The following is a 57,018-nucleotide window of genomic DNA, read 5'->3' on the forward strand; positions in this document are numbered from 1 at the left end:
CAAGACCTGTGGACTTTCTAGATGGTCAGTTGGCCTGGGCTGGCCTTGGAGCTGCCAAGTGACCCCCCTAGAGCAGGAGGTTTGCTGAGGGCACGGGGCAGGAGGCTCCCAGACTCGGCTGTGTGGCCAAGTGGGGGTTCCGGGTGCTTTAGAACTAGCCTTTCTGTAAAGCGGTCAACATGCCTACCCTGTGGTTCTCACCTGTTCTGAGGTGTGCCCCCCGGGGCCACGAGGGCCTCGAGCTCCAGAAATTCTCATACTGTGTGGTGTGTTTCGTTGATGCGGAGCTGAGCTCCTGGCCCATCCTGGCAGTGGGTCACTTCTGCCCCGCCTGGCTGTGCCCTTCTGGCAGGCAGCCCAGCATCGGCGGGACCACCTGCAGGACAAGAATGGGGGCGGTTCATGGCCTGCATCTGGTCAGCAAAAGAGTCAGCCTTGGGCCAACGTCCTCATCTACCTCCTGGCTCTGCAGCTGTGAGGTGGGGGCTCTGGGTGACCAGGGATGGCTGAGGGTGCAGCTGCACCCGGCTTGCTTCTCTAGGCTGTGCCCCCAGACCCCAGTTTAAGCAGCATTGCCAGGGTTTTCTCTTTGACACATGGCGATTTCCATGAAGCTTTGTTTGGAAATCGGCTTCAAAATCATGAGTTGACCCTTGGCAGATGGTTGCTGAGACTGCTCCCTTCCACCGGAGGAAGCAGAGGACGCTCCCCAGACCCCCCGTCCGACTCTCTGGAAGGACGGATGAATGATCCACGCACTGTGCCCCAGCCCCGCCTGGCCTGGAGGCCGTGAGTGGGGGGTGTCCCTTCGCTTCTTACAGGCCGCCCCTTTTGTTCCCACTGTTTACATGAGGGCTCGAAGGGGTCTGCTAGGGACGCCCATGCAGTGGGCAGCCGCCCTGCCCCTCTGTCTAGGAGTGACCACCTTGGCTGAGCCCCTCCTCACCCTTCCCCTCTACCGCTTCCCAGCTTCTGGTCTCTAGCAGAGTGGTCCGGTCTGGAGGACAGCTCACCGGCCCGGAGTCTGCTCCATGGGTGTCCCTCACCTGCCCAGGTCTGGTTTCTAGCTGGGGAGGAGTCCCCGTGGAGACCCCAGCGTGGAGGCCACACTTTACCCACCGTGGTCCCTCCTCTGGGCTGAGCACCAGCTTTGCACTGACACCCTTGGGACCAGCTGGAGATGCTGATCTGCCCTCTGACCCGAGGCAGAGCGGCCCCCACCTTGTCTCCAGGGCTGCCCTTGAACCCTCACAGCCTGCGGAGGCCTCGGATGTTCTCGATCACGCATTCGTGGGACCCAGCCTGGGGCCCTTTTGTAGAGCAGGGGCTTCTCAGTGAGGGCTCAGCAGAGCAGGGGCCCCCCGCTCCCAACCGACCCCCGCTCTGTCAGCCCAGCCAGGACGGTCTTCTTGGGTTCCCTCTGCCCAGAACCGGACGGGCAGGTCCTGGAGCGTCCTCTTCAGAGGAGGAAGGTGGGTGCAGGTGGAGGGGGGTGAGGGGCGGCGAGGGAGGAGGTCCAGCCTCGTCTAGCTCTTTCGTCTTCCTCCTCCGGCCCACATCCCTGAGCTGCACTGACCTGGGGCTCAGTGGCGACGCAGGGCCTGGGACAGGGGCCGGGTGGCTGTAAGCGCAGATGCTCAGATGCAGGGACCACATGGTCCCTGCTGCCACCTGAGGGGGCTCTGAGGAGAGGGGGACACAGGCCACCCAGGACCCGATGAGGTGTCCGGAGGTTAGGGCCTGTGTTGGCCACACTGGCCTCCCTTGTCTTTCCACACAGCATCCCCTAGGTTAGATGCGTGCCTCGCGGTCCTGCTACGCCTGGTTCCTGGGGACGCCACGGCATCCCGAGCGTCTGGGTCAGCGGGCATTCACACACCCTCAGGAGCTGGGCCTTGTGGGCCTGGTGTGGCCTCCAGGGGTCAGTCCGGCTCAGGCTCTGGCTATATGCCGGCAGGCTCGGTCGGCGGAGGTCAGCAGCCAGCCTGCTGCCCACTGGGCCTTCCAGAGGCTCTGCTCATTCTTCAGCACAGGGGAAGGTGGCAGAGCCAGGACACAGAGACAGAAGGGGCTTCGGGGTCACCCTGCTGTGATGTCAGGTCCAGTCCAGGCCCTGGTGCTACTCCTCCCGAGCTCTGCTGGGCACCATGGGTTGGGGGAGCCCCGGGCCCCACCATCTCACCCTCAATCCTGGGGCTTCTGTGGAAAGAGCCAGGAAAGAGCCTGCCCTGAGCAGTAGCTTTGGGAAGGCAGGGTGGGCGACTGAGGAGGCCTGTCCCCCCACCTCCCTTTGCTGGGGGAGCGTTTGTCTGGAGTCAGAGCGGAGTCCACTGTCCAAACGGTGAACACGAGCTGGTACCGGCTTGCATAGCACGGATGCATCTCGAAAGTGCTGGGACAACAGGCGACCACACGCTTCCCACTGCGGAGTGTGTGGAAATGACAAAGTGCGGGAGAAAGCAGAGCCGTGGTTTCCTGGGACGGGGGTCTGGGGAGGGGACCGGCCGCAGAGTGGCACGGACACGCTCCGTGGTGGGCACATGACACGTATCAGACTGCACGTCGCCTGATGTCGTTTATGGCACGTAAATCACACGTCGATACGAGAGTGAGCCTTCTGGCAGTCGCCTCAAACAACTATGACTCATTTAGCTCATTATTTGGTTTGCAGCCCGGGCTGGCTTGTCACGTGTCTGCCGTCAGCTGGGGGGGTGCTCAGGGCCAGCTGTGGCTGGGGGAGCGGGCTCACAGACGCCCCCCTGCACACATCCTCTTCTCCAGAGTGAGGTGGCAGGTCACACGGTGCCCCACTGTTCGCAAGAGTGACAGGAGGACGGCCCCGAGCAGAAGCACTTCCTGCCCCCGTCACATCCGAGGCTGTTCCGGCGGCCACTAGCCACGTGCACGACCACGCCCAGATCAGCGAGGACCGGCCACGGGGTATGCACGGCCGGGAACTCTGGTGGCCTCACGTCACACAGACTAGATGGTAGAAAGAGTGGGAAAGCCCAGCCGTCTCGTTCGGAAACAAATTAGTGTGGTCCCCAAATCGTTCAAGAGCCGCCCAAGGAAGGAACGCTGTGCACAAGACCCACTTGTTAACACAGAGACGGACACCCTGAGGAATACATCAGCACAGCAAATTCAGGAGCAGAGGTGAGAAGCCTCGAGGGGCAGGCGCTTTTCTCTGTCCACGGGGGGGCTGCGCCCCTTTGCCCTAGCGCCTGCCCCCCTCCGCTGGAAACAGAGGGCACAGGCATCCCGCCTCTGCTTTCTGCCATCCTCTAGTGGTGACCTGGAGGGGAGCTGGTCCAGGATCCACGGTGCCAGCCACCGGAAGGTTGTCTGTTGGATTCCAGGGGGACCTATACTCACCTACAAACGTAGTCCGTGGCCTCCAGTCCGTGAATTTATAATTCACAAAGTCAGGCGTGGCCCTGCATCTGCCAAGACCCTTTGCTTATTTTTCAGCTGATTCAAGCACTTAGGTGTGGGGGGTTGCTGTGTACGAACCTCCCCCCCGCACCCTGCGTCCCAACAATCCCAAGCGAGTAGGGTTTTCTCAGGATCCAAGGACACTGGAGCACGAGAAAAGGTACCGGCGACCTGTGCCAGCCCGGGGAGCTCTGCTGTGTGGCAGTAACCAAAGCCCCCGAATCTTGGTGTTTGGTCATTCAGGCTTCCTGGCTGCTTCTACGCGGCTGGGGCCCAGCTGCACATCCTCTCCCTCGGGGACCTGGGGTCTCCAAGATCGCCGGCCAGTGGCCGTGGGACGGCCCCGCGGGGTGTAATCCTCCAACCAGTGGTCACCGGCTGCTTGCCGCTCGCTGCCCCCGGGCCGGGAGGTGCAATGCTGCTAGGGGAGCGGCAGGGGGAGCCCGCGGCTCGCTACGAGCCCGGGTGATTCCCACCTCCGCAGATTGCAGGAGAAAAACCCCCGTTGAGCTTCTTAGTAGACGCACAAGCAGCATCTCACAAAAGTGAACAGCGGGTCTCGATTGTTTTAAGAAAGAAAACTAAGACCACAAGCAATGTTCTTTAACATATTAAGGGGTAGCTGTCAAAAAATGGCAGCAGGCCTCGGATTTCGTGCTGCGACTTTCGGATCATTCCCGTGAAAGTCGGGGAGAATGGAGGCTGTCCAGCGCTCCTGCTCTCCACCTGCGGCCTTCTGGAGGTTCTTGCCAGATCGATAAAACAAGAAAAAGAAATAGTAAATACCAAGATTGGAAAGAGATGAAACTGACTCGATTTAAAGACACCGTGACCACTGAGAAAGCCAAGAGAGAGCACTCTGCTCTGTTTGGGGGACAGAGAGCTCAGTAACATTGTTGGATACAATATTAATGAAAAACAAAACCACACCAAACCAAGTAGCAAATGTAATAGAAGATTATCTCACTAACAGCAGCCTCAGAACCTGTGTAGATTCCTAAGAGCCAATCACACAACACGTCCCCGGCCTTTACGGGGCAATCCCTCCGCATTGCGGGTGGGCAAGCAGGAGGCTCCTCGTCCATGGAGAGATACGTCATGCTCACGAGAGGTAAGATTCAGTTTTGAAAACTAAGGTCAATTCCCGGCCAACAGCTGTGTAAATCCAGTGAAATGCCCTTCAGAATCTGTAGGGAGCTTCTCGTGGGATGCGGCGGGCCACTCGACCAGCCCGTGAGAGGGGCAAAGAGCCACGGGGAACCAAAAGCATTTCAAAGAAGTGCAAGGTGAGGAGCCTGGCTTCATCGGTCTGCACCACCCACAAGGCCGAGTGGACTGGGTGTAGGGACAGGGATTATTTTCTTTCTTGGTGGACACATGGGTGAAGCAGGAATGGCAACCTGCTCGTGGTGGGTGAAGCTTGTCAGTGGTACATGGGCACCCGTGTGGTCATGTTCTGTTCTTCACAGTGTGTTTGAAGTCATTCCTGGGACAGAGAATGGGAGGTGGTGATGCTCCGAGCCGTTCAGTGTGGGGTCTCAGGCCTGCTGTGGGTAGGTGCCAGGTTCAGCCCTGAGCCCCGCCCCAGTCTGTCGGGTCCCAGGTCCTCTCCTGTGAGAGGACCTGGGACCCTGTCAGCCTCTCCCTCCCCTAAGCTGGCCAGGCGGAGCCCACGGACCCAAGACCAGGAGTATACAGGTGGGGTCAGGCTCTGAGAACCTCAGGGCGCGGGGTGGACTCCAGCAGAGAAGCTCCCATGCTTGCTGATGGTGTCACATCAAATCCCGCTGGCTCAGGGTTCCGCAGCCAGTCCTTGCACCCACCCACCTGCTGGGCCCCTGGAAGGCATTTTCTCCCTGTGGAGTGAGTTTGGATTCGCTTTCTTATAGATTGTCCTGGGCTGAACCGTGTTTCTCAAACTTCGTACGTAGGAGCCCTACCCCCAGCACCTCAGAAGATGACCGTAGTTAGAGAGAGGGTCTTTATTTATTTTTTTAGAAAAGTCACCGGGGCCTCCTGTCTGTGAAATCGGGGCCCAAACAAGACCAGACCCCAAAAAGCAGGTGTCTTAGGGCCCTTTCAGACCCGTTGGCTGGGCGGTGGGCCGCGCTCCATGCTTCAAAGTTTTACCAGCCACAGGGACCGCTTCTGCCCAATGTGGGGGGCTGGCATGGTCTACCCAGAAGCTGGATGAAGCCTCTCGGGAATGCAGCAGGTGCCAGCCACACTGTTGACCCTGGGGGTCCTTGCTGCGGTTGGGTGCACCCCTCCGATGGCTGGGATCAGGGTAGGGGTGCTCCTGTCACCTCCCCAGCCCTGCCTGGGGAGCCTGTTGGAGACTGGCTGATGCGTGGGGGTCTGGATGTCTTGCACAGATGGAGGTGGGGGTGGCACGGTGGGAGAAGCCCCCAAAGGCATCAGAACACCCACACTGGTGACGCACCTGCTGGGCTCTCCCACCTGCCCCCAGGCCTGTGTGTTTGTGGTCCCAATCCAGGCCCCCTGGACACGTGCACTTTCTCACCAGGCCATGAGAGGTGCAGCCCCTCCCTGCTTATGACTTGTGGCAGCTCAGCGCTTACTTCTGGCATCTGAGTCCCTGAGTCTCTACACTAAGCCCTTGGGGGCCTCGAGACCCCAAGGATGGTTCTATGTCCTGCAGTTTGAATGATGGTTCAGCTGGGTATAAAACAAAATTCAAAGATTCTTTCCATCGGCACTTAAAATATATGGCTGCATGGTCCCTTTACCAGAGTGCATGGAGGAGTCCCAGCCAGGCCCACCTTTCTCAGACGCGTGTCCACTCCCCTTAATGAGTGGGACTCACCTTTGGTGATGTTCTCATGGGGGTCCACACCAGGACCCATCCTGGGTCAGCCCCCCCCAAGCCCCCACCGCCGATGCCAAAGGCTGACCATCTGGTCCAGGCGCTTGGTTTATAGCCTTGCTTTTATCTTTTACTGTCGGCATATTATTCCCATTATTGCTTTAATGTTGTTCACCTTCATGAAAACTAAAAACTTTTGATTACGGTAAAATACACATAAAATGTACCGTCTTCACAGTCTCTAAGCCCACAGCTCAGGGGCACTAAGTACATTCACACTGTTGTGCGGCCATCCCCACCACCTGTCTCCAGAACTTTCCATCTTCCTAAAAGGAGACTCTGTCCCCCTGAGTCACCGACCCCCTTCCCTCCCCCGGCGCCCACCGTCCACTCTCTGTCCCCCCGAGTCACCGACCCCCTTCCCTCCCCCTGCGCCCACCGTCCACTCTCTGTTCCCTGAGTCACTGACCCCCATCCCTCCCCCGGCGCCCACCGTCCACTCTCTGTTCCCTGTGAATCTGGAGACTCTAAGGACCTCATGTGGGGGCAATCCTGCAGTATTTGTCCCTCTGCGTCTGGCCTGTCTCACTCAGCATCACGTCCCCCAGGTCCACCCACACTGTGGCAGGTGTCAGCGTGTCCCTCCGTGTTCAGGCTGAGTGACGGTCCGGTGTGTGGACGGACCACGTTTATCCGCTTGTCCGTCGATGGACACTTGTGCTGCTCGCAACACTGCTCTGTGAACATGGGGGTGCATGTGCTGGTTTGAGGCCCCTTTTCAGTTGTTTGGTAGGATTCCAGGGTCTTCTTAAGGAGGAAGGAGGGATGCTGATGGGGTCAAAGTCTCATGAGGACAAGCTCTCAGACCCACCTTGACGTGTCCCCTTGAGGAGACCCCGCGTGGCTCAGCCCTCCCTTGAGCTGGGCAGGGCAGCCGGGGAGGAGGAGCTTCTGACCCAGCAGCCGGGTGCGGGCAGGGCCTTGGGAGGAACAAATGCCGGGGGGTCTGGCCCGTGGCCCTGCCTGGTTATTGCCCTGATGACACACTGATGCACATCTCTCTCCTCGGCCCACGGGCACCACTGCCGACCTTCGACCTCCGACCTCCACAGCCGGGAGCCTGATGAGCGATGAGGCCGGGGAAAGCCAGAGGGCCCATACCAGCCTGCATCCCCGCGGCCTCCTGCTGCCCTCCCTGCTCAGCTGCTCCCCAGCGAAGCAGCCTCGGGCTTTGTCTCTCTGCATCTCCGTATCTCTGTCTCTCAGACCACGCCCCACATTTGGTGCTGACCAGTGACTGCGTCATTAGATGGGGCTTCATCAAAACCCCATAAATCTCGTAACTAAATAAGGCAGGCTGGCCAGCCCTGTGTGCAAACAAGAAGCATCCGTGTGGCCTCCACCCCATTGTTCAGGAGTGTGGGGACCAGGTCCTGGGGATGGCGATGGACAGCCCCACTTCTGGGACAGTCCCTCCTGGCTGCACCAACACACCCTTACTCAATGTCCTTCCAAAGTGCAAGGGGACAGTGGCCCAGCCTGGCTGGGGTCTAGCTGCTCTCTGAGACAGGGTGGGGGGCTCAGGGGACCCCTGCAGCCCCACCCCTGCAACCTGGCACAGGCCCGGCCCCCGGGGTGACTCACAAAGAGGAGGGAGGGCAGGTCATGGGAGGGGACAGGCCCCAGGACCCGGAGGCAGTGGTTTGGGGGTGCCGCTCAGGGTGACACAGAAGGGGGGCCGAGCATGCTTCGGGCTGAGACCCTCCAGGCTGCCCTGGCTCCATCCTGGGTCTGACTCACCTTGAGCTGGGGACCCTGCAGATCCGGCTCCTGCCTGGGCTGCTTGGGACACTGGCTGCTCATTCTGGCCGTGGCTGCCCCATGTGTTACACGACACGGGCACGGTGAGGGTCGGACCACAGCATCTCCACCCAGTTGGGGCTGGCAGTTGGGGGCTCTGAGGGAAGGGCTGTGTGGCCTGTTTCCCACCGGCCTGGGCCTGCACCTCGGTGTGTCTGTCCTCTGCCCTGGCACAGAGGGAAGCTGCGAACCTGTGTACCACGGCCTGACCTCGACCTCCCCCTGCAAACGCCATCCCCCATGGGCGGTGGGGGCTGGGCAGAGTGAATCCTGTCTGTTCTGGGGGTAGCTTACCTTCATGGTTTGCTGGGAGGGTCGCAGTGGGGTGGCGGCCCTGCCACCATCCTGCTGAGCCCCTGCTGGGGAGGGACTGTAGCAGGCAGGGCCTGTCCCCTCCACGTTGCCCCGAACAGCCGTTCGAGGTGGATACAGGTGCAAGCAAGCAGGGCTATTCCTCCGACGGACCTCCTGGCTTCAGCTGGTCAGGCCAAAGGCAGGCTGTTCGGGCCCCTGAACACCACGACCTCACATCGGGGGGCACTTGTTTTTCTTTGTCCTCTGCTGGGATCCCCCCTCCCCGTGTCCCTTTTGGGCCCCAGGTGGAGCCAGGGCTCCATGAAGGCCAGGCTGGGCAGACTGTACTCTTCTCGCCGCTTGTGTAAACCCCAAATCTTGCTCTGGCGATCCCCAGTGTTCCGTGTCCTTGAGCACGACGGAGAGGGCTAACGAGGGCCTGCTCTCCCGCGCCGCATCCGTGGGCCTTGTCATGGGAAGCCCTGCGGGAGGGGGGGGGCGTGAGGCCTGCAGGCGGTCCGGTGGCCTCCCTCCTGCCCCACGGGTGCCCCGAAGGAAGTTCTGCCTGGAGCGCCCCACACAGAGGTCACTAAACTGCAAGGGGCTGATCCCCACTCCTGGAGGGCCAGCCTGGGCAGCTGTTGGGGGTGCTTGGAGGCGGCAGGACAAGGGCCCTGAGCCCAGCGTCCCGCGGTCCAGGGCCCTGCACGGGGGCTGCATGGGGCGGCGGGGGTCTGAGATTCTGTGCTGACCGTTGGTCACCACCTGTGTGACCACTGTTTGCCTTCTCCTTTCAGCTGTGAGGTCCAGGGGTGGGGCGGCCCCCAGGCACGTATCTGTGGGACGAGGAAGGAGGTGCCCATCCCCACGGGGCAGGGGCCGCAGAGTCCCTCAGGCTCTCGAGTTGAAGGGACACAGGACAGCCTGTCCCTTGTCCTCCTGTGCCTCAGCTGGCCCTCCCACATGGGCCCAGAAGTGCCCTTGGGATCCCGATGGACGTGCTGCGCTGGGCAGCCCAGCCCCAGGGACGGTGCGTGGGGGCAAGCCCACCATCGTGGAGACCTGACTCTGGACTGCAGGCTTCTGCCCCCAGGGCCCAACCTGCCAGGAGGGGCGAGAGCCTGGGCCTGGGGGCTGGCCCCAGGACATCGTCATGGGGGAGGGGTCGCCTGGAGACGTCAAGTGGGCCGTCTGGAGACCCTCGGCCCAGCTGTTGCCCCCCCAGCGCCCCCAGCCCCTCCGTGGCCAAGTTCTGAGCGGTGGCTGCAGAGACATGGGTCAGCCTCCGATGGCCCAGGGTCTGGCCGTGGCTGAGTCCGGTCTCCCCGCCTTCTCGCAAGGGCCTGGCCTCTCCAACCCAGGCATGTTCCCCAAGGCACAGATGAACCAGGCCTTTGTTTTCCCAGGGAGGAGGGGAACAGAGACGATATTTTCCTTGTCTCTGAGTAGATGTGACTCTCTCTGTCCCGGTGCCAAGGATGTGGCTCACAGGCCCGTGAACCTTGCGAGGCCGCAGCCGTGACTCAGCCTGCCCCAGGGAACCCGGAACTGCTGCTACCCCCGGGGCCAGTGCAGATCCTAGATTAGCCCCGGAGGCCGGTGCACTTGCCTTTGTCATCAAATACCCCTGGGGAAGGGGTGCCGCCTGCTAATCCACCACAAGGCGACAACAGAAAACTGTGCTTGGACCAGGACTCCCTGAGGCAGGTGTCCTCGCTGGGTGGCTCCCCAGGCAGCCCCTCGGTGGGTCGCGGGCAAGGGCCCGAGTTAGCGCTCCCGGAGGGCACAGAGTGGGCATGACCTCCCTGTGTGTGTCCACCTGGGGGACGCTACGCCCCACCACACCCCCTGAAGTCAGCTCAGACAACGTTGTCCCTGGGGGCAGGCAGGATGGGAGGGATCCCCCTCGGTGCCAGGCACCCAGAACCCCCTGAGCCAGTGGGGTGCGCTGGCTCTCCTGGGGGGGGTTCTGGGGGCGCCGTGAGACCACCACGTGGTAAGCACAGGGATCCGTCCCGAGCTGGACCCTGGGCTGGGTCTGACTTGCTGGAGGACACCCTCCCCTGAGATGATCCGGCTCCACATGAGGGCAACATCCAGCTGTGTGGTATGGACGGTGTCCCACCAGGGGCCTGACCTGCCGGGTCACCAGCTCATCTCCCGCGAGCCCCACAGCACGTGTGGGACAACACCCAGGGGTGAAGTCCTCGGGGGGACAGGTTGCTAAGGTCATTCAAGCACTGGCCAGTGGGCCTCTGTGGCGTGTTTGCTCTTGGATACCTTCTGGTTTGGCAAACAGAATATGCCAAGTTTTGCCCCAATTACTTTTGTATTCATGGAGTAAATCCCTGATGGGCAGTGGTCACTACTGCTGGGAGCCAGGCAGGCTTTTCTCTGGAAACAGGGGGACCAACAGACCACCCTCCCACAGGAGTCCCCAAGTCCCATCTGAGTTGGGAGAGCAGGGGTGGGTGCGGCTCTGGGGAGCGAGGTGAGGGCACCTCTGTGTGTGCTGGCCGAGCTGCGAGACAACCGTTCTGGGAGCCCTGGTGCTTGGGGACATTGGAGCTGGGACAAGGGGCTGGGTTAGTCCAGCCTCATAGCCAACTCTTCCAGTGGCTGGAGGTGGGGACAGGGCTGTGGTCCTAGAGGGGCCCACGTGGCACCCCACAGTGCCCACCATGCTGGCCACTTCTCATTGCCCTCCCTGTCCACTCTCAAGTAGCTTGCAGGGTGCAGTCATGCTGGCCCCACTCCTTGATGGTTTCCCCAGGACCCACCCCTCTCCAGCTCCCATGCTTGGAACCACTTCCTGTCCCCACCAACCTGCTGTACCCCACAGGGGAGGGGCAGGGGTTCTCGCCCTTCCCACTCCCTGCCCTGGCAGGCAGCCCTATGGACAGGGATCTCATTTCCCTCCCTCTGGGTGCCCAGTGCCCAGCCCCGGGGAGGGGCTCAGTGGCATGCTGCACCTGCCCCAATACTCTCAATGTCCAGCCAGAGAACCGAGGCCCAGAGTCACCTGGAAAATGCCTCCCTGCCACCCTGCCCACAGCTGCCTGATGAAAAAGGGGTCAAAGGACTTGGTTCTGGTTGCAAGCCCAGGGTATGCAGACAGTGTCCAGCCACCCAGGAGGGGGGTTAGGGTGTCCTGACCTTTCCCTACCACATATGGGCATTCCCCCAGCCTGTGACCTGGCCAAAACCATGGATGGAGGTCCTTCCTAGCCTGGCTGTCCTGCAGGTGGGCATGGCTCCAAGGTGACCCCTGCAGGAAGGGGGAAGGGACCCTGCTGGACAGCTGAGCTGGGGCAGTGGAGCGAGCCTTTCCCTCTTCCTCTGTCACAGCCCAGCGTGAGCTCCTCTAGGGCATGGCCTGCATGACCTTGCAGATAAGCAGATTAGTGTTATGTGCACCCTGGTGAGTGAAATCGGCGTTATCAGGGCCAGGATGTTGTCTCAGGTGGAGCTACCAGACAGGCCCAGGTGAGGCGGGCGTTCCCAGGCCACCAACGGACAGCATGGCTCACTCCTGCCCACGGCCAGGGGAGGGCTGGGGCTGGGGGCCTGGGTGGGTGCAGACCCACAGATGCTGGGGCTCCAGGCTGAGACCTCCTCAGGGCACCCAGCAGCCCCTTCCTTCTCCCACTTCCGTACTCCCTGACCATGCCCGTTCTGAAGTTTTGCCCCCAGGATGCCTGTTCACTTCCAGCCCCATGTCTACCTATAAGTTGTACCCTGCATCTGAGCCTAACCAGGACACCTTCCACGAAACCCGCTACATCCCCCTGCAGGCAGTGAAGCCCCTAGAGTCCATCCTCAACCTCCTGTCCCCCTTTGCTGTGTCTGCAGAAAGTAGGCTCCTGAGGTCAAGCTCCCAGGTTAGGCCCTCTGGCTGAGCCCCAGAAATGCCCATGCCTCCTGAGAGCTTGCTCTGGCCAATGGCACTCTGGGAGAGTGGGCCTGGGGCCCCTAGGCTGGCCCAGAGCCAGGGTGAAGTCACCAGCTGGGGAGAGGAAAGCAAACACCCCTTTGTCTGCAACCCTGGCTTCTGCTTGAGGGGCTCAGGGGACAAAAGCCAGGTGGGCTGAGGAGCCTGTAGTCTAGACAGGCCCTACCCATAGGCAGTGGGGGAAGGGACTTGGACAAAGACGCAGAAGCTATTGGAGCAAGCTCCCAGTGTCTCCAAGACCTCTGAGAACCCACTGAGGGGCCAAAGGAGGGTTAGCCAAGGCCACGGTCCTGGCCCAGACTGGGGGTCAACACCACCATCCTCCTCCCACCGTGAGGTTCCAGAAGACCCACCTGGATGGGGCCAGTTCTCAGGGACTGCCTTGTGGCCTCCCTCCTAAGGGCTGTGTGGGACCCACCCTTCCCCACCCTTGTCACAACACACCTAGAATGTCAGCCTGTTCCCCCTGCCCCTAACTAGCATCAAGACCTCCTCCAACGGGGGACACACCTGCAGAGCTTCAGCCAAGAGGCTGGGCCTGTGGGGGAGATGTGGTCACAACAGATGTTGTCACCGATTGATAACCTACCTGACTGCTGAGTCTGTGGACGAGTCGAACCCATGGCCCTTATGAATAGGAAAGTATCAAAGGTCAAAGGAAGCAAGCAACAAATAAGTCAAACCACTTGAAGTGGAAAGATTCATTAGCTATTATAACAAACATTTCCCTTGAGAAGTGGGGGGGCATAGTTTTGTAAAAAAGATAAAATAAAAAGGGAAATGAAATACACTTTAGAAAATATTAGTTCAAGAAACATTGACTCAGTGAAGCAAAAAGTGGAAGATGGATGAGGAAGGTAACAGACTGACACGAGGAGGGTGAACATCAAGCGTGTGTGTGAAGGAAATAGACAAGCCAGGGAGAGCTGACGTCTCTGCTAAAACCAGTAAGGAGCAGGATGACAGTGCACAGCACTGAATAAGTAATACGGCAGATATATCAAAAGTTCACTAGAATAAAGAAGGAAAGGACGAAGAGATGAGCTGGCGTGAGTGGCCTCTTCAGCGTTTTTGGAGCAGCTTATATCAGACTAGCACGCCTGCCAGTAAGGATGATAAACTCGGGACAAAAGATAAAATACAATGGTTTTAAGTATGGGGAGCAACCCAGAGCTGATGGCAACTAGATGGGTACTGCCCTTGAGAAAGAGAAGCCAAAGAGGAGTGGTTCACATTTTGCTGGCTTCCCCCAGAAGGACCTCCCCAGGCTGCAGGCACGCTGGGCAGAGCTCAAGTAAAATGCAGGATGCTCACGGGGCTCAGGAGTCTGAGGTCCAAGGTCAAGAGACTGGAAGTTAGGAAGGAAGATATGGAAGTGATGCAGCCACAGGTTATCTGCTGAGTCCTTAAACATCGCACATAATGGGGGGGGGCAACACTAGCATCACAGTGGAAAGAAATAGTGGAAGGCTGAAAGATGTAAGAGTATGGAGTTCAAGTCGGCCACCTCAGAGACACCTGATAAACAGCTTGCACTTCCCATTAAAACTCCATAAGCATTGCGTCTGGGGTAAGGACTGTGTCCCAGGCTGAAGAGCTGTGCCCCGAAACCTGACACAAAGCTGAAAAACGTCCAGACAACAAAGCCTAAAGCATCTCCCTCAAGATCATCCAGGGAGCAATAATTTAACTCCCGCTAGCACCAAACAGAAAACTCTTGTGATGAAGATGACAGAATCTAAAGTCTCTGCCATGTATCACGCAGAAGGTCCAGTGTCACACGGCAAGATAGTGTGACCGACAACCAAGAGGAATTAGAACATAAACTTTTTAAAGTAGCCTTATAAAGATGCTAAGTAACTTCAGAGGAAAATGGATATAATGGAAGGAAAAGAGGTGAGGAAGTTCAGGAGAGATACAGAAACTCTGGAAGATGACCAAATGGAAATCCTAAAACTGAAAAAAAAAAATCTGAGATAAAATAGTCATTCAATGGCTATTAATTGGCAGAAGATAGGGTAGTACAGAGGAAAGGATCAATGAGCTTGGAGGAGGTGAGTAGAAATGATCTGCACTGAGGAACAAAGAGGAAACAGATGTTCTAAAAAGTCTCAGTGACCTGAGATAATGTCAGAAATTAAGTTATTTGAAGAGAAGAAAGGAAAAAAGGGGATAGACAACGTATCTGAAGAAAAAAAATGGCCAGATGTTTTCTAATTTGACTAAAAATTAAGGATCTTAGTTCCAAGGAACAAACCCCAAGAAGAATAAATATTTTAAAAAATCACATTTATGCACATGATAGTCAATGTGCTAAAAAGAACAAGTGAAAGAAAATCTTTAAACAGCCAGGGGAAAAAAATACATATAGCATACAGAGGAAACAAATAATAAAATGGTAGATACAAATCCAGTCATATAAAAATTTACATTAAATATAAGTGGACTAAACTGTCCAAGTAAAAGGGCAAAGATTATACACAAAAAAGCACGAGCCAACTGTATGCAGCCTACAAGAGACACATTGTAAATATACATATGCAGAGAGGCTAAAAGTGAAAGGATGGGAAAATGTATGCCCTGTGATCAGTAATCAGTCACAAGGAAGCCAAAGTGGTTGTATTACTAACAAAGTAGACTTCAAGACAAGGGGTATTACCAGAGATAAAAAGGGTCATTTTATAAGGAAAAAGTGCCAATTCTCAGGAAAGCATGACAATGTTAAATGTGGATGTGCCTAATAACAAAGGTTCAAAATACACCAAGTAAAAATTGACAAAATTTAAGGGAGAAACAGACACACCCACAAGATTTGGAGATTTTAACACTTTTTTTCCCCTCAGTAATTGATAAAGCAACTAAACAAAAACTCAGTAAGGCTATCAAAGATCTGAAAGACACCATGGGCAGACTTGACCTAGTTAGTGTTTTAAACACTACCCAAGAACCCCCGATACACGTTCTTTACAAGTCCACGTGGACCGTTCATTAAGATCTGGAAAACACCAACAGGCTATAAAACAAGGCTCAATAAGCTTCTAAGGACTGAAATCACCAAAGTACGTCTTCTCACCAAACTAGAAATTAAGTAAAACCCAGTAACAATAAGACAGTGAGAAAATATTTGAAAAATCAAACAGCATAGTGAGTTCTAAATCACCTATAAATCAAAGATGTCACAATAGACATACCAGAAATGGTAATATGTGGGTAAATATAAATGAAAAAAAAATGCATTCTACAATCCTTAAAGAAATCCCTAAAAATATAAAGCAGTATTGCTAGAAAGCCTACGGAGGTGTTAAAACTCAATAATGCAGAGTCCTTAACAGACTGTACTAAGTGTTGGCACAGCCGTGGACCAACTGGAGAGCAGGTGTCACACGCCGAACATATGGCCCCAGAATTCTACTCCTAGATATTTACTCAAACGAAATGTAAAAAGAGTGTGTATGAAGAGACTTGCACAAACATGTTGATGGCCGCAGGCTGGTTATTAGAAAAGACTGGAAACAACGAAACTCCTCACCAGTGGTGGTTGAAATAAACAAGCTGCGGCATCCCCAGTGGATGCCAGGCAAGAATAGAGAGAAGCCGACTGTAGATATGGCACAACATGGACGAATCTCAGCACATTGAGTCGAGGGGCACGAATCCAATATGACTCCATGTGTATGAAATTCCAGAATGGGCAGAAATGAGGTATAATGACCAAACGCAGGCCGGCAAGTGGGGTTGATGGGAAGGGTGCTTGCAGTAGCCTTTTGGGGTGATGGGAATGTTGTATGTTCATTGTGATGGTGGTTCCGATGTTTGCCCAAACTCACCGACTATTAACTTGAAATGAATTCATTTGATTGCATGGAAATTGTATCTCAATAGAGTTTATTTTTAAAATAAAGAATACATTGATTAACTGAAAAGAAACAAGGAACAAGGACAACCTGAATTGGGCGGTAGTAGGCTCAGCCAAGCACACGGGAACTCGAGGAGATTGGAGACGCAATGAAAACAAAACGAAACATTTCCAAGTCGAAACAAGATTTCGGTCTTGCTCATTCAGTTAGCTGTTTGAGAACCTCTGCTTTTCATTGAGCCAAGTGCGCAGAACAGACAAAATTCTTGCTTTCATCGGGGTTAGAATTTAGTGGGACTATGGTTTGGTTATAGAATCTCAGTAATTGGTGTGTAATTGTGAAAGGGACGTAATTCTGTGGGAAAACCCATGGTGGGGAGGGGGGCCAGCCTGCAGCAGGGGACGGCCAGAGGAGGTGGCCACATGCAGGCGGCCGGGGAAGGACAGGGTCTTGAGATGCTGGTGGCTCCAGGTGAAGCCTGTGGTGGGAGGGGGCAGGCCCCCCAAAGACAGTCCAGCAAAGGGGAAGCATAGCGCCCTATACCTTTCCTGAAAACTAAAAACCCTCAAAGGCAGGCTTCAGTCGCCTGAGACACAACCTCAGTGGAAAAGTCAAGAGTGGGGAAGTCATAATATAATAACCCGCTGCGAACCCTGGAAAGATCTGGTTCAGGGGTCGTTCCAGAAAACTGTGCGTTATGGTGACAACACAGAACACAGAGATCACAAATAATTCTTGGAGGACGGAACACCAGGGGGAACTTACTACCGCAGTCCAGAGGGGACATTTCAGAACAACCTGGAAGGAAGACGCGCATAGTGATTTCTCCGTGAGAACTTAGAATCGAGGGAATATCTGCAGGAGAAAAAAGGCAAGGGACCCACGGGCAAACTGCAACCGGACAGTTGACCAGTGAGAAAGGGCGGGGTGCCTTAAACCTCGACGACCCAGCGCTAGCACAGGTTGGCTCCCCGCAGCAAGGAAGCCGGAGGTCGGGCCGCGAGGAAAGAAGCACCACAGGCTGACTACCTATTATTGACAAGAACCGTGTCCCAGGAAAGAGAAAAGTAAAAGCACGAGGTGCCCGAGGGGGACGAGCAGAGGTCAGCGCAGTGGCTGCAGGGTCTGCACCCAGAAACGGGGAATTCAAACAAGAAATCAAACAGGACAGAGAGGAGCAGTACCACCGCACAGCCTGAGCGTGATTTGTGAGACAAACAGAAGGAGACGGAAGCGCGGACAGAAGGGAACTCGGGGCCCAAAGTGCACCCCAGCAGTGAGGTCTCTGGCCTTTAGTTCTGCCTCACGTCCTCGTCTTGGAGCTTCAGAAGTGGGCAGTGTGCCAGGAGAACCTACTCGCTTGAGCCAAGGTGGTCGGGAAAGGGGCAGGCTGGTGGAACAGAGCACATTCATTCATTCATTCATTCGAGAGAGAGAGAGAGAGAGAGAGAGCGAGAGAGCGCACGCGCCAGGGGTGGGAGCAGACGGAGAGGGAGAAGCAGTTTCCCCAGCCCGATGCGGGGCTCAATCCCAGGACCCCGGGATCACGACCCGAGCTGAAGGCAGACGTGTCACGGACTGAGCCACGCAGGCGCCCCCAGAGCGGTTTTAGAGGCCAACCCAGCAGCTGCCTGACTCCAGGAGCAAGCTGTGCCCCCAGCCCCCAGCAAAGGCTGAGGGGGCCAGCCTCCCACCCCTATCAGGCTGCTGGGGGGCGCCCCAAGCTCCGGCTGGAGGTCCGGCAGAGTCAGGGCAGGAAGATGACCCCTTCCGCCGGGTGCAGGGGAGTGGTGCCGACCCAGCCCTTCCCCTCCCAGCCAGGGGCTCGTCAGTGGAAGGAAGACAAAACATGCTCCGAGGAAGGAGCTGAGATCCGTACACCAGAAGAAGTCCCCTAAAAGCTGTGAACTATGTGAACTGAGCACAGACAAAACCCAAGGGAGAAATACACAAATGGACAATTCCTGTGGAGACACCACACGCCCCTCCCCACAGCTGATAGAGCAGCTGCTCAGAAAATTAACAAGGATGTGGAGGAACTTAATCCTGTCGACCAACAGGACTGGCATTTACCGAACACGCCACCCAACAGCAGCAGAGCACACACGCCTTTCGGGCGCCCACAGGGCGTAGGCCGAGATGGGCCACATCCTGGGCACAGAACAAACCTCTACCTGTCGGACATAACTGAAACCAAACTGGGCAGAGTTTGTTCTCTGACGACAGAATTAGGAGTCGGTAATAGCAAGTTAGCCAGGAAATCTCCAAACGCTCAGAAACACACGTCTCAGTAATCCACGGGCCAAGGAGGGAGAGTCCAAGGAAGCATGGAGACGATACGCCCAGCCGCGTGGGAACGAAAGACACAACGTGTCAGAAATTGAGGGGCAAAGCTCAGGCAGGGCTGGGGGACTTATTCTACCGGGAGGAATCGGTGTCCCTGACTTCAAGACCTACTAAGCTGCAAGGATCAAACTATGTGGTGCTAGGAGAGGGATGGAGACGTGCGTCCATGGGCAGAACCGAGAACCCATGAACAGACTCACGCCATACACCTGACTGATCTTGGCAAATGTGCCAAAGCAATTTGATGGACGAAGGGTTGTCTTTTGAACAAGTCACCGGGGCAACCGGACCATAGCCTTCAGTGCAAAGTGCAAAACAGTACAATTTTTAGGAAAAACAGGAGAAATTCTTTGGGCTCCAGGGATGAGCCAAGCGTTCGTGGCTCTGACCCTGAGAAGGAAAACACGGCAGACTGGACTGCATCCAGACAAAAGACCTTTGCTCCATGGAAGACCCAACGAGGATGAAAAACAAGCGGCAGCCAGCAAGGAGACGTCTGTAAACCACACATTCAACAAAGAATTTGTATCTGGAATATATGACCGACTCTCAAAACTCAACGCTGAAGATCAAACGAGCCAATCACCGATGGGCAGAAGATACAGTCGGTTCACTGATGAAGATTCCAGTTGGCCAATGCACACGAAGACAGATGCTGGCCATCCCTGGCCCGGGGGCCTCGCAGATTAAACCCCAGCGGCGTGTCGGGACACCTGGGGGCCCCGGGTACTGGTGAGCATGCAGGGAAGTGGGTGTGCTCGTTCTGCTGATGCGAACGTCCAGTGACACCCCCTCTGGAGCTCAGTTTGGCAGGTTCTCCGGAGTCCAGGCTCACCACTGTGATGCCATCCGGCAATTACGCTCTTGGGCGTTTGTCCCAGACAAATAAACGCTGATGTTCTCACAATGTCAGCAGCAGCTTTATTTCTGGAATATCGGGGAATGGAAGACAGCTCAGCCGCCCTTCCATAGGTGACGGGTTAGACCAGTGGTGGGCCGTCTGCACCACCGATCACTACTCCACAGCGAGAAGCCACGAACTATCAATACACAAGAGAATCTGAGGTGAATCTCCCGAGAATTATGCTGGATGAAAAAAGCCAATCCCTGAAGGTCAGAGACTATTCTTGAAACAACAAAATTATCGAAATAGAGAACGGATTTGTGGTTGCCAGGGGTTACGCAGGTGGTGGGCGTGAGGTGGGTGGCTCCTCGTGGGGACGGCAAGGTTCCCTGTCCAGAACGTCCACGTCCCAGCCTGGCTGACACCCCCCCACTACGGTTTTGTGACAAATTCACTCAAAATGGATCAAGGACCTCAATATAAAACCTAAAATTATAAACCTCTAGAAGAGAATAGGAGAAAATCTTGGTGACCCTGGGTAAGGCAAGGTCTCCTAGCTGCGTCAGCAAAAGCAAGACCCGAGAAAAGAGGACTTGGTAAACTGAGCCTCTTTGCAGCAAAACCTGCTGCTCCTTGGCGGACCCCGTCACGAGGGTGAGGAGACCAGCCACCGACGGGAGAAAGTTTTTATGAGTCACAAATCTGGTAAAGAGCTTGGATTCAAACCTCAACAATAACAAAGCCAACAGCTCAATTTAGAACTTGGCAGGAGTTTTGATGGACAGGTCAATGGAGAAGAGGAGCCTCCTCCTAGAGGCTCAGGGTGCAGTGGGGGTCTGTCCCCTACTTTTTCCAGGTCCTGGAGGTGCCCACATTCCCTGGCTCGAGGCCTGCCCCCCATCGGCACCGCCGTTGGTGCGTCTTCTCCCCCCGACTCTGCGTCTACCGCCTTCTTCCTGCTGCTTCCTTCCTCCAGCCCTCCAGGCTCCCTTTTATAAAGACCCTGGACCTCATTACATCGGGACTCCCACGTCATCCAGGGTAACCCCCACTCCCATCCCAAGATCCTTCATTTAATCACGTCTACGGAGTCCCTTTCACCATGTAAGGTGGCACCCACAGGTCGCATGGATTGGGTCCTGGATGTCTAGGCCATGATCCAGCCTAAGACATATAAGAAAGTATTCCAGTGCAACCATTCTGTATCAAACTACTGGAAATTAACATTAAAAAACCTCCAATATGGGGCGCCTGGGTGTCTCCATCGGTCAAGCATCCAGTGCTTGGTGTTGGCTCGGGTCATGGTCCTGGGGCCCAGGGATCGAGCCCCACACCGGGCTCCCTGCTCCACAGGGAGCCTGCTTCTCCCTCTGCCCCTCCCCAACCCCGCTCATGCTCTCTCTCAAATAAATAAATAAATCTTTAAAAAACAAAACCCTTCAAATACTTAGGAATAAACTGAACCAGAAATAGGCACGGTCTCTATGGAAAACCACAGGGAATTGCTGAAAGTGACCCGAAAGGAGCACATCATGTGGACAGACTGGAGGACGAGACGCTGGTAGGACGCTGCCTCCCCTCACACTGGTCTGTGGACTCCATCCCTGTCCAGACCCCAGCTGCTTTTTAGGCACTGACGAGCTCGGCTAAGGTTTGTGGGGCTGTGGCCACGGCGTCTCCAAGAGCCACGTGGAAGGACCTCGCCAGCATTCCGCGGACTTCGGTGGTCAAGACCCAGTGGCATTGCCACAGCTGTTGAGCCGTGGGCGGGCGGGGCAGAGAGGCACCCGGAGACAGAGCGGCGCCCACGGCCACTCTGTCTATGCCCGACGCACCAGAATGAGCCAGCGGGGCAGGCAACCCGCCATCGGCTTGGACACACGGGAGCCTTCTGTCCCCCGATCAGAGGCACTTGTGTCCCACAGGAAAGCCAGGGCAGGGCCCCACTCAAGGACGGAGCAGCGAGTGGGGAGCCAGATGCTGGCTGGCGGCTCACGGAGAGGGCATCTGGGTGATATCTGTCTGCACCGGGCTGTGGCTTGTGGAGAACAGGGTGGACGCTTTGAGTGGCCCATTGTCTCTGCTGGTCAAGTCTCCTCAGCTCCAGGGGCCACAGAGGCAGGGCTTCCCTGCTCCACCTGAGCCTCTGAGCCGGGCGGGGTGGGGGGGGCAGCCGGCAGCCTCTCAGGGCGCCCCTGGTGCCTGCCGTCCCTGCCTCTGTGCTGCCTCAGCCTCCAGTCCAGGGTCAGAGGGTGTGTCTGACCTCAGGAGTGGAGGCCGGACGGGCCCGGGGCGGCGGGTCTCTGTTGCCCCCAAGGGCTCCTGAGAGCTCCCTACTCGCCCTCCCTGCCAGGGGCCCAGGGTCTGTCGGGGAGGGTGTCAGGGTCCCCCCAGTACCTCTCCGGGGACGCCAGCACCGTGCTTCAGCTCTCTGGCTGGGGGCCGTGTTTTGGGAGGAAGGGATACCCACCTGCAGCCCCGCCATCTTCGTGGTGATTTCCTTTGGCAAATTGCTCTCACCTCTTTACAAATCCCCGCACCCCGGGGCCGCGAGCGTCTCTCTTCCCAGGGTCACTGCCTGGAGGCTTGGGCCCCTGGTTCCTCCAGAGGGACACGGTGTTGTCTCCACCCCCCAGGGGCCAGGCCGAGGGAGGTGGGGTATGGCAGTCCAGCCACGTGCAGGCTGGTGCCCTGGGGGGGAGGGGACAGTGATCCAGAGCAGGCGTGTGCAGAGCACCTGCGCCATTTACGCACATGGAAGTCCTCCAAGATGCCAGGTGTGACTGAGTGTCCGCATGCCTGTTGCTTTGTTAAGTGGGAGCCCCAGGCGGGGTGGTTCCCCAGCACCTCTGGGCGTCTAGCCCCCACAGTGGGTGCCCAGGCCTGAGAGCTTCTAGTGCCAACGCCCTGCCAGCCCTGGGAGCCTCAGGGGTGCCGGCCTAGCCCCCAGCCATGGCTCAGCTCCCAAAACCATGGCCTTTGTGAACAATCCAGGAGACGTGCCGGTTTATTTGTATTTTATAGGAACTTGGGAAATGGGAGAAGCAGAAGCCCCTTTGGCTGGGAGGCCTGGGCAGGGCTGTGTGGCCGGAGGACCCCCAGTGGCCACCAACGGGCTTGGAAGAGTTTGCTGCAAAATGCCTCCTTTTAGATCTGCAAATTCTACCTAAATTTATTTATGGTTATTTTCTCAAGGCAGGGGTTTTGCTTAAAATTTTTTCCAATTAAAAAAATTGTGTGGGCACCTAGGTGGCTCAGTGGGTTAAGGGTCTGCCTTTGGCTCGGGTCATGGTCCCAGGGTCCTGGGATCGAGCCCCGCATCGGGCTCCCTGCTCGGCGGGAAGCCTGCTTCTCCCTCTCCCACTCCTCCTGCTTGTGTTCCCTCTCTTGCTGTCTCTGTCTGTCAAATAAATAAATAAAATCTTAAAAAAAAAAGAAAAAAATTGTGGTGAAATACACATAAAACGTACCATCTTCACCGTCTCTAAGCCCACAGCTCAGGGGCACTAAGCACATTCACACTGTTGTGCGGCCATCCCCACCACCTGTCTCCAGAACTTTCCATCTTCCCAAAAGGAGACTCTGTCCCCCTGAGTCACCGACCCCCGTCCCTCCCCCGGCGCCCACCGTCCACTCTCTGTTCCCTGTGAATCTGGAGACTCTAAGGACCTCATGTGGGGGCAATCCTGCAGTATTTGTCCCTCTGCGTCTGGCCTGTCTCACTCAGCGTCACGTCCCCCAGGTCCACCCACACTGTGGCAGGTGTCAGCGTGTCCCTCCGTGTTCAGGCTGAGTGACGGTCCGGTGTGTGGACGGACCACGTTTATCTGCTCGTCCGTTGATGACGCTTGGGCTGCTTCCACCTTTTTGCTGTTGTGAGTAATGCTGCTTCGAATGTGGGGATGCAAATATCTCAAGACCTTGCTTTCAATTCTTTGAGGGATATACCCAGAAATGGTGCTGTAATTATTGCAAATAGGATTTTATACTGAGAAAAATACCTTTTAAATTTGCTGATAGTATTAGACAGACACTCTACCCCCCACACACCCCTGCGGTGCTGACGTCAGAGGGACTGACCCGTGGTCCACGTGCCGTGGGGAGCCGCAGTGAGGGACGTGTGGATGACAGTGCATTCTGTCCCCCCCTTCCTATTGATCAAGTGGCCCGGCAGGTCCCTGAGCCCGGTGGGGAAATGGCACTGTGGACGAGGCTGCTTGATGGGGCTGGTGGCCCCCTGCGGGCAGAGGAGGGGTAGCCTGTGAGCCACTCCCTGATCCCTAGGACACAAACGTGCTCAACTTCAGGGATCGGCCCCAGGGGACAGTGCCCTCCCCCAACCCCGTCACAGACCCTTGGGGTGATGGGGGCAGGGGTGGGGCCCTCTGTGGATGGGGTGGGAGCAGGGCGCAGGGGGAGCTGGCCCTTTGACCAGACCGTGGACCTTGGGGGCCAGGGCTCAGCAGCCAGCCCAGCTCTACAGAGGAATTCTATTTGTCCAGTGATTCAGATAAATAAATATGCACACGAAGGTTCCAAATCAGTGCAGCCCCGCCATAAAACCAAATTTACTCTCAGGTCCCTTTCTGTCTCGTGGGAGAGCTCACCCCTGACCCCCAACCCATTGGGCAGTGAGGGTCTCGGCGCCTCAGGCTAGGAGGTTGACCCTAGCCGTGGGCACTGCCGCATGGCTCTCCTGGGCCCCCCACCACCGTGGCGAAGCAGGAAGGGATGGGGTTGTCTTCGTCCTTATCAAGGAAGCTCCTGGCCGCACCTGCCTTTTGTGTCAACAGCACCCATAGATAATCCGGCCTCCACTATCAGTGGCTCCCAGAGCCCAGCCCACTTCCCACTTCCTCCCCGCGGTTATGAGGGACGCGGCCTGTCCCGGGTGATTTGAGAAATCACTCCCTATCACCCAGGATGCGTGGTAACCCTTCCACAAATGCCCATTTCCCCATCTGTGACGCCAGCAAACTCGGCACCTGCGCGCTGGGTGGGGGCTGGCAGGGCCACACCTGCGACCCTCGGGCTGTCGGTGTGGCGGGCGAGCTGCGGGCGGGGCCACGGTGCAAGATCTGATGTAGTCAGGGGGCCAAGAAGCCACACTCATTAAATGTGCAAAAGTCCAAGAAATGACACAGTGTGGGGTCATCAGGCCGTTTCAGGGACTTGGCAGCAGGAACTCTGCAAGGGCCTGACTCAGCCCAAGTCTCGGTGGGCCCCCCGGGGGCAGTGGGGGCACTTCTGGGGTCCAGATGAAGCTCAGAGGATGCCTGGCTGACTCAGGTCTCTGAGCAGCTGGTCCTGTGGTCACTGTTTCCCAGAGGAGGGACCTGAGGTGCAGGGAGGGTGATATGCTGGCTCTGGGCCACACGCGGGTGGGACACCTTCTCCCCGAGTCTGGGGTCCCAGCCCAGCCGGGTGCCTCCCACCTGAGTCATCCTCAAAGTGCAGTAACCACACCTCCTCCCACTCCGGGGTCTGGGTTTTGAAGGACTGAACGAACAGACAAAGGCCCCGAGGTGCGGGCTCAGCGGGCGCTGGCTTGTTGGTGCGTTGGAGTGGCCGGCTGGGTCCTCAGGGCCACCGGGAGGGGCCTCTCCCCGGCGCAGGGCATGCGGGGGCCTGGCGTGTGGGGTGCAGGTGCTGACTGCTGGGTGGGAGTACCCCCCATTGGGAGGGTAGAATTGGGGTGTGTCCCCACTGCAGCCCCTGGAGGGCACCAGGAAGGGAGGATAGTCCTTGCTGACCTCCTCATCCCGGAGGGAGAACACAGCCCCACGGAGCCCCACTTGAGAAGAGCCGTGAAGCTGCTTCCTTTCCTGCCTTAGCCTGGCCTGGCCTCCCCTGGACAGAGTCCCCGCCTGCAGCCTCATGGAGGAGCAGGGCAGTTGGGGGGCAGCCCCCCAGGTCCCACTGGCTAGCACCGAATGACCCCAGCAGGTCCGTGGGTCACCTGCTTCAGGGCCTTAGCTGTGCCCAGGGTAGGAACACTGACAGGGGGCTGGCGGCGTGGAAACCAATGTCCCCCACCCTGGTCGCCTTGCCCAGGAATGGCTGGGCTGGGCCGGGTCAGGGTCAGGGTCAGGCCAGGGCTGGGCGCCCAGAGTCCCAGAACTGTGGTTCTTCCTATAGTGACGGGTGTCAGAGGAGTGGGGGGGGGGCTCTGTCCCAGGCGAGGAGCTGGGGGCTGCCTCTCCATCACCTCATGCATCTGAGCTGCAGGGAGCACACTGCCCCCCATCTTCACCCTCGCCCCGGGAGTGGGGCACTGGCTCGCACCCACCTGCAGGGCCCTTGCTCAGGCCCGATTCTGGCTGGTGGGCTTCGTCCTCACCTGGGTCAGTCTCGGTCCAGTCACCCGTGACAAAGAGGGCCATCTGATGGCCGCTTCCTGTCCCAAATCTGAGTGGCGATAGCAGTGACAGCAAGAGCCCCACTCTGGGACGTGGCCAAGGCCGGCCAGACCCTGTGAGGGCCAGACCCCGCCCGGCTTCACCAGACTCCAGCAAGCCCATCACTTTATCAGACCTGCGGGTGGGGGCTGGCAGCAGGGGCCCCAGGGAGCAAAGGCCCGTCCCCACATGTGCCCCCTATTCCCTGTGCACGGCACCCTTCTCATGTGGCCCACTGCTTGCCTAGATTCCCATGCACCCTGTCCTCAGATGAGGGAACGGAGGCTCAGGGAGGCCACAACTAGCCCCAGCCTCGCCCTGTCCCCGCACCACCCCTCCCTGAGCATGAAGCCCCCTGAGAAGGGGCAGGAGGGTGCAGTCACTGCTGAGCTGCTCCAGGGGACCCCCAGCCCCTCATCCTTTCACAGCCCCCTCCATAGTCTTGACCTTGGCTCTGTGCATGGCCACCGAGTGGACGATGTTGGGGGCGGGCTGGCCAAGCACTGCACGCTGAGAAGGGCACATGCTTACCCTCAGCCCACCCCAGGGGCACAAGGTCACAGAGAAGAAGGACCCCGATGTTTGAGGCTAGGTGGCCAGTCCCACACCTGCCCTGACTCCAGTGCCCTCCCCAGGGGTCCCTCAAGAGCCCCAAAAGCTGAAACATGAGCTGGCGCCAGGCCTGGGGCCTCCCAGGGTATCCTGCCTGGGTTGGGTTTTAAGAGGACGGGAAAGTGCCCGGTAGCCTGGGTCCTGTGGTTCAGGTTGGGCCCCAGGAGGAAGCCTGGAGCAGCCAGGCTGTAGTGGACCCTGGCAGTGGTCTTGGACCCTGGCAGCGGTCCCAGGCAGCACCTTATGGGAGATGGAGGGGGATGAGCCTGGGAAGGGACATTAACCGGAGGCAGGGACCTCCAGTGGCCTGGAGGCACCTGGGCAGCCAGCTCTGGGTGGTCAGCAGCTGCCCGGTGGCACAGACTTGTGCATGCAGGGCGTGTCCCCCAGCAGAGAGGAGCGAGGGGCCGCGTGTGAACCCCGGCTTGAGTCCAGTGCCAGCAGCAGGGACACTGCTGGACCTGTGCCTCCCTGCTTTGGGGGGGAGTCTGTCCCTCACACTCCCCTCAGCCTGGGTCCCGGATGCTTCCCACAGACCCTCAAGGCCTCGCCCACGGCCCCGGTTCCCACTGTTCACTGTCCTAACCTCCAAAACCTCACAGCGCTTTGGGGCCAGACCCGTCCACCCTGCCTGTCCCTGGGGACCCTGCTGCCTTGCTCAGCCGCAGGTGACCTGGTGTCCAGCTCCAAGGCTGAGCAGGGGAGCCTGGTGGGGGTCAGAACGGCTGAAGCACCAGGCAGCTGGGGGCCGCACTCACTCACCCTGTCAGCTTTCCGCTGCTGCTCTCCCACGATCCCCCACGATCCCACATGATCCCTCACGATCCCCCACGATCCCACATGACCCCCCCACAATTCCACACGATCCCCCACGATATCACATGATCCCACATGATCCCACACGATCCCACACAATCCCACACGATCCCCCACGATCCCCCACGATCCCACATGATCCCCCACGATCCCACACGATTCCCCACGATCCCCCACAATCCCCCACTGCACGCGGTGTTTTCTCTCTCTCACAGGCACCAGGGCCAAGTCAGGGCGTGGGGAGGGGACGACTCAGAGACCGAAAACCAGGCAACTATAAGGCGCTTGGGACAGGCCCCCCTGAGCAGGAAAGAGATGCTCCGAGGGGCCCAGCCCAGCCTCTCCCACTGCCGTTGCCACCACCTTCCCCAGTGGGGACCTCTCATCATCAGTGGACCTGCTGGTCTGTGGGGCGTGTGGCTGCCTTGTGGGGGAGAGCTCAGCCCTGGTACGCAGCACACCAAAAGGACCCGACGCCCATACACCCACGGTCTGGGGCTGGGTGTCGGCTGTACTATAGGGCCGTCTCAGTCCACCTGCTGGGATGATTTCTGGGGTAAGCCCGTCAGCAGCTCCCCGGCCCAGTGGGTTCAGCCACTTCCACCCCTCGTGGCCACGAGGCCACGTGTGACTCAAGCTGGCCCGGGGCTGCTCACTGCATGCCTGGAGCCAGGAACCGGAAGCCCAGCCAGGGTCTGAGGCGGTGCCAAGCCGGGCGCTGCACTGTGGGGCAGGGTCCTGTCGCTGGGGGTGCTGCCCCCTGAGCCCCTCTCCAGAGAGGGTGAGGCCCTGGCAGCCCCATCAGCCCCAGGAAGTCTGTGGGGTCTGGCTTCACAGAAGCATGCCTAGGGAAGCTGCAGGGGTGAGGGGCACAGCGGGAGGATCCCTGCAGGCCAGGGTTGGGGCGCCCTCAGGAAACCAGGCCCCACCTGGCAGCTACGCCCATCTCTGCCTGGCTCCGGCTGCTGTGGCCAGCCGAGAGTGAGTGCCCACTGTTTGCCTGGGTGAGGGGAACGGCAGGCCCTGTCCCGCCCACCCACGTGAAGCTACTGGGCTGGAGCCAGCTCTGGGGCTACAAAAGGCTCCTGCCCATTCAGGTCCTTCCTCAGACGCTGCCCCTGGGGACTTCTCCCCTCCCTCCGTAGAATGGGTGTCCGCGGGAGGAAGCTGGCCCCACTCTGGGCCCTGGCCCTCACCCTGGCCTGTGCCCAGCACACAGGTAAGGCTCCCCCCCGAGCCGCTTTCCCAGGGTGGCCCTGACATCCCCGTGGTTCCCCTACCTCTGGGGGCAGCTCTGGGCCCGGGAGGGCGGCAGGCAGCTCCGAGGCCTTACCCTGGGCCCCGGGGAAGCTGAGCATGTCTGAGAGTGGCTCCCGGCCCCTTGGCCCCGGGCTCTGGCCCTTGTTATCTTGCAGTTGCCAGCTTGTGGGGTTGGGGGGCTCTCGGGGGCCACGGGGGTCCACGTGGGGGCAGGGGCCCCTGAGGTGGGGAAGCGGGAATCCAGCGTCTCCAAGCCCCCTGTCTGTCTTCCTATCCATCCATGTGTGATTTCCTGCTGCTCGCTGCCTCTACCCCCTGCTCTGAGCAGGTCCTCGGGGCCCTGCAGCCTGGCAGAGCAGCCCGCTTGTCCCTGGGACCCCCTCACCACACGGCCCCAGGCCACCAGCTTGTTTTCCACATCTGGGCGTTGAGAGGGGTGTCCAGGGGGCCTCAGCCTTGGAGGGTGGGTGTGATCGTGAGGTCCATGCCGTGAGGATGCTGGGAAGGGGCTCTCAGACCCTCTGAGGCCCCCTCCCACCCAGGTCTGCACCCTGTGGCTTCTGTATCCCAGGGGACGGCTGGGTCCCGGACAGGGGCTGGCTGACAGGTTGCTCCCAGAGGAGCTGCCCGGGGCAAGGGGGCAACGTTCCCGAGGCCCTCAGCACTGTGGCCACCACAACATGGCACCCTGCGCGCCCACACCCTGCAGTCCCTGGCCTCCTGCTGCCGCGCGCAGGGCCAGCCCTTGCTGGACACTCCCGGGGCACCTGCGTCAGGGATGAGCACAGACTGTCCCTGCAGGGTCAGGGCCTGGGCCGGGCAGCCTCACCCCGCTCGGCTCCGCATCCCCCAGTCCGTCCCAAATCCTCCCCCAGGGCCCTGGTTGTCTCCTGACACACTCAGCCGACCTGTAGTTTTGCTGTCTGAACCCTCCACAGGCTGCCGTGCAGTGTGCTCTTTATGTCCCAAGCAGGGAGATACTCAGTGTGAATGAAGGAATAGTGAATGAATGAATGCCACATCGGGGCCAGGGGACCCCCAAGTGCTCGTGGGGCCAAGCTGAAAGAATGCTCATAGAGGCTCATGGGCCTGACGTGGGCAGCATGGGCGGAGACCCTCCCCACAACCCCAGCCCTGAGCAGAGAGAACCCCCACCGCTTCTGGGCCCTCGCGTCTGCCCATCCCTCCCTCTGTGCCCTGCCGGCCTGGCTCAGGCCCAGCGTCCTCTCTTCTTCCCGTAGGCCAGGCCCAGGATGGCTCTGTGGAACATGGCCACAGGTCCCCAGACCTTCCCGTCCCCCAGGAGCTTGGTGGTGAGTCGACCCCTACCTGTCAGGGCTGCCCTGCCCCACTCCCTTGGGGCCAGAACTTGGGGGGCTGGAGGACACCCCCCCACAGCCCCGGTCCGTCACCTGGGGGCCCCCTGAAGGCTGCTTGTCTCCCCGTGGCGGCTTCAGACAGGAGGACAGCCTAGAGGCCTGAGCTTATAGCAACATCCTCCTGTCTCCGCCAATGTCCTGATCCCTTAGCCACATATGCGTCCCCTTGGCCTGGGGCGGGGGCTGGCGGGTGGCCTCTCTGGGGATTCCTGTGCCTCCATGCTGGGCATGCTGCCCTGGGAAAGGGTCATTCCCCCAAACTGGGCTCAGAGGGAGGCTCGTCCGTGACTGGCCTCAGCGCCCAAGGGGTCGTCCTCGGCTCCTGGTGCTACCTTGGGCATTTCTGAGACTCTGGGCACCAGGGACGAGTTCCGGGCCAAATTCTGGGCTGGAGAGCTCACAGCCCCTTGGGGCAGCCCAGAGGGAAGGCCACTGGCCTGCAGGAGCCTCGGCTGACCCCATGGACCTGACGTCCAGCTCCAAGCTGGGCGTGGTGCCAGCGGGCTTGGCAAGGGCGGCAGACGCCCGACTCCAGCCACAGCCGTGTGTGCAGGCGGCCTGACACGGTGCCCGCATTCCTGCAGGCCACCCGCTCCGTGGGATGACCTTCCTGCCCCCTCTGAGGACAGCTCCAGTGGTGCGAGGTGAGAGAGGGTCTGTGAGGCTGGGCGGGGGGCCGCTGGGAGGGGTCCCGCTGCCCAGGTGGATGCATTCCCAGGACGGCCTGGGCCCAGGCAGCTCCTCCCCAGCCGGCCGGCCCCCGGGGAGCCGCGTCCCTGCTTGGGGCGCAGGACGGCACCCTCAGGCCCGCCTTGGTCCACAGCCCGGAACCCCGCGCACAACGGGCGCGTGTGTAGCGCCTGGGGCGACTTCCACTACAAGACCTTCGACGGCGATGTCTTCCGCTTCCCGGGCCTGTGCAACTACGTCTTCTCGGCGCACTGCAGCGCCGCCTATGAGGACTTCAACATCCAGCTGCGCCGCGGCCGGGCGTCCAACGCCACCACGGTCATCGGCGTCACCATGAAGCTTGATGGCATGGTCGTCCAGCTGACCAAGAGCTCCATCCTGGTCAACGGCCGCCCGTGAGTCTGGGTGGTAGTGGGGGGGACGTGGGGTCGTTCCCGAGTGCGGGCCCAACCGGGCACTCCCCAGGCCTCTGTGCTGGGCCCCCTGCGCGTGCCCCCAGAGGCCCAGGGCTCTTTTCCTGCCTGCGGAAGTGGCCCCCTTCCAAAGCTCCTCTGTGACAACAGAGCTCCGGGGTCCCCCATCCTCGCGCCTGTGGCACTGTCCGTGGGCACAGGGCTCTGGTCACAAACGTGCCCGTAGGGGCCCTCCCTGGCCAAGGGCCAGACCTCCATTGCCCCGTCCCTGAGTGCCCTCGGGGCCTCAGCCTGGCCCTCTCTCCACAGAACTCAGCTGCCCTTTAGCCAATCCGGGGTCCTCATTGAGTTCAGCAGCAGCTACTTGAAGGTGGTGGCCAGGCTGGGCCTGGTCTTCATGTGGAGCCAAGATGACAGCCTCCTGGTGAGGCCGGGGCCCGGGGCCAGGGAGGGGGGCACCGCCAGCCCAACAGCCTCCCCAGAGAAGGATGAAAGTGCTCTGGGCATGGGTGGGGGGGATGGCCAGACCCCACTGCACAGGGCCGGTGAGGGGGGCGCCCAGGGGGACCTAGTCCCCCCCAAGTGGAGACCCTGCTGGCGTGGGGGGCAGGCATCCACAGCCCACGACACCTCTGTGAGGAGCCCCTAGCCCCTCCTTGGGAATGTCCCACACGTCCTCTGTCCTCCCTGAGATGTGCCTGTGGGTCCAGGCGTCTGATGTGTGTTCTCATTCCAGCTGGAGCTGGACCCCAAGTACGCCAACCAGACCTGTGGGCTCTGCGGAGACTTCAGTGGCCAGCCTGTGTTCAATGAGTTCTTCTCCCACGGTCAGCCCCCTCCCCGCGGCTGCCCCACGGTAGCCGGGCTCCTTCCTCAGTGCGCTCCCTGGAAGGCTGTCTTCCAGAATGTCCTCAGCTTGTGTGCCTGGGCGCACCCACACTCAGAGCCTCACGCACGCACCCACACGTGCACAGATGAACCAGCACACATGCACACGTACCTCCCCGCGCCCTCGGCACTGTCTCCGAGCAGACCCTCTCACAGTTTCTTGGGCCTCCTGCTGCCGGGAAGTGGTATTTCATGTGACCCACACCAGTCGGAGTCCCCCACCCCCAGGTCCCCCTCGCCAGGCCTGTGAAGCCTACAGGAAGCTCACCCATAAGGGGCTTGCCGCCCAGTGGAACGCACCTGCTCAAGCATCTGGGGGCCCCGTACAGGCTTGGCTGGGCTCCGAGGGCCGGGGGAGGTCAGGGTCACTCTCCAGCCCTCTGGGCTGCGTGCCGACCTGGACTTGGAGAGCTTACCAGGCCTAAACCCTCTGCCTGTAACCCCAAATGACTTGGGTGGTTCCCCACTTAATCTTCAGACTCCCTGAACATCCTTTAACCCAGCAGTGTGTCTGGGGGAGGCGGTGCAGCGGGGACGCCTGGGGCACCTTGGGGGCAGGTGCAGGGGCGCCGGAAACCTAAAGAGCCTGGCGTTGCGCTTCCTGCAGGTGTCAAGCTGACCCCCATCGAGTTTGGGAACCTGCAGAAGATGGATGGTCCCACGGAGCAGTGTCAGGACCCTGTCCTTGGACCCCTGAGGGACTGCTCCCCTGGCACTGTAAGCCCTGACGTGAACGGGAGCCGGGGGTGGGTCTTGCTCCTGTGGGGCCGAGGCGGGGTGGGGGCCAGGAGTCCAGGGGAGGGTCCGGGGCCTGCACTCAGCCTGGCCTCCCTGCTCCGCACCCAGGGCATCTGCGAGGAGATCCTGAGCAGCTGGATGTTCTCGGGCTGCCGCGCTCTGGTGGACGCCCGCAGCTACGTGCAGGCCTGCCGGCAGGACCTCTGCCTCTGTGAGCACGCTACCCACAGCAGCTGCATCTGCCACACGCTCGCCGAGTACTCCCGCCAGTGCGCCCACGCTGGGGGGCAGCCCCTGGACTGGAGGGGCCCCCACCTCTGCCGTGAGTGCCCCCATCATGTTGCCCTGCTCTGGCCCGGAGGTGGGTGTGGGATGTGACTTGGCTCCGTCCTCCCCGCTGCAGCCCAGACCTGCCCCCTCAACATGGAGTATCACGAGTGCGGCTCGCCCTGTGCGGACACCTGCTCCAACCTGGAGCACTCCCAGCTCTGCGAGGACCACTGCATGGCTGGCTGCTTCTGCCCCGAGGGTGAGAGGAGCCCCCTGAGAATCACACAGACGCCTTCAGGGCCCCTGGGTCTGAGGAGCCCCTGAAGGGCAGAGCGACCTTGGGCAGAGGGCGGGTCCCTCCACCTGCTCAGGGGGTGGACTCAGCCTGGCACTTGCCGTATGGCCTGCCTGCTCCTGCAGGGATGGTGTGGGATGACCTTGGCCAGGCCGGCTGCATCCCTGCAACCCAGTGCTCCTGTGTGTACAACGGGGCCGTCTACGCTCCAGGAGCCAGCTATGCCACAGACTGCACCAACTGGTAGGACCCCAGGCCCCCACCCTCCTGTACCCCCGGACGTGTCCTGGGATGGCCCCTGGGAGGCCATGGCCCAAGTGCCGGCTGCCATCTCTCACCTGGGGTCCCGGGCAAGGGCCAGGGGCTCATCATGTAGACACCAGTGGGCCCGGTCTGTGCAGTGATGCAGGCAGGCCTGGGCAAGACCCGTGTCCACCTGCCAGTGTGGAGGCTGGGCTGCATGCTCCCAGGGGCTGCACACGCTTGGTCTCTGCCCGTACTCAGCACCTGCTCTGGGGGCCAGTGGAGCTGCCGGGAGCTGCCGTGCCCGGGCACCTGCTCAGTGCTGGGGGGCCCCCACTTCTCCACCTTTGACGAGAGGCAGTACACAGTGCACGGGGACTGCAGCTACGTGCTGGCCAAGGTACGGGCCCCGGGGTCCTCGCTTCAGCACAGGGCTTTCAGCTGCGGCCGCCCTGCCCGGGCTGCAGACAGCTGCGGCATCTGTGGCCCCCAGCTCCTGGCGCCACCCCGCAGGATTTCCAGGGTGGGTGGGGAGGCAGGGAGGGGGCCTGGAGCCTCTGGGTTGAGCGTGAGGACCCGTGTCTGCAGCCCTGTAAGAGCAGTGCCTTCACTGTGCTGGCCGAGGTGCGCAGGTGCGGCCGGACGGACACTGAGACCTGCCTGAGGAGCCTGACGCTGAGCCTGGGCGGGGGGCACACGGTGAGAGCAGACCCGGGGCCGGGGGGGTGCATGGTGAGAGTAGATGTGGGTTGGGGGAGTCTGTGTCCCTCATGCAAGTGACCTCTGCCCAAGCCCTTGACCTGGCGTGGGGGCGAGGGGCTGGGGCTCAGCCTGAGGACCCTCCCACCCCACGGGTCTCTGAGTGATGGTCCCCAGATGGAAGCACTTGGGGGAGGGGCACCATGGCCTCCACGCCTGCCCCCAGCAGCCCTGAAAGGAGGGACCAGGGCACCCCCAGTAGCTCGGCTTCATTGAAGACACCTTGTCTCTATTTTATTTTATTTTTAATTTATTTTTGTTTTTTATTTTTATTATTTCATAAAATCACTTGGGTTTTTACCTGAGAGAATGCTCGGTCCTTGAGGGAAACGTAGACAAACAAGCTGAGCCCAGGGCAGAACTTGGCTCATCAGCCCCTCCTCGAGGGAGCCTGTGGCCCCCAGGGGCAGGGGTCCTGCCGGCACATGTCACAGCCTCTGGGGCCACCGGGGCCACTGGCTGAGCCCTGACCCTGCTCCCTGCTGCTCCCAGGTCATCACGGTCAAGGCCGGCGGGGAGGTGTTTGTGAACCAGATCTACACCCAGATGCCCATCTCAGCAGGTGAGGGTGTCGGGCCTGCCCCCTGAGGGTCCTGCCCCTCACAGCCCACTGAGGCCTTGTCCCGTGTCCACAGCCAACGTCACGCTCTTCAGACCCTCAACCTTCTTCATCGTCGCCCAGACCAACCTGGGCCTGCAGTTGAGTATCCAGCTGGTGCCTATGATGCAGGTGTTCGTGAGGCTGGGACCCGAGCTCCGCGGGCTGACCTGTGGTAAGAGGCGCCGCCTGCCCTGGGAGCCCGGGCCCACCCTCGGCGGCCAGGGCTCACAGGGCCTCATGCTTTGCCCTCCCACCCAGGCCTGTGCGGGAACTTCAACCAGAACCAGGCCGATGACTTCCGGACCCTCAGCGGCGTGGTGGAGGGCACGGCCGCCGCCTTCGCCAACACCTGGAAGACCCAGGCCGCCTGCCCCAACGTCAAGAACAGCTTCGAGGACCCCTGCTCCCTCAGCGTGGAGAACGGTACGTGGATCCCCACAGTCCCAAGCCCCACCTGGGTGCCGGTGACCCCGGGCCGCAGAATCCAGTCTGGCCCCGGAGGAGGGATTCAGGAGGTAAACAGGCAAGCTCGCCAACTAATTTCCCATTACTTCTGGTAAAGCTGTGGTAACTTCTGGAAGAAGAGGAGCAGGGTGTTGCGGGGGTGGTGGAGGCGTGCCCTCGGCGTGCCTGCCCACCGACCGTAGCAGGGGCACCCGGGAGGGAGCCTGGGACCCTGTGCACTCCTGGCGCCGCTCCCTACGGGAGGTTGTACACGTCTGTGTGGCTTCCGTTGGACGCCAACTGTCCAGCCTGCTGACCTCTGTCCACAGAGAAGTACGCTCAGCACTGGTGCTCCCGGCTGACGGATGCCCACGGCCCCTTCGCCCGGTGCCATGCTGCCGTGAACCCTGGCATCTACTACTCGGTAACGCCCACCCACCCACCTCTCCCCTCCAGCCACACGGCTGCCCTCGGTGCGGGGAGACGGGTTCCGCAAGGGTCCGACATGGTCCAAGGTCTGGAGTTCATCTGTGCCTCTAGCCCTGTAACCAGGCATGGGGGCCGACAGCCCCTGAGGGCTTGTGTCCGGCCGGGCCCTGGAGTCCAAATGACAGATCAGTGGTGGCTGAGATGCTCTGGGGTCTGAGCCTGACCACACGGGCTGGCACCTGTTGGGTCCAGAGAGGAGGGGCTGTGGTCCTTCTAGCACCCACCTGGAGGGGAGCTTGGTGCCAAGATGGTCTGCAGAGGGCAGGGAGGCCCCTGGTGCGGGCTCGAGGAGGGGTCCTAGAGGAGGCAGGGGCGGCAGCGTGGGGGATGCTCATGGCATGTGGGTGACAATGGCCCCGTCCCCAGAACTGCATGTTCGACACGTGTAACTGTGAGAAGAGCGAGGACTGCCTGTGTGCGGCCCTGTCCTCTTACGTGCACGCCTGCACCGCCAAGGGGGTGCTGCTCAGCGGCTGGAGGGACGGCGTGTGCAGTGAGTGTCCCCCCCCCCCAAACACGTGCTCTGGGGCCTCTGTCCCGTGCGGGGCTTGGAGCCCTGGAGCACCCTGGCCAGCCGGGCCTGGGACCCTGCAGCTGGGGCAGGGGAGGTGGGTGTGGGTGTGGGTGACAGCTGCCGTCCTGACTGCCTCCCCCCACCTGGCATCCCGCAGTGAAGCCCACGACCACCTGCCCAAAGTCGCTGACCTACCACTACCACATCAGCACCTGCCAGCGCACCTGCCGGGCCCGGAGTCACGAGGACGTCACCTGCGGCATCAGCTTTGTCCCCGTGGACGGCTGCACCTGTCCCCATGGCACCTTCATGGATGATGCGGGCAAGTGTGTGCCGGCCACCAGCTGTCCTTGCTACCACGGGGGCTCTGTGGTCCCCAACGGGGAGTCGCTGCATGAGCGTGGGGTCATCTGGTAAGAGCCCCTGCCAGATGGGCTTGGTGGGCAGGGTGGCTGGGACGGGGGACCCTCTGACCACCCTCTTGTCCCAGCACCTGCACACAAGGCACGATGACCTGCATCGGAGGCCAGGTTCCCACCCCAGGTGAGTCCACAGAGAGGGAGGGGCTTTCATTATCTCCAAGCTTCTGGGTGGCCCACCCCCCAAGTCAGTGTGGCTGGTGGGTGTGGAGGGGTTTTTCTGTCAGGCCAGCTCAGTGAGGGGGTGGTGGCATGTGTGAGCATGGCGCGCACACGCACACCGTGGACACACACACGCTCACTCACACACACGCATGTGCCACGTGCACACACACACCATGGACACATATACACTCACTTACATGCACATGCCACGTACACACACACACCGTGGACACATATACACTCACACACACGCACGTGCCACACGCACAAGGTGGACACATATACACTCATGCACGTGCCACACGCACACGCACACCGTGGACACATATACACTCACATGCACGTGCCACATGCACACGCACACCGTGGACACACACACGCTCACTCACGCACACACACGTGCCACGTGCACACGCACACCGTGGACACATACACACTCACTCACACGCACGTGCCACACGCGCATGCACACCATGGACACGTATACACTCACACACAAGCAGTGCCACGTGCACACCGTGGACACATACACTCATGCACATGCATGTGCCACGCACACACGCACACCGTGGACACACATCGTGCACACGTGCACACGCACCCCGCTGGCTGAGCCTCAGGGCGGGCAGCACAGACTCGGCTGCTGGGACACACTGTGTGCAGCCGTGTCTCTCAGAGCCAGCTTGGTGGGTGGTGGTTGGGGACCCTGAATGGCCCCTACCTCCCCAGTCTGCACCCCACCCATGGTCTACTTCGACTGTCGCAACGCCACACCGGGGGCCGCCGGGGCCAGCTGTCAGAAGAGCTGCTTCACCCTGGACATGGACTGTGTGAGAGCCCCCACACCCCCAGTGACCCCCCGTGGGCTTCTGCTGAGGGGCCCTCTAGGGCTGCTCCTGGGAAGACCGCTGCCTGAGGGCTCCATGGGCTCACTGCAGGCCGTGGGGGGGGGGTGCCCTCGGCTGTTGACCCCGGCCAACTGAGCCGTGTCTCCTGTGCCCCACAGTACAGCTCCCAGTGCGAGCCTGGCTGCGTGTGTCCTGACGGGCTGGTGGCTGATGGTGAGGGCCACTGCCTCACTGCAGCCGATTGCCCCTGTGTGCACAACGAGGCCAGCTACCCGCCCGGCCAGACCATCCGGGTGGGCTGCAATACCTGGTACGTGGCAGGGAGGGGGCTCCCTGCAGTGGGGGGTGCGGCCCAGCCCTCAGGGTCTGCCCATGGCCCCCGCAGGGGCCCGTCCCTACCCCCCACTCCCCATGGCCAGCTTGGGCCTGACCGGTGCCCCCTGCCCCCAGCACCTGTAAGAACAGAATGTGGCAGTGCACAGAGGACACCTGCCTGGCCACCTGCGCAGTGTACGGGGACGGTCACTACCTCACCTTTGACGGGAGGCGCTACAGCTCCAGTGGGGACTGTGGGTACACGCTGGTTCAGGTACGCAGTCCTGGGGGCTCCCCGGCTGTCCCGCGGTCCTACAGTGCAGCTCTGGGCACCCCAGCCTCCGAGCCGCAGGAACAGCCTCTGCCTGGCTGCAGGACCACTGTGGGGGCAACGGCACCGCCAACGGAACCTTCCGCGTGGTCACCGAGAACGTCCCCTGCGGGACCACGGGCGTCACCTGCTCCAAGGCCATCAAGCTGTTCCTGGGGGTGAGTGGGGGGGGTGGGGAGGGACAGGGACCACCTTGGAGGGATGCCTGGGAAGGCGAGTGGGGACAGGCCTGAGTGACCCCTTCTGCGCAGAGCTACGAGCTGAGGCTGAGTGATGGCGGTGTGGAGGTGATAGAGAAGGGTGTGGGGCAGGAGGTCCCCTACTCCATCCGCCAGATGGGCATCTACTTGGTGGTGGACACTGAGGCCGGCCTGGTGCTTCTGTGGGACAGGAAGACCAGCATCTTCCTCAAACTCAGCCCTGAGTTCAAGGTGGGCCCCCAACCCCCGGGATGGCCCGCCCTCACCCTGAACCAGATGGTGTGCCTCCAGGGAGGCGGTAGGAGGGAGGCCCTTCGCTGTGCGTGCTGTGTCTTGTAGCTGCCAGGACGCTGTCACAAACTCGTGGCTCCTCGTGGTTCTGGACACTCGAAGTCCCGTGCAACTGTCCCCGGGCCCGTTCCCTCTGGGGGCTCTGGGGGAGGATCCCTCCTGCCTCCTCCAGCGTCTGGGGCCCCAGGCGACCCTCCTGCCTCTGCCTGCATCCTCACGTTACTGTCTTCACTGGTGTCTGTGCCCACACGTCCCCGTAGCCACAGCCCACGCCCACCGAGGGCGTCCTCATCTCAGCCGGATCGCCGTCTGCAGTGGCCCTATTTCCACATGAGGCCACACTCACGGGTCCCGGGTCGGGACCTGAGCTGGTCTGTAGGGGACACCACAAAGCCCCCAGTGCTCCTCTCCTGCACCCCCTTTCCTCCGGGAGGGACGCCACCGTGATCCTGTGTGCTGAGTGGGGCCCCACACACGGTGAAGGTGGAGAGCCACCCTGCACACTCGGGGCCCCCTCCCCTGGGGGGCTGTGGGGATGTGGGGCCCCAGGGGAGCGTGTGGGGTCACAGGAGGCTGGGCTGGGCTCTGGCCACTCCTGCACACACCCTGAGCCCCCCGTGCCGCCGTCCCTGGACTGCAGGGCCGGGTCTGCGGGCTGTGTGGGAACTTTGACGACAACGCCGTCAATGACTTCACCACGCGGAGCCAGTCCGTGGTGAGCAGCGCCCTGGAGTTCGGCAACAGCTGGAAGTTCTCCCCATCCTGCCCTGACGCCCCGGCCCCCAGGGACCCCTGCACCGCCAACCCGTACCGCAAGTCCTGGGCCCAGAAGCAGTGCAGTATCATCAACAGCGCCACCTTCGCCACCTGCCACGCCCACGTATGCGGCCGTTCCCCCGGGGCGCCCGGGAAGGAAGGGGCGGGCAGAAGTCGGGGGGCCCGCGTCACTGTCCACCCTTTAGACCAGCCTGTGGTCAGCCCCGGGGGCCCACGCGTCTGCTTTCCCCGGCTCTGAGGGGGAACCGGCCCAGGTTGGGCCATACTGCAGGCCTGACCCCCAGGAGCCCCAGACCCCGAATCCGAAGGCTCTTCCCCCTCCCCCCAAGGTCGACCCCGCCAAGTACTACGAGGCCTGTGTGAGTGACGCGTGCGCCTGTGACTCGGGGGGTGATTGTGAGTGTTTCTGCACGGCGGTGGCCGCCTACGCCCAGGCCTGCCATGACATGGGCGTGTGCGTGTCCTGGCGGACCCCGGACATCTGCCGTGAGTGCACACAATGCATCGTCAGGGTGGAGGGACTGACAGAGTAGTGTGTGATTAAGACCGGTCAGCCGCGGGTTGGGCAGGAGGCGTTGGAAAGGAAAGTGAAACGTGGGAATGGGGGATGGGTGTCGTCGGTGGAGAGATGGCAGAATGTTCTGGAACCGAGAGGGGTTAGCAGAGCTCCCACCTCCCACCCAGTTGGAACCTGGCCAGTGGGGAGCGTTGCTGGGGAGCCACTCCGGCCCGAGTCCCCCACCCCAATGGGTGGCACCCCCAAGAAGCCAGGGGACCCACGGCTGCATCTGACCACGGGCATTCGAGGCCCATATGCTCTGAGGCCCCATCCAGAAGGCACAGGGGAGGGCATGGCTTGAGAACAGCCCACGAGACTTGTGGAAGGTTGGGGGCAGGGGAGCTTGCCCCGTGTGGGCCCCCGAGGCTGACCTTCCAAGGGCACCACCCCGCTGGGGCCGCTGGGTGGCTCACTCCAGGCTGGAACTGGCCCACTGAGCCTGCCCGCTTGCCCACAGCCCTGTTCTGCGACTATTACAACCCTGAGGGCCAGTGCGAGTGGCACTACCAGCCGTGCGGGGCACCCTGCATGAGGACCTGCCGGAACCCGAGCGGCCGCTGTCTGCACGACCTGCATGGCTTGGAAGGTAGGCTGCCACCACGCTGGCCAGAGGGGGCTGCCCTGGGGATCCTGGCACCCTCGGCTGGGGTGCTCTTCCCAACCCCTTGAGGTACCTTCATGGGTGCAACCCCACGTGCCCACCGTGCTGTGGGTGAGAACTAGGGCCAGGGGCTGAGCCAAGGCCACGGGCGGTGGGAGGTGGACAGGCAGGTGGTCTGGCTGGGACTCAGGCCTCTCTGGACCACAGGCTGCTACCCCAAGTGCCCGCCCGAGGCCCCCATCTTCGATGAGGACCAGATGCAGTGTGTGGCCATGTGCCCGACCCCACCCCCACCGCTACCCTGCCGCGTCCAGGGCAAGTCATACCGGCCAGGCATGGCAGTGCCCTCCAGCAAGAACTGCCACTCCTGGTGAGTCGCGTGGCCAGAGCGGCGAGCAGCCTGCATTGTGTGCGGGATTCGACCGGCCACCTTCCCTCAGGGCCTCCTCCTTCAGATTGGTGGGGGGCTGCCACAGCCTGGGGGTCCTAGGGTCCAGCTGGGAGCCTCCCTGTTGCAGAATGGAGGTGGGCAGCCTGAGGGATGGCAGGGAATGGGGTTAAGGGGGAACCGAGTCATGATGCCACCCTGAGGACCCCCTGGAAGTATTGCCCTGGAGAGGAAATATCCATCAGACTGTCACCAGGGTGCGTGGCCAGGTAGACACCTGCCTCCATTGCTCAGCGATTGGAAGGGGCTCCCCAAGAGGGTGTGACCTTGGGCTTCATGTCCATGGAGGGATGAGGGGTGGCTCTGGCACGGTGGGGTGCCCTACACCCCAGACTCACTTCCTCCTTCCTGCCACCAGCGTTTGCACTGAGAGCGGCGTGCAGTGTGCCTATGACTCAGAGGGTGAGCAGCAGGGGGCCTTCCTGGGGTCTGGGGTCTCGGGGTCCCTGCCTGCCCACAGCCCTAACGTGCCCGACTGTCTCCTCACAGCCTGTGTCTGCATCTACGATGGACGGCGCTTCCGCCCAGGGGATGTCATCTACCACACGACTGACGGCACAGGCGGGTGCATCTCTGCCCACTGCTCCGCAAGCGGCACCATTGAGAGGCGTGTCTACGCCTGCAGCTCCACTACCCCCACACCGCCAACCACCTTCTCCTTCTCCATGTCTCCGCTCGGTAAGGCAGACGCGCTGGGCGCCGTGTAGGGCTGTCCGTCTCCCTGAGAGTCCAGGAGGGGCCCGGAGCTGGGCAGCCTGCCCTCCCTGCGGCTGGGAAGGCCCAGCTCAGCCTGTCTCCCTGGCAGAGACTGGTGTCCTCAGTGGCACCATCAGGGCTGGGGCCCCCAGCATAGGGCAGAGGCCATGGGCAAAGGTACCCGAGGCCCGCCTCTGGGACGAGGGCCACCGGGAGCGCCCTGGGAAGTTCTTGCCCGGCCACGGCTACCTGCTCACCTTACACTGCACTGAGGAGCAGGCAGCCCGACTCCTCTCCCTCCCCTGGGGGCATCTTAGAGCCTATCAGAGCTTCCCCCGAGAGTGCAAGTTCCGCTCAGGGTGTGCCTGGGGAGCAGGATTCCCCCTAAATGAGATCAGTTCACCTGTTTATTCAATTGCTGTGGGCTCCACACCTGCCTGAGCCAGGTGTGTCCGGGGACTTGGTGCTTGCTCTCCCAAGTGCCCCTTGTAGGTGGAGACAGTCACACCAGCTTGACATGGTGAAACCCACAAAGCTGCTGACGGACAGGGGGGCAGGGACAGGGGATGAAGGGATGCCTCAAGGACCCCAAGAGACTCAGCCCTTCCGCCTTCTCTTCTGTCCTCAGTCGTGAGCTCAACACCTCCGTCCCGCATGTATCACACCTGTCCCAAGAGCAGGGTGCACACAGGAACAACCTCCGGTCCAACTGTCCAGACCCTCCAGGCCTGTGGGGAGCAGTGCTGGTGGTCGCCATGGCTGGATGTCAGCCACCCTGGGCGGGGCATCGACAGCGGTGACTTCGAAACACTGGAGAACCTCCGTGCCCACGGGTACCAGGTTTGCACAGTACCGAAGAGCGTGGAGTGCCAAGCTGAGGGGGCCCCTGGGGTGCAGCTCCAAGTCCTGGGGCAGCACGTGGAGTGCAGCCCGACGGTGGGCCTGACTTGTTACAACCGCAACCAGACGTCAGGGCTCTGCCATAACTACCAGATCAGGATTCTGTGCTGCTTCCCCAGGACCTGTCCCATCTCCACCAGTCCAGCTCAGACCACCACTCCTACAGCTTCCAGGAATACAGAAATTGGGCCCACCCAAGGGGTTAGCAGGATCCCATCTGTGCCAACAGAGAGCAAAACTTCCCCAGCCACTGTCATTGCAACTGGCTCAAGCACTCTCTCTACAACTAGTGAAACACCTGCTCCAGGTACCCCTACACCTGCCCTGGGTAACACCACCCCAGTTACTACCACGAACACCCCAGGTACTACACCTGCCCCAGGTACCACCATGATTACTCCGGGGACTACACCTGCCCCGGTGAAAACTACTCTCTTAACTCCAAGCCCAATGCCAGTTTCAACAACACGTGAGCCTTGTTTACAAAAGTTGTGTAGATGGACCCAGTGGTTCGACAGCAGCTACCCTGGGCCTGGTATAAACAGTGGAGATTTTGACACTTTTCCTAATTTGAGATCCAAAGGACATAAATTCTGTGAAAAACCCAGTAATGTGGAGTGCAGGGCAAAGTTCTTCCCAAACATCCCACTGGAAGAGTTGGGGCAGGATGTGATCTGTGACAAGAGTGTGGGGCTAATATGCCTGAATAAGAACCAGTTACCCCCAATCTGCTATAACTATGAAATCCGGATTGAGTGCTGTGAGCTGGTGGATGTGTGCAGACGCATCAAACACCCTGTGACTTCTGAGACCACACACTCAACTCCAAGGGAAACTGAGACCAAAACACAGCTTACTTGGACCACTGGAATTCCCTTGTCCCCCACACGACATGGAAGTGCCATCTCAACACCGGTGCACCCCACAACCAGCACCATACCTGAGACACACTTGGTCTCCTCAACTATGACTGTCACCTGCCAGCCACAGTGCACATGGACCAAGTGGTTTGACGTGGACTTCCCGTCCCCGGGACCCCACGGAGGAGATGTGGAAAGCTTCAGCAACATCATGAGAAGGGGAGAGAAAATCTGCCGCCGGCCTGAATACATCTCGCAGCTGGAGTGCCGGGCCGAGAGCCACCCCGAGGTCAGCATCGAGAATCTGGGCCAGGTGGTGCAGTGCAACCTCAGCAAGGGCCTGGTGTGCCGGAACCGGGACCAGGAGGGCAATGTCGGGATGTGCCTCAACTACGAGATCCGGGTTTTGTGCTGTGAGCCCCCAGAGACCTGCTCTACCCACAAAACTGTCACAGTCCCTCACACCCCAAGTGTGAGCCCCAACAGCTTAACCGAGACCACCACCACCTACCTGGTGACATCCCGCTCAACATCTGTCCCATCAACCAGTCCAAACTCTGTCACAACAACCAGGTCAACCTATGTGTCACCAAGAAGCCCCATCTCTGTGCCAGAAACCAGCTCAACTTCTGTGCCAACAACCAGCCTGACATCTGTGCCTGAAACTGGCAAAACCACCGTGCCAACCACCAGCCCATCTGTGCCAGAAACCAGCAAAACCACTGTGCCACCAACCAGCCCAACCTCTGTCCCAACAACCAGCTCAACCTCTGTGCCAGAAACCAGCTCAACCTTTGTCCCAACAACCAGCCCAACCTCTGTCCCAACAACCAGGTCAACCTATGTGTCACCAAGAAGCCCCATCTCTGTGCCAGAAACCAGCTCAACTTCTGTGCCAACAACCAGCACAACCTCTGTCTCAACAACCAGGTCAACCTATGTGTCACCAAGCAGCCCAACCTCTGTGCCAGAAACCAGCTCAACCTCTGTGCCACCAACCAGCACAACCTCTGTCTCAACAACCAGGTCAACCTATGTGTCACCAAGAAGCCCCATCTCTGTGCCAGAAACCAGCTCAACTTCTGTGCCAACAACCAGCCCAAACTATGTGCCTGAAACCAGCAAAACCACTGTGCCAACCACCAGCCCGACATCTGTGCCAGAAACCAGCAAAACCACTGTGCCACCAACCAGCCCAACCTCTGTGCCAGAAACCAGCTCGACCTCTGTGCCAGAATCCAGCTCAACCTCTGTACCAACAACCAGCCCAACCTCTGTGCCACCAAGAAGCCCCATCTCTGTGCCAGAAACCAGCTCAACCTCTGTACCAACAACCAGCCCAACCTCTGTCCCAACAACCAGCTCAACCCCTGTGCCTGAAACCAGCTCAACCTCTTTGCCACCAAGCAGCCCAACTTCTGTCCCAACAACCAGCTCAACCTCTGTGCCACCAAGAAGCCCCATCTCTGTGCCAGAAACCAGCTCAACCTCTGTACCAACAACCAGCCCAACCTCTGTCCCAACAATCAGCTCAACCCCTGTGCCTGAAACCAGCTCAACCTCTGTGCCACCAAGCAGCCCAACCTCTGTCCCAACAACCAGCTCAACCTCTGTGCCAGAAACCAGCTCAACCACTGTGCCACCAACCAGCACAAACTCTGTCCCAACAACAAGCTCAATCTCTGTCCCAACAACCAGCCCAACCTCCGCGTCAGAAACCAGCTCAACCTCTGTGCCACCAAGCAGCACAACCTCTGTCCCAACAACCAGCTCAATCTCTGTCCCAACAGCCAGCTCAACCTCTGTTGCAACAACCAGGTCAACCTATGTGTCACCAAGAAGCCCCATCTCTGTGCCAGAAACCAGCTCAACTTCTGTGCCAACAACCAGCCCAAACTATGTGCCTGAAACCAGCAAAACCACTGTGCCAACCACCAGCCCGACATCTGTGCCAGAAACCAGCAAATCCACTGGGCCACCAAGCAGCCCAACCTCTGTGCCAGAAACCAGCTCAACCTCTGTGCCACCAACCAGCACAACCTCTGTCCCAACAACCAGCTCAATCTCTGTCCCAACAGCCAGCTCAACCTCTGTCACAACAACCAGGTCAACCTATGTGTCACCAAGAAGCCCCATCTCTGTGCCAGAAACCAGCTCAACTTCTGTGTCAACAACCAGCCTAAACTATGTGCCTGAAACCAGCAAAACCACTGTGCCAACCACCAGCCCGACATCTGTGCCAGAAACCAGCAAAACCACTGTGCCACCAACCAGCACAACCTCTGTGCCAGAAACCAGCTCGACTTCTGTGCCAGAAACCAGCTCAACCTCTGTACCAACAACCGGCCCAACCTCTGTCCCAACAACCAGCTCAACCCCTGTGCTTGAAACCAGCTCAACCTCTTTGCCACCAAGCAGCCCAACCTCTGTCCCAGCAACCAGCTCAACCTCTGTGCCACCAAGAAGCCCCATCTCTGTGCCAGAAACCAGCTCAACCTCTGTACCAACAACCAGCCCAACCCCTGTCCCAACAATCAGCTCAACCCCTGTGCCTGAAACCAGCTCAACCTCTGTGCCACCAAGCAGCCCAACCTCTGTCCCAACAACCAGCTCAACCTCTGTGCCAGAAACCAGCTCAACCACTGTGCCACCAACCAGCACAAACTCTGTCCCAACAACAAGCTCAATCTCTGTCCCAACAACCAGCCCAACCTCCGTGTCAGAAACCAGCTCAACCTCTGTGCCACCAACCAGCACAACCTCTGTCCCAACAACCAGCTCAATCTCTGTCCCAACAGCCAGCTCAACCTCTGTCGCAACAACCAGGTCAACCTATGTGTCACCAAGAAGCCCCATCTCTGTGCCAGAAACCAGCTCAACTTCTGTGCCAACAACCAGCCCAAACTATGTGCCTGAAACCAGCAAAACCACTGTTTCAACCACCAGCCTGACATCTGTGCCAGAAACCAGCAAATCCACTGAGCGACCAAGCAGCCCAACCTCTGTGCCAGAAACCAGCTCAACCTCTGTGCCACCAACCAGCACAACCTCTGTCTCAACAACCAGGTCAACCTATGTGTCACCAAGAAGCCCCATCTCTGTGCCAGAAACCAGCTCAACTTCTGTGCCAACAACCAGCCCAAACTATGTGCCTGAAACCAGCAAAACCACTGTGCCAACCACCAGCCCGACATCTGTGCCAGAAACCAGCAAAACCACTGTGCCACCAACCAGCCCAACCTCTGTGCCAGAAACCAGCTCGACCTCTGTGCCAGAATCCAGCTCAACCTTTGTCCCAACAACCAGCCCAACCTCTGTCCCAACAAACAGCTTAACCCCTGTGCCTGAAACCAGCTCAACCTCTGTGCCACCAAGCAGCCCAACCTCTGTCCCAACAACCAGCTCAACCTCTGTGCCACCAAGAAGCCCCATCTCTGTGCCAGAAACCAGCTCAACCTCTGTGCCAACAACCAGCCCGACATCTGTGCCTGAAACTAGCAAACCCACTGTGCCAACCACCAGCCCGACATCTGTGCCAGAAACCAGCAAAACCACTGTGCCACCAACCAGCCCAACCTCTGTGTCAGAAACCAGCTCGACCTCTGTGCCAGAATCCAGCTCGACCTCTGTACCAACAACCAGCCCAACCTCTGTCCCAACAACCAGCTCAACCTCTGTGCCACCAAGAAGCCCCATCTCTGTGCCAGAAACCAGCTCAACTTCTGTGCCAACAACCAGCCCAAACTATGTGCCTGAAAACAGCAAAACCACTGTGCCAACCACCAGCCCGACATCTGTGCCAGAAACCACCAAAACCACTGTGCCAACCACCAGCCCGACATCTGTGCCAGAAACCAGCAAAACCACTGTGCCACCAAGCAGCCCAACCTCTGTGCCAGAAACCAGCTCGACCTCTGTGCCAGAATCCAGCTCGACCTCTGTACCAACAACCAGCCCAACCTCTGTCCCAACAACCAGCTCAACCTCTGTGCCACCAAGAAGCCCCATCTCTGTGCCAGAAACCAGCTCAACCTCTGTGCCAACAACCAGCCCGACATCTGTGCCTGAAACTAGCAAAACCACTGTGCCAACCACCAGCGCGACATCTGTGCCAGAAACCAGCAAAACCACTGTGCCACCAACCAGCCCAACCTCTGTGCCAGAAACCAGCTCGACCTCTCTGCCAGAATCCAGCTCGACCTCTGTACCAACAACCAGCCCAACCTCTGTCCCAACAACCAGCTCAACCCCTGTGCCTGAAACCAGCTCAACCTCTGTGCCACCAAGCAGCCCAACCTCTGTCCCAACAACCAGGTCAACCTTTGTCCCAACAACCAGCTCAACCTCTGTGCCAGGAACCAGCTCATCCTCTGTGCCAACAACCAGCCCATCCCCTGTGCCAGAAACCAGCTCAACCTCTGTGCCCAAATCCGGCACATCGTCTGCTCCTACAACCAGCACAACCCCTGTTCTCACACCTGAAACAACCCACTCCTCTCATGTGACTGTCACTTGCCAGCCACAGTGCGCGTGGACCAAGTGGTTTGACGTGGACTTCCCGTCCCCGGGGCCACATGGGGGAGACACGGAAACCTACTGCAACATCAAGAAAAAGGGAGAGAAAATCTGCCGGAGACCTGAATACATCTCGCAGCTGGAGTGCCGGGCCGAGAGCCACCCTGAGGTCAGCATCGAGAATCTGGGCCAGGTGGTGCAGTGCAACGTCAGCAAGGGCCTGGTGTGCCGGAACCGGGACCAGGAGGGCAATGTCGGGATGTGCCTCAACTATGAGGTCCGGGTTTTGTGCTGTGAGCGCCCAGAGCAGTGCGGTCACACTTCTGTGAAACCCCACATGACTTCACCTACCAAGCACTCCCCCGCTCCTGAATCTACCTCCATAGTGTCCACTGTGCCGTTGCCCAGCTCCGTGGCGCCATCTACCACGACATGCTACTGCAGCGTGTCTGGCAAGCTGTACCCCGCAGGTATGTGAATCGTGCCTGTGTGTGTGGTGTGTGCTGCCCCCGGCCACTGCTGTCTTGTCCACAGGAAGCCGTGGTGTATGGGAGAGGGGAGGGTCCCTTGTATGAATGGGCTACAGGGTGTCTCTGAGCGCGGCACTGAGCCATCTTTGAGGATTTCTTCCTTTTATTTCTGGGCAGGAAGGCCTTCTACCAGGTCCGCCCCTGGCGTGGACATCGAGCCTAGAAGAGCCGGTCTGGGCTGTGGCTCTCCCCCAGCACGGCTCCGCTCACCCCTGCCTGATATTTTCTCTCACAGGATCCATCATTTACCAACAGACTGACCTTGCCGGCCACTGCTATTTTGCCATGTGCAGTCTGGATTGCCACGTGGTCAGGCAGATGAACCAGTCCTGCCCCAGCAGCGTGTCACCTCCTGCGCCGACCACCTCCCCCCACGGCTCCTCCCTGTCGGCCCCCGTGCCCGTCACTAAGCAGGGATGCCCGAACGCAGTCCCCCCAAGGATGGTAACTCCCCCTCTCTGCCCTTCTCAGAGGCTGGTGCAGGGACCCTCAGCATCTTTCCAATTCAGCTGTGGGCAGGAAAAAGAGTCACCTGCCGGCTGAAGCAGGCTGACTGTTGGGGAGTGGCCGGTTCTGGTCCTGCAGGGCTGCCGAGAGGGGGTGCCAAGCGGGGAGCCGGGAGTGTGTGCAACCAGCAGATGACGGGGTGCCCAAGTGGGTGGGCGGGGCTCTGGGTGGGGCCGGGCAGCTGGGGAGGGTGTGTGGGGTCAGAGCAGAGCTCCGGGGGGGAAGGCCCTGTGTGTGGAACAGGGTGGCAGGGGCTGGACAGGGCAGGTCCCGTCCCCTGCTGGCTTCCCACGGCTCCCCTCTTGGAGGACTGCAGCCTTCCCATGCTGAGAGCTGTCCTTCCACAGAAAGGCGAGACCTGGCCCATGCCCAACTGCTCTCAGGCCACCTGTGAGGGCAACGGCGTCATCAGTGTGCACCGGCGCCACTGCCCCCACGCTCAGCCGCCGACCTGTGCCAACGGCTTCCCCCCAGCTAAGGTGGCTGACCTCGACGGCTGTTGTCCAGGCTACCAGTGCCAGTGTGAGCCGGGAGCCAGGAGGGGCAGCGGGGCCGGGGGGCTCCTGCCAAGGGGGCGGGATGCACTTGGGTGAGCTAGCAGGGAGGACTGCCCGACACTGAGGCGGGGCAGGGATGGCGCCAGGCCTCCACCGGGGCACCGAGTAGAATCCCGCCCGAGTCCCAGGGCCCCCAGGGCCGTGTCAGGCCAGGAGGAGGCCGAGAGGGCCTTGCCCCACCGCTCAGGCCTCATCAGCTCCCTCTGGACAGAGTCCTGTGCTGGTGCTGGGCAAGTGCGTCCCAGGGCAGACATGCCGATCAGGAGGCCCCGGGTAAGGCTGTTCTGCGCCCGCAGGTGTGTGCAGCGGCTGGGGCGACCCCCACTACATCACCTTTGATGGCACGTACTACACGTTCCTGGGCAACTGTACGTACGTGCTGCTGCAGCAGATCATTCCCGTGTATGGCCACTTCCGCGTGCTCATTGACAACTACTTCTGTGGGCCCGAGAACGGGCTCTCCTGCCCGCAGGCCATCATCGTCGAGTACCGGCAGGACCGTGTTGTGCTGACCCGCAAGCCCGTCCTCGGTGTGATGACCAACGAGGTGGGGAGTCCCCCAGGCAGCTCCCCGTGGACCGGGGCGGCTGGGGGCGCCGCCTCATTCTGTCTCGTCCTCGGCCGTGTCTAGATCATCTTCAATGAGAAAGTGGTCAGGCCTGGCTTCCAGAAAGACGGTGTGAGCGTGTCCCAAATCGGCATCAAGATGTATGTGACCATCCCCGAGCTCGGCGTCCAGGTCATGTTCTCTGGCCTCATCTTCTCGGTGGAGGTGCCTTTCAGCAAGTTTGCTAACAACACAGAGGGCCAGTGCGGTGAGTCCCATCCCCACCGGGCCCCGCGGACGCTGGGCCCTTTCTCTGCTGGTGGCACGTAGCCGAGATTGTCTGCGGTGGGAGACCCCCGGGGACCGCATTGTCGGCCAGGGCGGAGGCTACTCGCATGGCCCCGAGCCTGCAGGTGTTTCTGCTTTCCGGCCGCACGGAGAATGTGCAGGACGCGCACCGGAGGGGCCGGGGCCTGTACCCCACGCCTGAGGCTCACACCTGTCCACCCTCCACGGGGGGTAGGGAAGCTCCTGGGGTCAGGTCCCTCAGCCAACCCATCAGGGGCTGCCCCGATCATCAGGGCCCCATCCCCAGCTCGGGGGCCCCGCCGCCCACGGGTCGGGGGGGCGCTCGGCTGTCCCCTGCCGGCCTGACGCCCACCCCGCCCCGACCCCAGGCACCTGCACCAATGACAAGAAGGATGAGTGTCGCCTGCCTGGGGGGGCGGTGGCGGCCTTCTGCTCCGATATGTCCGGCCACTGGAAGGTGACAACACCCCACCAGCCACTCTGCCACGAACATTCCCTGACGCCCCCTGCAGCCAGGCCCACGCCCTCGCCCACTGCGTGCTCATCATCCTCAATCTGCCAGCTGATTCTGAGCAAGTGAGATTTGGGGAGGGGCCGGGCAGGCAGCCCCCGTGACCTCACCCTTTACCGCCTCCGGCGGCTCCCAAGGGAGCAGGGGGTCAGGGTGGATGGAGCAGAGCCGCGGGTCGCTGCTGGGACACCAGGCGCCGGGCCGGCCGGGTGGGTCGGCTTCCACTAGCTTGCTGTGGGTCTGGGCCTGCGTCACCACCGCAGGGCAGCACCTGGGTTTCTGGGCCAACGGGGAGGCCCAGGGGAGAATCTGAGAAAGAAACAGCTCTGCTGCGGCGGGCCATCCTCCTTGGGGCACGCAGACCTAGGGGAAAGCCCGGGCTGCCCCCCGACCTGGCCTCGCTGGCTGCAGGGTCTTCGAGCGGTGCCATGCTGTGATCCCCCCGCTGACCTTCTACCAAGGCTGCGTCTTCGACTGGTGCCATAAGACCAACTTGAGCATGGTGTGCTCCGGCCTGGAGCTGTACGCGTCCCTCTGCGCCTCCCGCGGTGTGTGCATCGACTGGAGGAGCCACACCAACCATGCGTGCCGTGAGTTCCTGCCCTGTCCTGGCGAGCCACGGCGGCCGGCCGGTGGCCGGGGGACAGACACACCAGGCTGGCAGTCAGCAGCTGGGCTTCCTGGAGGAGGAGGCTTGACTCCAGGGCAGAGTGTACTCAGGTCCTGGCGAGTCGGGGTGCCCCCAGGTCGGCGTGTCTGGGGCCTGGAGTGCAGCTGTGGGCACGCAGGGGCGGGGCCTGAGGGGCCCGGCTTCCGGGCTGCAGAGACTCCGGCAGGTGTCAGGAACTCAGCAGGTGCCTAGGGATGAGGCTCAGGGCAAGGCCTGGAGTTTGCTCGGGCTGGTGCCCGGGGCCTCATCTGTGCCCCCCACCCCACAGCGTTCACCTGCCCTGCTGACAAGGTGTACCAGCCCTGTGGCCCATCCAAGCTCTCCTACTGCTACGGGAGAGACAACACCAGCCTCATGTACGTACCTGCCTCTCCCTCCTAGACCTTCCCCAGAGCCCCCAGGTGGCCTTCTCCTACCCTGGAGGGCACAGGGACCAGGCCAGCCCTCTGCTGTCCCCACAGGGCTCTGCAGGACGCTGGCCCCATCACAGAAGGCTGCTTCTGTCCAGAGGACATGATGCCTTTCAGCACGAGCTCTGACGTCTGTGTGCCCATAGACTGCCACAGTATGTGCCCATGGGTGGGGCTGGGGGCTGGCAGGTGCACAGGACCAGCTCCCCCGTGGATCTCCGCTTCCCAGCCAGATCCTGGGGCTTTCTGCCGTGGCCTGGGACCACCTGGGCCCCCAACATGGGTCCTGCCCCTGAAAGGTGGGGGGCTGCAGCTGCCCACCTGTGACCTCAATCTCTCTCCCTCCAGAGTGCCTGGGGCCCCACGGGGAGCCTGTGGAGGTGAGTGTGGCCAGCTGGGGTGGGGGGCAGGGCGTCCTCTCAGGGCCAGAGCCTCAGAGGAGGGGCAGGGAGGGTCAAGGCTTCCATACGGGGGTGCCAGCCCCTGGGGTGGCCCTGTCCCATCGTCCAGCGGGGCCCCCTCCTGCTCCGCTGGTTCACAGTGAGAATGGAGGTGGTCACCCACCTGGAGCCTCCTACCCATCTCCCGTCCCTGAAGCTCCTTCCCCACCGGCTCCCCCTGGTTCCCCTGCCGGCCCTCAGCTGTGGGCTCCTGGCACCCCTTTGTGTGGCTGCAGCCATGCTTGGACCGGCGGGGGCCAGGCCCACTGTCCTGGGCTCACACGTGCCTCGTCCTGCAGCCTGGCCACACCGTCCACGTGGACTGTCAGGAATGCACCTGTGGAAACAGCACGCTGACCTTGAGCTGTCAGAGGCAGCCCTGCCCCCTGCCCCCAGCCTGCCCCATGCCCGGCTTTGTGCCTGTGCCTGCAGCCCCCCAGGCCGACCAGTGCTGTCCCCAGTACAACTGCGGTGAGCACGGAGTTGCTGCCCCCATGCCTTCACCTGAGCGCACGGGGCCCCTTCCCACCAGGTGCTGCCGTGCGGGCACCGGACACGGGGTGGGGGGCACAACCAAGGGGACAGCACCCTCCCGCCCCCCACTAAGGCCTCAGCCGGTGACCCCCCCCCCCAAGAGACATGCTCTGGGACGGGTGGGTATGCCAGGAGGGCAGGGGGCTAGCTGGCCCGCTGGGTGGTCGGCACTGCTGAGGACCCCTGGGGACAGCTCTGGGCTGGGGGTGGGAGCGTGCAGAGCCAGACGCAGGCCCCTGAGTACCACCTTCCCGTCCACCGCAGCCTGTGACCCCAGCTACTGCCCCAAGCCCATGGCCTGTCCCGAGGGCTCCCGCCTGATCCTGACCTACGAGGAGGGGGCCTGCTGCCCGAGCCAGAACTGCAGTGAGTGTCGGCAACCTCCTCGTGGGCCGCCCCGGGCACTGCGGAGGGGGGCAGCCTCTCTCAGGGTCCTCTGTGGCTCGGGGTGACCCTGGACAAAGGTGCAGCTGGGGCACCACTGCTTGGTGCCCAGGGGCCAGCCCGCTCTCGTGATACGCGCGGTCTCTGCTGCTCTGGGGGCTGGGGGGGCCGGGGGGCGGCAGGGGGTGAGGGTGGGTCCGTGAGACTGAGCGTCCCCTCTCGGACAGGCTGGAGTGTCTGCAGTGTCAATGGCACCTTGTACCAGGTAAGAGTGACATGGAGGTCAGGACCCTGTGGCACCCAGGGAGCTGAGCCCTCCCTGTCCCCGCCCCTGCCAGCTTTGCCCCGATATGGGGCCTGCAGGCATGCCAGGCCCCCTGCCAGCCCGGGTGCATCTCCAGCAGCCATGAGCTCTCGGGGACCACAGCCCACAGCCCAGCGTAGCTGAGGCCAAGTTTGGCCCCCCGGCTTCACCACTCCTCAGCATCAGCCGGGTGGGCGAGGCCTGCATCCCTCGGCTCTCTCCTGAACGTGACGAGGGCCCCCAACCTCAGTTTTCCCCAGCTGGGCCGTCTCGAGCATGTGACCTCCCTGGGCACCCTGGTCACGGGGCGTAGGCTTCGGGCTCCCCACCCCCCTGCCAGGAGGCAGCACCTAGGGTCACCCAGAGGGCCCGGTCTGCCTAGCGGGGGCCAGGCCTGGAGGGGGACGTTCCGGAAGCTCAACGGCCCTGGCCGCCCCGACTCTCCCCAGCCCGGCTCCGTGGTCTCCTCCAGTCTGTGTGAAACATGCCGGTGCGAGGTGCCCGGCCGTCCCCTTTTGGACACGGCCGTGATCAGCTGTGAGACCCAGATTTGCGACACCCACTGCCCTGTGGTGAGTGCCTGCCGCTGCTGCCCCACCCTGCCGCCCTGGGCAGCCAGCGCTGGGGCTCAGGCTGCATTGGCCATGTCTCCCCGCAGGGCTTTGAGTACCGGGAGCAGAGCGGGCGGTGCTGCGGTGGGTGCGAGCCGCAGGCCTGCCTCCTCAACACCAGCGACAGCTCCACCCACCTCTTCTACGTGAGTCCTGGCTGTGGGCGGGCTCGGGGCCCCGGGGCCGCGGGTGAGTCCTGGCTGGGGCGAGGCCACCCCTCCCAGGAGCTCCGGGGGAGGCCGGGCCTCGGGGCCAGGTCCCACCCCTGCCTGGACGGAGCTGCTGTGAGGTGCCCGGTGGCAGCAGGGGTGAGGAGTGCTGAGCCGGCCGCGTCCTGGCGCACGGGGGGCCCCTGGGGAGTGATCATCGTGGGGCATGCGCCTGGCAGAGGCCAGGAGGGCTCTGGAAGCCCATGGGCCGGGAGGCGGACACACGGACCTCCCCTGCCCGCTCACCCTGCTGGCCGGCTCCTCCTTGCAGCCCGGCCAGTCCTGGTCAGACCCTGGGAACCCCTGTGTGACCCACAAGTGTGAGAAGCACCGGGACGGGCTTGTGGTGGTGACCAGGAAGAAGACGTGTCCCCCACTGAGCTGTCCTGCGGTGAGCTCCGGGAGTCCACAGCCCCGCCTGGCCCCCTGGGCACCCACGGGAGGCCACAGCAAGATTCGCCCGGGGCGGGGGTGGGGAGCCGAGGTCGGCTGGTGCAGTGGCCGCCGGGGCACCGCCCCCTCCTGTGCAACCCCGACTCCTGGGCCGGCTGCGCTGGCCCTCACGGCAGCCCTTTTGTCGGCACAGGACCAGGCCCGGCCGAGCGCAGATGGCTGTTGTGTGTCCTGTCCTCCACACGGATCCCAGAGCAGTGAGCGGGGGCGTCCGTGGGGGGTGGCCAACCCCCCCCGGGGGGGCCGGGGCTCCTGGCCAGTCCCGACCCTCCGCACGGCCTCCTGTGTCGCCCCCAGGCTCGACCTGCACCATGTTCCACGAGTCCCGGGTCATCAGGCAGCGAGGCTGCAGCTCCGCCCGACCTGTGCCCCTGGCCTACTGCCGGGGCAACTGTGGGGATAGCGCCTCCATGTATGTGAGCCCCTTCCTCAGCCCGGCCCGCTTGCGCGGGGCAGGGTCTACACTGGGTGCGGGACTCACCGGCGCAGGGGACGGAGAAGGGCGGGGGCTGGGGCAGCGGGGGCCGGCGGCCCGCGGACTGTCGGGCATCCGGCTGTTCGGTTTGGAGACCACAGACTCAACGGCCCCGTTGGTGGCATGCCTGGGGCTCAGCTGTGGCTCACTGGTGGCCTGGTCAGCTGTGGGAGTATTCACACTCCGCAAGGGGCGCATGGGTGCGTGCGCCTGTTACAGGCAGGCCGGAGCGCCTCGGAGAGCAGGTGGTCACGACACAGGGTGGGGCGCTGGGGGTCTGCCATGGCTACGGGCCACGTGGCGCCCGTGCTGAGCAGGCCCCGCCCGTAGGTACTCCCAGGAGGCCAACGCCATGCAGCACCGCTGCGAGTGCTGTCAGGGGCTGCGCGTCTCCCTGAGGAACGTGACCCTGCTCTGTGCGGACGGCTCCAGCCAGGCCTTCAGCTACCCCCACGTGGAAGAGTGTGGCTGCGTGGGGCAGCGCTGTGGCTCTCACGGCACCCCGGGCCACGTGGAGGGGTCGGGGTCCATGCAAAGCGACAAGGAGGAGAGCCAGGAGATGGAGCTTGCGGGCTGGAGGAGGGGAGCCAGGGCCACAGGCCCCCCCGGCAGACTGACCAGCACCCGTCCTCGGGGCTCGCGGCCCCCCCCGTCCGGGATACACCGATAAGACCGTCCTGTTCTCTACAGACTCGGCTCCGGGGGACCGAGACCAGGCTGGCCTGCCCGCCCGCCTCGTCCCTCCCCGGGGTCCAGCCGGCCCTTGGATGTGCGGTGGCCCCGACCAACCTGCAGCCCCGCTCAGGACCAGGCTGCGGTGGGCCAGGCTCCTCTGGCCGTGGGTCCAGCCTGTGTTCCCCGGACTTGAGCATCACGTAGGGGGTCTTATCAACGACGGTCACTTGGACTTGGTGCCTGGCTGTTTGGTCGGCCACCAGGAGGCACAGCCTCACCCTGCCAGCCCTGGGCCGCAGGAAGTGACCAACCGGATTCATAAATACACTTGGAGCATTTTGCAACGTGTGGACTCTGTGTGGTTTTTAAGCTTGTCCGTAGAACCCAGGAATGGGGTGGGGACAGCCTGGGTGCCAGAGGGCCCGCCCCACACCCTCAGCTGGCCCCCAGGACTGGGCAGCCAGGGAAGTCGGCCAGGGCACCTGCTGCCGCCAGCTGCTGGGGAACAGCACGTATCCATGCACAGAATAGAGGGAGGGAGGGAGTCCTGTATGGCTCTGCCTATCCACCCCGCTGGTCACACTGGGCACCAGTAGGCCTTGCGTGGTGCAGGAACCTTCTAGAAGAGGGCTCCGTCTTTTTCCCACAAAGCATCAGACCCCTCATCACATAAACGCCGGGTTGGGTGTGTGTGCATGTGCGCACTCGTGAGCACAAAGGCCCACTGCAGACCAAACCCTTGC

General features: G+C 61.0%; 1 protein-coding gene across 1 annotated transcript; it reads left to right on the forward strand.

Annotated features, from left to right (window-relative positions):
- Window positions 1-28,387: 28,387 nt before the first annotated feature.
- MUC5AC (mucin 5AC, oligomeric mucus/gel-forming) lies at window positions 28,388-56,577 on the forward strand. The gene is made up of 56 exons (XM_088017974.1): window positions 28,388-28,460; window positions 29,743-29,814; window positions 30,465-30,524; window positions 30,704-30,965; window positions 31,293-31,407; window positions 31,720-31,810; window positions 32,479-32,588; window positions 32,718-32,931; window positions 33,013-33,138; window positions 33,300-33,417; window positions 33,679-33,817; window positions 34,006-34,116; window positions 34,669-34,738; window positions 34,812-34,949; window positions 35,036-35,200; window positions 35,551-35,645; window positions 36,077-36,203; window positions 36,382-36,637; window positions 36,715-36,767; window positions 37,538-37,638; window positions 37,815-37,966; window positions 38,107-38,245; window positions 38,347-38,460; window positions 38,554-38,733; window positions 39,434-39,673; window positions 39,900-40,056; window positions 40,587-40,715; window positions 40,938-41,100; window positions 41,537-41,580; window positions 41,668-41,856; window positions 42,503-42,975; window positions 43,759-44,148; window positions 44,328-44,660; window positions 44,757-45,008; window positions 45,189-45,452; window positions 45,549-45,740; window positions 45,837-46,014; window positions 46,070-48,619; window positions 48,915-49,123; window positions 49,534-49,708; window positions 50,040-50,290; window positions 50,375-50,558; window positions 50,968-51,175; window positions 51,522-51,700; window positions 52,049-52,136; window positions 52,242-52,345; window positions 52,539-52,570; window positions 52,930-53,101; window positions 53,429-53,530; window positions 53,776-53,813; window positions 54,302-54,424; window positions 54,511-54,609; window positions 54,944-55,063; window positions 55,259-55,322; window positions 55,423-55,537; window positions 55,931-56,577. Exons 1-56 carry the CDS (start codon window positions 28,388-28,390, stop codon window positions 56,268-56,270), a joined length of 11,238 nt encoding a protein of 3,745 aa, XP_087874100.1. The 3' UTR covers window positions 56,271-56,577.
- The last annotated feature ends 441 nt before the right edge of the window (window positions 56,578-57,018 follow it).

The sequence above is a fragment of the Eumetopias jubatus genome, unplaced genomic scaffold (genome assembly GCF_037043125.1).
Source record: "Eumetopias jubatus isolate StellerSeaLion01/CBP00866 unplaced genomic scaffold, mEumJub1_p1.0 scaffold_13, whole genome shotgun sequence".
Taxonomy (NCBI): Eukaryota; Metazoa; Chordata; class Mammalia; order Carnivora; family Otariidae; genus Eumetopias; species Eumetopias jubatus.

Bases quoted from the DNA above. Each gene is read 5' to 3' on its own strand.
- MUC5AC (XM_088017974.1), top strand. From the start codon at position 28,388: ATGGGTGTCCGCGGGAGGAAGCTGGCCCCACTCTGGGCCCTGGCCCTC. The intron at 44,149-44,327 runs GTGACATCCCGC...GCCAACCACCAG, and splicing joins AGACCACCACCACCTACCTG to CCCATCTGTGCCAGAAACCA. The intron at 51,701-52,048 runs GTGAGTTCCTGC...CCCACCCCACAG, and splicing joins CCACACCAACCATGCGTGCC to CGTTCACCTGCCCTGCTGAC.